Source organism: Oncorhynchus mykiss, chromosome 3 (assembly GCF_013265735.2).
Source record: "Oncorhynchus mykiss isolate Arlee chromosome 3, USDA_OmykA_1.1, whole genome shotgun sequence".
NCBI classification, from domain to species: domain Eukaryota; kingdom Metazoa; phylum Chordata; class Actinopteri; order Salmoniformes; family Salmonidae; genus Oncorhynchus; species Oncorhynchus mykiss.
The window spans coordinates 36,721,048-36,793,136 of record NC_048567.1 but is presented as its reverse complement, the minus strand read 5'-3'; the positions used below and the strand labels follow the sequence as shown (position 1 = coordinate 36,793,136).

The window sequence follows — 72,089 nt, the reverse complement described above, 5'->3', positions numbered from 1 at the left end:
GTGGATAGGTCGGACGAAGTCAAAAAAGTTATATTACTGGTCGTAGAAACATATCAAACGAAGTGTAGACTCAATCTTTAGGATGTTTTTAACATAAATCTTCAATAATATCCCAACCGGAGAATTCCTTTGTCTGTAGAAAAGCAATGGTAACTTTTACATGACCACGCGTCACGAGCTCGTGGCTGCTGGCAGACCTCTGACTCATTCCCCTCTCATTCCGCCGACCTTCACAGTAGAAGCCTGAAACAACGTTCTAAAGACTGTTGACATATAGTGGAAGCCTTAGGAAGTGTAAGATGACCAATATCCCACTGTATCTTCAATAGGGGCTGAGTTGAAAAACTACAAACTTCAGATTTCCCACTTCCTGGTTGGATTTTTTTCTCAGGTTTTTGCCTGCCATATGAATTCTGTTATACTCACAGACATCATTCAAACAGTTGTAGAAACTTCAGAGTGTTTTCTATCCAATACTAATAATAATATGCATATATTAGCATCTAGGACAGAGTAGGAGACAGTTCACTCTGGGCACGCTATTCATCCAAAAATGAAAATGCTGCATCCTATCCCAAAAAAGTTAAGCTAATCAATTTGAGAAAAGGTCCATAACAACTCATTTCATTCCTCCAGTGCACAATATAATTATATTACAAGACATTTGGGAGTGTGACATCATTCAAGAGTCTATGGAGGGATGAATCAGGTTGATAGGTCACCATTAGGCCTATAACCTACTGATTAAAGGTCTAATTAACTCAAACTAATGTGTGGGCTCTTCTTTCCCTAGCAAGGCCCAATATGTGGATAGTTAGCAATAAGTAAGAGAGGGAATTAGGCTCCTTCTACCCCTCACCTCGCATATTAAAGAGCATTGGGATTTGGCGATGGCAAACATGGATTCCTTGACATGGCAATTAAGTCATTGTCCTTTATGCATTTTGTAATCTAAATACGATAAGGCATTGTTTTTCACCCAATACAAATCATATAGTGGTTAAACTTTCCATGTTCCCATCTCAGGCCCAATCTACCCCTGACCTTGCATAACAACGCTAATTGTGTGCCTGTAAACATATTTACTCTGGTGACAATGTGCTGACCCTCAGGAGAGGCGTGCATTCATTAGACATGGTGGTTCGGCTATAAATACTGATTCATCGCTCACCATCTGACAGAACGTCACGATGCTCTCAAACGCGACCATTCTACTGTGGGTTGACTTCGACAGCCCCAAGGACGTTCTTATCTTTATTTTCCACATTCTGTTCGCTACAAGTGCTATTCTCATCGCTGGCTCGGTAGTGATCACTATCTTTAGCACGAGATCTCTGCGAATACAGAACCGGTTCATATTCATGTTGAACACCAGCATCAGTGACACACTGACTGGTTTTTCCATTTATTACCTCGGTCTCTTCGACGTTCAAGAAGGCTACCCATCCAGGAATGGAACGTTTTACATTTTGCCTTCATTCCTAGGGGTGAATGTGCTCACATTTTTGTTTGCGCAATTTGACAGGTACTTTGCAGTGTGCCACCCCTTTTTTTACAATCGCTTCATGTCGCGTTCGTTTGTCATTGGAATTTGTGCGTTTTGTTGGATTTACACCTATTCCATATTAATGGTGCAAAACATGGTTCCCATCTCAAAAGCTGCGCAGATTAATGCATTCGGCGTTATGACTTTGCAAATAATAGTTCTTACCAAGGTATTGATGACCATCAAGTTGTACATCATAGCCAGAAACCAGCTAGGGCGAGAGGCACCCAGCACTGAGAGAGAAAACAAGAAAGAGTCTCTGCGCATCATAGTGTTTGTGGTCATGTGCTTCTTAGCGTTATGGGCTCCCTCCTTTGTCAATATCATAGTGCGGCAGCTAACTTACCATGGTCTGAAGTTTAGGAATGAGGCAACAAATCTGTTTGCCATCTTGGCGAGGTTTAACGCATTGGTCACACCAGCGTTGTACATCTGGGGCAGCCCAGCGCTAAGCTGTGCGGTATGGAGAACGGTGTGGAGGAGAGTGTGTCCCAAGCGGAAGGGAAGGTAGGCTATTACAAAGGAGTCACCAACCCTGGTCCTATAGAGACCCCACAGGGTGCCAAGTTTCTGTTTCAGACCTATAAACCAACTGAATATCTAAATGTTAGAACAAAAGTCTACAACCTGGCTCTCCAGGACCAGGGTTGGGAGTTAACACTGTCAACTATTTACGTAATGTGTCAAGACTGTAGGTGTTGATGTTTCTGTTTTTTTCTCTCACACACAGAATCGGTTTTGATCACTTAAGGATGTGCAAAGACAGAGGAAGAATTTTAAGCATTGCTGGGGTCTTGGGGCAACCGGTGTGAACAATCTAAATGCCTAATTTTGCGCAACACCCATGGCCCTTCTTTGCTTCAATTTCCTTTTCCACTATTTCTCCCCAAACTTACTCTGGTAGCCTACCCACGCTCTTGTATTTCTTTTTTTTGTTTTACTGTAAAGACTGACACATTTTCATTTCTAACCTGGTATTAATACATTTAATTTTAATGAATTAATGCACATGTTGTGGTGACATATTTGTGAAAAATATAAACTACACCTCATTTATCTTCTGTAAAAGTAAATTAACCAGTTTCAACGTGAACACCCAAAACATATTCCTATTACCATCATTGTCGGAGATAGGCTTCTGTATCCTTGTGTTGGGACCCTTCCAAGAATGATGCATGAGAAATGTAAATTCACTTTTGTTGTGGAAAGAGGTGAAATAGGATTTGAGAGATGGAATGGACCAGACTGTAAAATTGTCTCTCCTAACCAGCATTTATTTTTCCAGCTATCCAAAAAAAATTCACTAGGAATGTCATAGTATCGAATGCTACCTCAACTTCAACTTTAAAAATGGATGATTCATTAACCTGCACGTCTCTTGTGGTAAATTCTTGCAAACCCTGCGCCTATTTTATTACCCTGCATGTGAAATGTACGTAGTCCAACCATATGTGGTATGTCATCGTGGCTACAGACGTTCACAGATGGACAATATTGAAAATATTTAGATTAAAGCCTACATAGGCTACACGAGTTGCACAAGAGTTGTAGCCAACAAGACTACACCTGCTTATTTGTAATGTGTTGACTGCGTATATGTGATCACTAAAATGTCAGTATTTGTTCTAAATGTGAAGATGAACGTCAAAAGCCTGACTGAATAAATATGTTTAATGTATGACTTCACACTGTTTGCCATTGCAATCTTAGCATGAAAATCTTGGTGGGGCAAGATTTTTGATGCATGCCAGTAAAGCCACTACACAACACTAAACAATACATGAATTGTACTACAAATGGTGCCAAACGGTGCCCACAAACTGTTAGGGCTTACATTAAGCTGTCCAAACGGCAGAGCCTTCTTTTCAGCTCCATGGAGTGAATCATTACCACCGCTACCCCTGGTTATCAGCGGAGCCTTATCTGGCAGCAAAATAGTTAATTCAGCCTCATTTACTGCCTTTTTAAAAAACAGAGCTGATATGGCTGACTTCCTTAAACAAATGTGGTTTCTACTGACAATTCAGATGTACAAACCATGGCATAAGGGGACAACGAGCGGATAAGAGACCATCCGTAATTTAGATTAAGACAATAATGAGTGAGCCAGGATGGACGATGTCAATATAACTATTTGTTCAGCACTTTTGAAATGTGCAGCGAAAAAATTCAGAACATGGACCGTTCTTACAGTATTCTCCCTGTACACCAAGTCAGAACCGTAGGATAAATAAAAGGGGCATATAAGCAGACAATGAAAGCTCTTACAATATTCGATGATGACATTTCTCTGAAACAGGCTATAGCCTACATGTGCAACACCAAGTCAGAACAGTAGGCTAAGTTATGAGGGGGAAAGGGAACAAATGTGACTGAACAGCTCAAATCGGTATTATGCAGCAAAATTTGATATTGGGTTTGGGAAATTGAGACTCAGAGCTACAAAATGGTATATCATACACTGCAATTGAGGAATTCTGCTTTAAAAGTTGATCAACTTGTAAACTCACTTTTGAGAAAAGGGCCTTTCAAAGGTTTGGTACCTACTGGGGTCCTCTCCTTTGTCTACACCCATTCAGCATTGTTCACACCCTTTTAAGCCACCCATCTCTTTAAGGATTCACATGTGAGGTCATGTGCTAAACAGTGAGTAGTGCAGTAAATATTAAGACTAAGGGGTACCGTGGTTCCTCCTTTAAAAGTTGTGAACAAACACCACGGGACTTAGAGGTACCCAGCGTCACAGCTTCATTGCTCCAGACCACCAACAAGGGGGAGTTAGAGCACTCATTATTCATTTGGGTCCCAAGGTTTTTATATGACCAATCATATTGAGTGGTTCCAATGACAAATTTGACGCGGAGCCACCCTTCCCTGGTGACTTTCTTCAACAAAGATGGCTGACAAAACATTACGGGGAGGCAAATGTAAGTAGTTATAACGTTATAACGAGTCAAAAAAATGTACAATTGAGAGGAATATGTTAGTCAGTGTAGAGACAAACGATTGTGCATATTTTTTCGTCATAAAGTTAATTTACGAAAATCGCTATTTAGCGATTTTAAAAAAAAGAAAATTCTGTCATATCCAATACCAGATGTATAGAACTACATTCTGTGAATGATGCTGTGTCTGCGTGTATGTATTACAATCATACACTGTGTTATCAACCGTGTTTACTACTCCTGCTCCCGGGACATCAATTATTACACATTGTAACTATGCAATAGACTAGATACATGAGTTTTATAATTCATATATAATGACAATGACACGTGGAAGAGAGCAAGGAATGAGATGGGAGTAACAATCCAGGCTATTTGCTCTGAGACCTGCATAATAATGTAATGAAACAAGCAGGGAGCAGGTTTCGAACCCACAACATTCTAGCCCGATGTCCAGCACGCTATCGACCGTGCCCAAATGTATTCATTGGGGTTGGGGCCGATTGTGGCTAAAAAAACTTTATCTACTGGAATCTTTAACATGTGGAAAGAGGAAAAAGTATTATTATTAGTTTTTCACAAGTGTAGCAGGGTGGGCAATAGACTATTCAACCTTTACTAAAGAATTGTCTAATATTTTTTATTTCACCTTTATTTAACCAGGTAGGCTAGTTGAGATCATTTACAACTGTGACCTGGCCAAGATAAAGCAAAGCAGTGCGACACAAACAACACAGAGTTACAGATGGGATAAACAAACATACCGTCAATAACACAATAGAAAAAATCTATATACAGTGTGTGCAAATGAGGTAAGATTAGGGAGGTAAGGCAATAAATAGTCCATAGTGGCGAAGTAATTACAATTTAGCATTTAAACACTGGAGTGATAGATGTGCAGAAGATGAATGTGCAAGTAGAGATACGGGGTGCAAAGAAGCAAAAAAATAAATAACAATATGGGGATGAGGTAGTTGGATGGGCTATTTACAGATGGACTATGTAAAGTTGCAATGATCTGCGAGCTGCTCTGACAGTTGATGCTTAAAGTTAATGATGGAGATATGAATCTCCAGCTTCAGTGATTGTAACTATGCAATAGACTAGAAACATGATTTTATAATTCATATATACAGAATAAAAACAGTACAAAACAGTACATAATAGCCTAGCTAGGTGTGAACCCCCCCTCCCCCATCCCCAACTTGCAAAAATCATTTGTATCTATCTTTCCACATCTACCTACACACGTATCTACCTACACACAGTTAATGTTCCGGAAAAAAATATATATATTTATGGTTCGAATTCAGGCTGTATCACATCCGACCATGATTGGGAGTGCCATAGGGCGGCGCACAATTGGCCCAGCGGGTTTGGCCGGGGTAGGCTGGTGCTGGGGTAGGCTGGTGCTGAAAATATAGCTAGCTTGTTTTGCAAGTGTTGCACACTTGGAGAAAACCTAGACCGGTCGAGCAATTCATTTCAATAATAATCTTCATTTTAATTTGACTTTACAAACAACAAGAGGGCTTAATTGGAGTCTATTTCTTCAGAGCCTAGACCTATATAAAATAACTTAACTGGCTGAGGTAGGCTATAAAGGCTTTAATGGGCCTACTTACAATTGCAACTGGTCAAATATGTAGCATCCTACATAAAACAATAATTTAAAGAAAAAAATGTCTGCATGTTTGATCTAACAAAGTAACTAATAATTAAGTGCACATTCTTAAATTCCAAACTCTAAAAGTAATTGGAAAGGTAGATACAAATGATTTGTGACACAATAAAGAATGTTAACAAGATGCTGTGTTTTTATTTACAGTAGTGATGGACAACTGGAGGCATTTTTAAAACAGGTTTTCAAGCACTTGTTTTCACAACTGTAGCAGGTGTAGCCCATCTTGCAAATGTTTCCAGGACAATAGACTTTATAACCCGGCTACTTTTTGGGGAAAAATCGCCCAACTTGCAATGTATTCGATGCTTAAGTACTCTAATGTGTTACATTTCGAACTCAAAACAGCAGTACAGTATTTATTAAGCAACATCTTTATGTTTTTGTTAATAAAATACTATGCGGATGCTTATATAAACTACACTTTAGTCGCACTTCCACCCAGCTGCACTACCACAGGTAAAACCTTGCTGAGATGATCAATGGATTTGTTGCATCAATTTCTCTAGCCAAAACATCTTGATGGCCTTGAACCTCTACTTCCGGCGCCGACAGAGATGGCCGCCTCACTTCGCGTTCCTAGGAAACTATGCAGTTTTTTGTTTTTTTACGTGTTATTTCTTACATTAGTACCCCAGGTCATCTTAGGTTTCATTACATACAGTCGAGAAGAACTACTGAATATAAGATCAGCATCAACTCACCATCAGTACGACCAAGAATATGTTTTTCGCGACGCGGATCCTGTGTTCTGCCTTACAAACAGGACAACGGAGTGGATCCTATGCAGCGACCCAAAAAAACGACTCCGAAAGAGAGGGAAACGAGGCGGTCTTCTGGTCAGACTCCGGAGACGGGCACAGCGCGCACCACTCCCTAGCATTCTTCTTGCCAATGTCCAGTCTCTTGACAACAAGGTTGATGAAATCCGAGCAAGGGTAGCATTCCAGAGGGACATCAGAGACTGTAACGTCCTTTGCTTCACTGAAACATGGCTCACTGGAGAGACGCTATCCGAAGCGGTGCAGCCAACGGGTTTCTCCACACATCGCGCTGACAGAAACAAACATCTTTCTGGTAAGAAGAGGGGCGGGGGCGTATGCCTCATGGCCAACGTGACATGGTGTGATGAAAGAAACATACAGGAACTCAAATCCTTCTGTTCACCTGATTTAGAATTCCTCACAATCAAATGTAGACCGCATTATCTACCAAGAGAATTCTCTTCGATTATAATCACAGCCGTATATATCCCCCCCCAAGCAGACACATCGATGGCTCTGAACGAACTTTATTTAACTCTCTGCAAACTGGAAACAATTTATCCGGAGGCTGCATTCATTGTAGCTGGGGATTTTAACAAGGCTAATCTGAAAACAAGACTCCCCAAATTTTATCAGCATATCGATTGCGCAACCAGGGGAGGAAAGACCTTGGATCATTGTTACTCTAACTTCCGCGACGCATATAAGGCCCTGCCCCGCCCCCCTTTCGGAAAAGCTGACCACGACTCCATTTTGTTGATCCCTGCCTACAGACAGAAACTAAAACAAGAGGCTCCCACGCTGAGGTCTGTCCAACGCTGGTCCGACCAAGCTGACTCCACACTCCAAGACTGCTTCCATCACGTGGACTGGGAGATGTTTCGTATTGCGTCAGATAACAACATTGACGAATACGCTGATTCGGTGTGCGAGTTCATTAGAACTTGCGTTGAAGATGTCGTTCCCATAGCAACGATTAAAACATTCCCTAACCAGAAACCGTGGATTGATGGCAGCATTCGTGTGAAACTGAAAGCGCGAACCACTGCTTTTAATCAGGGCAAGGTGTCTGGTAACATGACCGAATACAAACAGTGCAGCTATTCCCTCCGCAAGGCTATCAAACAAGCTAAGCGCCAGTACAGAGACAAAGTAGAATCTCAATTCAACGGCTCAGACACAAGAGGCATGTGGCAGGGTCTACAATCAATCACGGACTACAGGAAGAAATCCAGCCCAGTCACGGACCAGGATGTCTTGCTCCCAGGCAGACTAAATAACTTTTTTGCCCGCTTTGAGGACAATACAGTGCCACTGACACGGCCTGCAACGAAAACATGCGGTCTCTCCTTCACTGCAGCCGAGGTGAGTAAGACATTTAAACGTGTTAACCCTCGCAAGGCTGCAGGCCCAGACGGCATCCCCAGCCGCGCCCTCAGAGCATGCGCAGACCAGCTGGCCGGTGTGTTTACGGACATATTCAATCAATCCCTATACCAGTCTGCTGTTCCCACATGCTTCAAGAGGGCCACCATTGTTCCTGTTCCCAAGAAAGCTAAGGCAACTGAGCTAAACGACTACCGCCCCGTAGCACTCACATCCGTCATCATGAAGTGCTTTGAGAGACTAGTCAAGGACCATATCACCTCCACCCTACCTGACACCCTAGACCCACTCCAATTTGCTTACCGCCCAAATAGGTCCACAGACGATGCAATCTCAACCACACTGCACACTGCCCTAACCCATCTGGACAAGAGGAATACCTATGTGAGAATGCTGTTCATCGACTACAGCTCGGCATTCAACACCATAGTACCCTCCAAGCTCGTCATCAAGCTCGAGACCCTGGGTCTCGACCCCGCCCTGTGCAACTGGGTACTGGACTTCCTGACGGGCCGCCCCCAGGTGGTGAGGGTAGGCAACAACATCTCCTCCCCGCTGATCCTCAACACTGGGGCCCCACAAGGGTGCGTTCTGAGCCCTCTCCTGTACTCCCTGTTCACCCACGACTGCGTGGCCACGCACGCCTCCAACTCAATCATCAAGTTTGCGGACGACACAACAGTGGTAGGCTTGATTACCAACAACGATGAGACGGCCTACAGGGAGGAGGTGAGGGCCCTCGGAGTGTGGTGTCAGGAAAATAACCTCACACTCAACGTCAACAAAACTAAGAAGATGATTGTGGACTTCAGGAAACAGCAGAGGGAACACCCCCCTATCCACATCGATGGAACAGTAGTGGAGAGGGTAGCAAGTTTTAAGTTCCTCGGCATACACATCACAGACAAACTGAATTGGTCCACTCACACAGACAGCATCGTGAAGAAGGCGCAGCAGCGCCTCTTCAACCTCAGGAGGCTGAAGAAATTCGGCTTGTCACCAAAAGCACTCACAAACTTCTACAGATGCACAATCGAGAGCGTCCTGGCGGGCTGTATCACCGCCTGGTATGGCAACTGCACCGCCCTCAACCGTAAGGCTCTCCAGAGGGTAGTGAGGTCTGCACAACGCATCACCGGGGGCAAACTACCTGCCCTCCAGGACACCTACACCACCCGATGTCACAGGAAGGCCATAAAGATCATCAAGGACATCAACCACCCGAGCCACTGCCTGTTCACCCCGCTATCATCCAGAAGGCGAGGTCAGTACAGGTGCATCAAAGCTGGGACCGAGAGACTGAAAAACAGCTTCTATCTCAAGGCCATCAGACTGTTAAACAGCCACCACTAACACTGAGTGGCTGCTGCCAACACACTGACACTGACTCAACTCCAGCCACTTTAATAATGGGAATTGATGGGAAATGACGTAAATATATCACTACCCACTTTAAACAATGCTACCTTATATAAATGTTACTTACCCTACATTATTCATCTCATATGCATACGTATATACTGTACTCTATATCATCGACGGTATCCTTATGTAATACATGTATCACTAGCCACTTTATACTATGCCACTTTGTTTACATACTCATCTCATTTGTACATACTGTACTCGATACCATCTACTGTATCTTGCCTATGCTGCTCTGTACCATCACTCATTCATATATCCTTATGTACATATTCTCTATCCCCTTACACTGTGTACAAGACAGTAGTTTTGGAATTGTTAGTTAGATTACTTGTTATTACTGCATTGTCGGAACTAGAAGCACAAGCATTTCGCTACACTCGCACTAACATCTGCTAACCATGTGTATGTGACAAATAAAATTTGATTTGATTTGAACAGTTCATCTTTGAGCAAATTGCTCAAGGGCCACGGTTGATTCGTCTGTGAAGATGACATCTCGCCAGCTTTGATCCATGCCTGAGCCTGCAGGACGCAAAGTTCTTTGTTTGTCAGATGAATCATTGGGGCGAAACTACAGAACAGTACAAAACAAGCAAACAATCCGGGTTAGTGTTCTGATCATTTTTTTAACCTCTTAAAGGATAGGAGGCAGCATTTCCACTTTTGGATAAATAGCGTGCACAATTTCAACTTCCTGCTACTCATGCCAGGAATATATTATATGCATATGATTAGTAGGTGTGGATAGAAAACACTCTGAAGTTTCTAAAACTGGTTCAATCATGTCTGTGACTATAACAGAAGTTATGTAGCATGCAAAACCCAGAGAAGAAACTGTTCATAATTATTATTTTTTTTTCCTCTGACCGTTCCCCCAGCTGTCTTTGCCAAGGGAAATTCGATAGTGACCATTTTACAGTTCCTACGACTTCCACAGGATGTCACCAGTCTTTGGAATTGGGTTGAAGTTAATCATTGGTAAAACGAAGAAGAGACATGGAACAACATTACACTGTTGATAGTTACGCAAGAGGGAAAATGGTGCGTTTTGTTTACTTTCTCTATCGAATACAGATTGCCCCGTCTACAATTTGATCGATTATTAACATTTAAAAATACCTAAAGTTGTATTACAAAAGTAGTTTGAAATATTTTGGCAAAGTTTATAGGCAACTTTTGAAATGTTTTGTAGTGACGTTGTGTTTTGGAAAGCTGTTTTTTTCCGGATCAAACCTGCTTTATAAATGGACATTTTGGGTATACATGGACGGAATTAATCGAAAAAAAGGACCAATTGTGATGTTTATGGGACATATTGGAGTGCCAACAAAGAAGCTCGTCAAAGGTAATGCATGTTTTATATTTTATTTCAGCGTTTTGTGTAGCGCCAGCTACGCTAATTATTTTGTTTACAACTCGTTCAGGTGGTTCAGGGGGGTGCATGCTATCAGATAATAGCTTCTCATGCTTTCGCCGAAAAAAACATTTTTAAAATCTGACATGTTGGCTGGATTCACAACGAGTGTAGCTTTAATTGAGTACCCTGCATGTGTGATTTAATGAAAGTTTGAGTTTTATTGCGTTTTATTTGAATTTGGCGCTATGCATTTCCCGAGGCTATTGGCCACTTGAGACGCTAGCGTCTCCCCTATCCATAAATGTGAAAATATGCAGCATACAGTAAAGGCCAGAAGTCGATTTATTTAAGCATTCTTTTTAGCATTATTAGGCCTACATTAAAGTATCGTAGCCTACTGTACCTGTTCATTTTCCTGGGCTTTCGAGTTTGGCGTAAAACAGGCATCTGATGATAGGGTTTGCGAATAGCACTGTCTGTGACCAAAATCCCCAAGTCTACCAGTATTTTTTAAATGTCTCCAGTAGATTTTCCGTTCCTCCTGAAAGCCCTAATCTGCTCACTTAAATTAATAGAGATCTCGGTCATGGTGCTACAGGATAATCAGAGTGAAGACAATCGGTAATCTGCTGTATACTAAATAGCCTATTGTGACCAGAAAGTCACGCCTTTCCTCACTCTGCCCAAAACTACACCCTTAACACAGTTACCATTCAAAAATGAGCTATTAATAATAAAGAATCACATTGTGACCAAAGAGAACAGACGAAATGGACATCGTTTTCATCAAAAGCTTCTATGGTGCTACCTGTTCCAGAGTTAGGACTGTAACCACCAGAGGACTTGAAAATGAGCCGGAGCTGAGAGGATCACCAAAACTAAAGATATTTTGGTTTCAGAGTATTTTATATAAAAAAAGAGAAGGTATATAGCCTATCAATGTGTAGGCATACTGTATATTAAAATTGATAATTGTGTATTAAAAACGTGAATGTTTTTGCAGAGCTTACAACTTACAACTCCACCATCCGTGGAGATCAGTGGACAAAGGTCTAGACAATGGGCCACACCGAAAAAATGCATGGTCGCCAAGAAAGCTAGATTTTTAAAATGTGTACGCATTATTTGTGTGTTGGAGTCACTTTTAATTCTTAATTGATCTACCGTTTCTATCATAGGCCACTGTAATCAATGGGGGCTCAGGGCGTTACCATTCTGCTCATCTGATGAAGTGCTCATGGGTGAGACTCAAACTTAGAAGACCGAGATCGAGTCATTGAAGGCAGAACATCAGAAAGAGAAACATTCTCTGAGGGCAGAGATATGGGTGACAGCTGATGCATTGGTCCAGAGCCAGGTGGTATTTTGCAGAGAGTCACTCCTGATTAGCGGAGAGTCAGGCGGCATTGGCGGAGAGTCAGGTGGAGATGTGTAACCGAAGAGAGATACCACGAGTGGCCACAGAATAGAAACTGGATGGATGGATCCAGAGGCAAATGTGGTTTACCAGTGAACCTCTGGGTGTTCATCATGAATACTGTGTGTCAGAAGTTAACGCCCATGACTGATGCAACCAGAAAAAGCATTAAAGACAGAGTTAATGAGTACCTAAGGTCACCGAGAAAGTCTGGACATGGCCTGCTCTCCCTTATGTAAGGAATTAGGCACTTTCCCATGTTTACTACAGTATGCTATGTTTTGTTTTGTTAATAAAATAATGATAAAAATACTCTCAAAATTCTGCTGTTTATTTATTTATGGATCCATAACAAATTACTTGTTCAAATATGCCATGATATTCTTGAGATATGTGTTGACTGAATATAAGCAAGTGATGTCTGCTTTTTTGCTTTTTTCTCGCTTACTCTAGGTTAGATGAAAACAAAATCTCCAAAATATTGTTACTTTTTAATGCAACCGCTGTGACCGATTTCAAAAAAGCTTTATGGAAAAAGCAAGCCATGCAATAATCTGAGTACTGCGCTCAGACAGAAAAACAAGCCATGTTGTGGAGTCAGTAAAAGTCAGAAATAGCGTTATAAATATTCACTTACCTTTGATGATCTTCATCAGAATGCACTTCCAGGAATCCCAGTTCCACAAAAAATGTTTGTTTTGTTCAATAAAGTCCATCATTTATTTCCAAATACCTCCTTTTGTTAGGGTGTTTAGTAAACAAATCCAAACTCATGAGGCACGGGCAAGTCCAGGCGAAAGTTCAGATGAAAAGTTCAAAAGGTTATATTACAGTTCGTAGAAACATGTCAAACGATGTACAGAATCAATCTTTAGGATGTTTTTAACATAAATCTTCAATAATGTTCCAACCAGAGAATTCCTTTGTCTTTAGAAATGCAGTGGAACGCAGGTCGCTCTCACGGGTGCGCGCGTGATCATCTCATGCCACTCTGGCAGACCTCTTACTCAATCAGCTCACATTCGCCCGCACTTCACAGTAGAAGCCTCAAACAAGGTTCTAAAGACTGTTGACATCTAGTGGAAGCCTTAGGAAGTGCAATATGACCTCATAGACGCTGTATATTCGATAGGCAATGAGTTGAACTACAAACCTCAGATTTCCCACTACCTGGTTGGATTTTTTTCTCAGGTTTTCGCCTGCCATTTGAGTTCTGTTATACTCACAGACATCATTCAAACAGTTTTATTAACCTCAGAGTGTTTTCTATCCAAATCTACTGATGGTATGCATCAATTAGCTTCTGGGCCTGAGTAGCAGGAAGTTTACTCTGGGCACGCTTTTCATCCAAATGTGAAAATGCTGCCCCCTATCCCAAACAAGTTAACTACAGTAATCAACGGCTGGATGAGTAGTTGACTGAATGGATCAATTTTGGCTACAACATGTGAAACAGTTTTATTCCCCAAGCAAAGGGTCAGGAAATACTGCAACAGATTTAGACAACATTCAAGACCTTAAATTATGATAAAATTATACATCATCTTTACTTACATTGGAACCTTGAAGTCTGTGCAGAGAACTCTGACGACCGCCTCTGCTTTGTCTTTGACGATCCTCAGGAGTCTTTCTACAGCCATGAACCAGGAGTTCCATCTTGTAGCATTCGGGCACAGCAGCTGGAGGTACAAGCATCTTCAACAGTTTTGGATCTTCTGCATTTGTTCCAAAGTGCTTGGCACTTGCCAAATGTTGAACAGGACACTTTTTTGTAAGCCTCACTGGATGTTGCTTTCAGGGCATCGACTGTAGATACTAAGTTGAGTCGGTGGCAAGCACAGCGCTGGTGCTTCGTCAGCTTGTACTCAAAACCATCATCTTCATTCAAGATTGTTCCCACATCAACAATTTCCACTTCTTGACCTGATTGCTGAGCCTGATCCAAAACACTGCAGGTGGAGGAGAGATACTCGGGGTGGTCTTCTATTCTGACTTAGGTGCACACACCGCCCACCGCTTCCGGGTATATTACTAATGTTCAATCTCCCTCCTGTAACAATCGTCGTTGGTGGAATTAGACCAAGATGCAGCGTGGGGTGGGTTAATCATATTCTTTAATGATAACCAGAAAAACCAGAAAGAGAGAACCAATGAAATGTACAGCCTTGTAGGTCTCAACAGCAACAATACAAGGATCCCACAACATAGGTGGGAAAAAAGGCTACCTAAGTATGATTCCCAATCAGAGACAACGATAGACAGCTGCCTCTGATTGGGAACCACACTCGGCCAAACGCAAAGAAATATAAAACATAGAATGCCCACCCTGACCAAACCAAATAGAGACATAAAAAGGCTCTCTAAGGTCAGGGCGTGACACCTCCTTTTGGAAAATCTGTTTTGCTCCTCCCTTCCTATAGGCAGAAACTCAAACAGGAAGTACCCGTGCTAAAGACTATTCAATGCTGGTCTGACCAATCGGGATCCACGCTTCAAGATCGTTTTGATCACGTGGACTGGGATGTGTTCCTGTTAGCTTCAGAGAATAATATTGACTATACTGATACAGTGACTGAGTTTATCAGGAAGTGTATAGGAGATGTTCTGCCCACTGTTACTATTAAAACCTACACTAACCAGAAACCATGGATAGATGGCAGCATTTGCGTAAACTGAAAGCGCGAACCACCGCAATTAACCATGACAAGGTGACTGGGAATATGGCAGAATACAAACAGTGTAGTTATTTTCTCTGCAGGGCAATCAAACAGGCAAAACATCAGTATAGAGACAAAGTGGAGTCGCAATTCAACGGCTCAGACACGAGACGTTTGAGGCAGGGTCTACAGACATTCTCCGGATTAGAAAAGGAAAACCAGCCATGTCGCAGACTCTGACGTCTTGCTTCTGGACAAGCTAAACACCTTCTTCACTCGCTTAACTTCTTGATGCAACCCATCCCGTTAGCGGGATAATTTTCATCAACAACCGCTCAATTGCAGAGCACCACATTCAAATAATATTACTAAAAATATTTATATTCATGAAATCACAAGTGCAATATAGCAAAACACAGTTTAGCTTTTTGTTGATCCACCTGTCGTGTCAGATTTTGAAAATATTCTTTACAGCGAAAGCAATCAAAGCGTTTGTGTAAGTTTATCAATCACTAGACAAAACATTATGAACACCTAGCATCAAAGTAGCTTGGTCACGAAAATCAGAAAATCAATCAAAATGAATCGCTTACCTTTGATGATCTTCGGATGTTTTCACTCACGAGACTCCCAGTTACACAATAAATGTTCCTTTTGTTCCATAAAGATTATTTTTATATCCAAAATACCTCCGTTTGTTTGCGTGTTATGTTCAGAAATCCACAGGCTCGAGCGGTCACGACAACACAGACGAATATTCCAAATAGTATCCGTAATGTCCACAGAAACATGTCAAACGTTTTTAATAATCAATCCTCAGGTTGTTTTTAAAATATATAATCAATAATATATCAACTGGCACTGTCTCTTTTTCAGTAGGAGAGGGAGAGTCAATGGCTTCCCCACTCTGTTGCGCAAGCAAAACTCATGCGAACACCCAGCTATCCACTACCGGATGTTATCTTTCTCGCTCATTTTTCAAAATAAAAGCCTGAAACTATGTCTAAAGACTGTTGACACCTTGAGGAAGCGATAGGAAAAGGAATCTGGTTGATATCCCTTTAAATGGAGCGAAGGCAGGCTATGGAACATGGAGCTTTCAAAATAGAGGCCACTTCCTGGTTTGATTTTCCTCAGATTTTCGCATGCAATATCAGTTCTGTTATACTCACAGACAATATTTTGACAGTTTTGGAAACTTTAGAGTGTTTTCTATCCTAATCTGTCAATTATATGCATATGCATTTATATGGGCCTGAGAAATAGTCCGTTTACTTTGGGAACGTTATTGGTCCAAACATAAAAATAGTGCCCCCTAGCTGAAAGAGGTTAACACAGTGCCACAGACGTGTCCTGCTACCAAGGACCGTGGGCTCTCCTTCTCAGTGGCTGATGTGAGTAAGACATTTAAGCGTGTTAATCCTTGCAGAGCATTCCCAGACAAGCTGGCTGGTGTGTTTACAGGACATATTCAATCTCTCCCTATCCCACCATTGTTCCTGTACCCAAGAAAGCAAAGGTAACTTCACTAAATGTTACCATGAAGTGCTTTGAGAGGTTAATCAAGGATCATGTCACCTCTACCTTACCTGTCACCCTAGACCCACTTCAATTTGCTTACCAAATAATGTCCATCGACTATAGCTCAGCATTCAACACCATAGTACCCTCCAAGCTCATCATTAAGCTTGAGGCCCTGGGTCTGATCACCGCCCAGTGCAACTGGGTCCTGGACTTCCTGACGGGCCACCCCCAGGTGGTGAAGGTAGGACACAACACCTCCACTTGGCTGATCCTCAACACTGGGGCCCCAAAAAGGTGCGTGCTCAATCCCCTCCTGTACACCGTGTTCACCCATGACTGTGTGGCCAAGCACGCCTCCAACTCAATCATCAAGCTTGCAGACGACACAACAGTATTAGGCTTGATTACCAACAATGATGAGACAGCCTACAGGGAGGATGTGTGGTGCCAGGAAAATAACCTCTTACTCAACATCAACAAAAGTAAGGAGATGATCGTGGACTTCAGGAAACAGCAGAGGGAGCACCCCCCTATCCACATCGATGGGACTGCAGTGGAGAAGGTGGAAAGCTTCAAGTTCTTCGGCGTACACATCACTGACAATTTGAAATGGTCCACCCACACAGACAGTGTGGTGAAGGAGGTGCAACAGCACACCTTGCATGCTGCCGCAGCATTCAGTGGCATGTCATTTAATTCTGAGATATTTTTTCTGTTACTGCAAGTTATTGCTAGTTTGACCACCAAGGGCATCTTTGAGAAGCATTTGATAGTATTTCATATTGGCGTTACTAGACAATTTAAAAAGTTTCCGTAATAACATAGTATATGGGATTGATTTTAAGAAACTTGGCTTAATTTGATTAATATTATGGTGTTTCTATTCAGAGAAAAACAAAAAACTAAACCCTCAAGGTTTCTATGGTGCTGTACAACGTGACATCGGAAGTAGGCTACAGAATTGGATTCTAAATTGTTTGCCTTCATTAGACAACTTTGTTTCACTATTTCTGTAATTAGTGATGGATCCATAACTAAATCAACATCAGCATTTTTAAAGAGTATTTTTCATCATTACTTAACCAGTTGCGACGAGCAAACCCGGATCCGGGATCCTATTTATAGCCTCAAGCTCATTACCATAACGCAACGTTAACTATTCATGAAAATCGCAAATGAAATGAAATAAATATGCTAGCTCTCATGCTTAGCCTTTTGTTAACACTGTCATCTCAGATTTTCAAAATATGCTTTTCAACCATCGCAAAACAAGCATTTGTGTAACAGTATTGATAGCTAGCATAGCATTCAGCGTAGCATTCAGCGTAGCATTCAGCGTAGCATTCAGCGTGCAACATTTTCACAAAAACAAGAAAAGCATTCAAATAAAATAATTTACCTTTGAAGAACTTCAGATGTTTTCAATGAGGACACACTCAGTTAGATAGCAAATGTTCAGTTTTTCCAAAAAGATTCTTTGTGTATTAGAAATCGCTCCGTTTTGTACATCACGTTTGGCTACCAAAAAAAACCCGAAAATTCAGTCATCAAAACGCTGAACTTTTTTCAAAATTAACTCCATAATATCGACTGAAACATGGCAAACGTTGTTTAGAATCAATCCTCAAGGTGTTTTTCACATATCTCTTCGATGATATAACGTTCGTGGAAGTCTGGTTTCTCCTCTCTATCAAATGGAAAAATACTTGCACCTGGCGTTTGCGCACCAATTTCGACGCAGGACACCAGGCGGACACCTGGTAAATGTAGTCTCTTATGGTCAATCTTCCAATGATATGCCTACAAATACGTCACAATGCTGCCGACACCTTGGGGAAACGGCAGAAAGTGTAAGCTCATTCCTGTCGCATTCACAGCCATATAAGGAGACAATGGAAAACAGCTTCTCAGAAATTTTGCTCATTTCCTGTTTGAAGTTTCATCTTGGTTTCGCCTGTAGCATCCGTTCTGGGGCACTCACAGACAATATCTTTGCAGATTTGGAAACGTCAGAGTGTTTTCTTTCCAAAGCTGTCAATTATATGCATAGTCGAGCATCTTTTCGTGACAAAATATTGCGCTTAAAACGGGAACGTTTTTCATCCAAAAATGAAATGAAATACTGAAGCAGCAGGCTCTCCTTGTAAATAAGAATTTGTTCTTAACTGGGTCCTGGACTTCCTGATGGGCCACCCCCAGGTGGTGAAGGTAGGAAACAACCCTTCCACTTCACTGATCCTCAACACTACTACAGAATGTGGGGCAAGTGGGAGTCTGGGGTTCAAATCCCCATTGGGGAGGAAGGAGCAGGAATTTGATCTTAACTGGTTTCATAGTTGTGATGTCTCCACTGTTGTTCTACAATATAGGAAATAGTAAAAATAAAGAAAAATCCTGGAATGAGTAGGTGTGTCCAAACTTGCTGTCACTACTTCTGCCAAAGTCGAGGCCTCTCCTTGTTCGGGTGGTGCTCGGCGGGTCGACGTCACAGGTCTTCTAGCCATCATTGATCCATTTTCCATTGGTTTTGTCTCGTCTTCCTACACACCTGGTTTCAATCCCATTCATTACCTGTTGTATATTTAACCCTCCGTTTCCAATCATGTCTTTGTCAGAGATTGTTTCTTGTTTCGTGTAGTTTGTATTTGGTGCGAGGCGGGTCCTCGTACCCAATTTGTTTCATTTGTATTTATGGTTTTGGAGTTATGTTTTGTTTTATTAAATTACTCCATTTATCGAGTTTATTCTCCTGCGCCTGACTTCCCTGCCACCTATACACACGTTTGTGACACTTGCTTAATTAATTTGATTAATATTATGGTGTTTCTATTCCATGAAAAATGAAAAACCTTACGGGTTTCTGTTAGAATGGAACAGAAAATATGGCGCTGTACAACATGATGGTAGGCATACTGGGCTATTTAGAAAAAAAGAATCCCTGTGTTGTGTGAAGAACCCCTACCGGGAGGAAGTTTTAGACTGTCTTTGTTCTTAACTGATTTCATACGTGTTATTTCATAGTTGTGATGTCTACTACAGAATGTGGGGCAAGTGGGAGTTTGGGGTTCAAATCCTCGTTTGATTTCATTTAACCTAGAGTGAGCGAGAAAAAGGCAATTCTTGAACATCGGGTGAGACATTCTCACTAATTTGTAGATAAAGCCAGTACAACGTTATGGTTGGGAGTAGGCTACAGGATTAGAGGATTCTAAATTGCTTGCTTTCATTAGACATTACTCAACACTAGTGAGACTCATTTCGCCTACAGTATATCAAAAAATATTTATTTCAATGACGTGACTCTCTGCCAATAATTACATTTAGAGAGTTGGACAGCTCTAAATTAATAGCTAAGGGCATTTTCCGATAGATATTCTCACAGATCCTAAGAGGCTTTTATATCATTCTAAATTAATTAATAATAATAATCACTTTGTTTAAGGAGAAGTATATCTATAATTATTTTATCAAAGTTTATTATGAGTATTTCTGTAAATTGATGTGGCTCTCTGAAAATTCGCTGGATGTTTTTGAGGCACAACATTACTGACCATAAAGCGCCAATGTAAAATGAGATTTTTGGATATAAATATGAACTTCGAATATGAATATGAATATCAAACAAAACATACATGTATTGTGTAACATGAAGTCCTAGTGCCATCTGATGAAGAACATCAAAGGTTAGTGATTCATTTTATCTCTATTTCAGCTTTTTGTGACTCTCTTTGGCTGGAAAATGGCTGTATGTGTTTTTGTGACTAGGCTCTGACATAACATAATCATATGGTGTGCTTTTGCTGTAAAGCTTGTTTGAAATCGGACACAGTGGGTAGATTAACAAGACGTTAAGCTTTAATTTGGTGTATTGCACTTGTGAATGAATGAAAGTTAAATATTTCCCAAAAATATTTTTTTATTTCACTCTCTGCCTTTTCAGCGGATGTTGTCGAGGGGTTCCGCTAGCCCTATTAAATCTGTTGAAATAGTTAGTGGTCCCCTTTGTATAGGGTTAGAACTTGCTGAAAACAGTCTACAGTGTTCATAACATCTCGAAGAAACATAACAACAACAAAAAATTATCCAGAGTGCATCAAACATGATTTAGAGCTTGTTTATGGAAAAAAAAGTTATTTCGGTATTTCAATGTTGCAAATTGCCGAAAACTGTCCCCAATGTTCATTTCCAATATTTGCTGTGCTGTCTATTTGAGATGAAATGAACATTGTGGACAGTTTTCAGCAAGTTGAAACATTGACATACAGAAGAAACGTTTTTTCCATAAACAAGCTCTAAATCATGTTTGATGCACTCTGGATTTAAAAAAAAAATTGTTCTGTTTAAACTAGATGATAGGAACACTGTGGACAATTTTCAACAAGTTGCAAAATTTAAATTCAGAAATAACCACTTTTCCATAAACAAGGTCTAAGTCATGTTTGATGCACTCAGGATGTACAAAAAAATGGTTCTGTTTAAACTAGATGATAGGAACACTGTGGACAATTTTCAGCAAGTTGCAAAGTTGAAGTTCAGAAATAACCACTTTCCCAAAATCAAGGTCTAAATCATGTTTGATGAAATCAGGATGTAAAAAAAAAATGTCTGTTTAAACTAGATGATAGGAACACTGGACAATTTTCAACAAGTTGCAACATTGAAGTTCAGAAATAACCACATTTCCATAAACAAGGTCTAAATCATGTTTGATGCACTCATGATGTCCAATTTTTGCTGTGCTGTCTATTTGAGATGAAATGAACATTGTGGACAGTTTTCAGCAAGTTGCAAAGTTGAAGTTCAGAAATAACCACTTTCCCAAAATCAAGGTCTAAATCATGTTTGATGAAATCAGGATGTAAAAAAAAAATGTCTGTTTAAACTAGATGATAGGAACACTGGACAATTTTCAACAAGTTGCAACATTGAAGTTCAGAAATAACCACTTTCCCAAAATCAAGGTCTAAATCATGTTTGATGCACTCTGGATAAAAAAAAAATGGTTATGTTTATTCGAGATGTTATGAACACTGTAGACTGTTTTCAGCAAGTTGCAACATTGAAATGCAGAAATAAGCACTTTTCCATAAACAAGGTCTAAATCATGTTTGATGAAATCAGGATGTAAAGAAATAATTGTTCTGTTTACACTAGATGATAGGAAAACTGTGGACAATTTTCAGCAAGTTGCAACATTGAAGTTCAGAAATAACACTTTCCCAAAATCAAGGTCTAAATCATGTTTGATGAAATCAGGATGTAAAAAAAAATGTTCTGTTTAAACTAGATGATAGGAACACTGGACAATTTTCAGCAAGTTGCAACATTGAAATACAGAAAAAACTTTTTTTCCATAAACAAGCTCTAAATCATGTTTGATGCACTCTGGATGTCAAATTTTTGCTGTGCTGTCTATTCGAGTTGAAATGAACACTGTAGACTGTTTTCAGCAAGTTGCAACATTTGAAATGCAGAAATAAGCATTTTTCCATAAACAAGGTCTAAATCATGTTTGATGAAATCTGGATGTAAAACAATAATTGTTCTGTTTAAACTAGATGATTGGAACACTGTGGACATTTTTCAGCAAGTTGCAACATTGAAGATCAGAAATAACCACATTTCCATAAACAAGGTCTAAATCATGTTTGATGAAATCAGGATGTAAAAAAATAATTGTTCTGTTTAAACTAGATTAGGAACACTGTGGACAATTTTCAGCAAGTTGCAAAATTGAAATTCAGAAAAAAACACTACCATAAACAAGGTCAAAATCATGTTTGATGCACAATTTTTTTGTTATTTTTACACTAGATGATAGGAACACTGTGGACAATTTTCAGCAAGTTGCAACATTGAAATTCAGAAATACCCAATTTTCCATAAACAAGGTCTAAATCATGTTAGATGCACTCAGGATGTAAAACAAATTGTTCTGATTAAACTAGATGATAGGAACACTGGACAATTTTCAGCAAGTTGCAAAATTGAAATTCAGAAATGACCACATTTTCATAAACAAGGTCTAAGTCATGTTTGATGCACTCAGGATGTAAAAAAAATGGATCTGTTTAAACTAGATGATAGGCACACTGTGGACATTTTTCAGCAAGTTGCAACATTGAAATACAGAAATAACTAATTTTCCATAAACAAGGTCTAAATCATGTTTGATGAAATCAGGTTGTAAAAAAAATGGTTATGTTTAAACTAGATGATTGGAACACTGTGGACAATTTTCAGCAAGTTGCAAAGTTGAAGTTCAGAAATAACCACATTTCCATAAACAAGGTCTAAATCATGTTTGATGAAATCAGGATGTCAATAAATAATTGTTCTTTTTAAACTAGATGATATTGATGCAGTCAGGATGTAAAAAAAAATATATGTTTAAACTAGATGATAGGAACACTGGACAATTTTCAGCAAGTTGCAATATTGAAATTCAGAAATACCCAATTTTCCATAAATAGGGTCTAAATCATGTTAGATGCACTCGGGATGTAAAACAAATTGTTCAGATTAAACTAGATGATAGGAACACTGTGGACAATTTTCAGCAAGTTGCAACATTGAAATGCTGAAATAACTTTTTCTTTCCATAAACAAGCTCTAAATCATGTTTGCACTCTGGATGTCCAATTTTTGCTGTGCTGTCTATTCGAGTTGAAATGAGCACTGTGGACAGTTTTCAGCAAGTTGCAACATTGAAATACAGAACTAACTTTTTTTTTCCATAAACAAGGTCTAAATCATGTTAGATGAAATCAGGATGTAAAAAAAAATATATGTTTAAACTAGATGATAGGAACACTGGACAATTTTCAGCAAGTTGCAACATTGAAATACAGAAATAACTTTTTCTTTGCATAAACAAGCTCTAAATCATGTTTGATGCACTCTGGATGTCCAATTTTTGCTGTGATGTCTATTTGAGATGAAATGAACATTGTGGACAGTTTTCAGCAAGTTGCAACATTGAAATACAGAAATAACTTTTTTTTCCATAAACAAGCTCTAAATCATGTTTGATGCACTCTGGATGTCCAATTTTTTGCTGTGCTTTCTATTCGAGTTGAAATGAACACTGTGGACAGTTTTCAGCAAGTTGCAACATTGAAATACAGAAATAACTTTTTTTCCATAAACAAGCTCTAAATCATGTTTGATGAAATCAGGATGTAAAAAAAATGTTCTGTTTAAACTAGATGATAGGAACACTGTGGACAATTTTCAGCAAGTTGCAACATTGAAGTTCAGAAATAACCACATTTCCATAAACAGGTCTAAATCATGTTTGATGAAATCAGGATGTCAAAAAATAATTGTTATTTTTAAACTAGATGATATTGATGAAATCAGGATGTAAAAAAAATGTTATGTTTAAACTAGATGATAGGAACACTGTGGACATTTTTCAGCAAGTTGCAACATTGAAATTCAGAAATAACCACTTTTCCATGAACAAGGTCTAAATCATGTTAGATGCACTCGGGATGTAAAAAAAAATGGTTCTGTTTAAACTAGATGATAGGAACACTGTGGAAAATTTTCAGCAAGTTGCAATATTGAAATTCAGAAATACCCAATTTTCCATAAACAAGGTCTAAATCATGTTAGATGCACTCGGGATGTAAAACAAATTGTTCTGATTAAACTAGATGATAGGAACACTGTGGACAATTTTTAAGCAAGTTGCAACATTGAAATGCAGAAAAAAGCACTTTTCCATAAAACAAGCTCTAAATCATGTTTGATGCACTCTGGATGTCCAATTTTTGCTGTGATGTCTATTTGAGATGAAATGAACATTGTGGACAGTTTTCAGCAAGTTGCAACATTGAAATACAGAAATAACTTTTTTTTCCATAAACAAGCTCTAAATCATGTTTGATGCACTCTGGATGTCCATTTTTTTCAGTGCTGTCTATTTGAGATGAGATGAACATTGTGGACAGTTTTCAGCAAGTTGCAACATTGAAATACAGAAATAACTTTTTTTTCCATAAACAAGGTCAAAATCATGTTCCATGCACAATTGTTTTGTTATTTTTACCCTAGATGATAGGAACACTGTGGACAATTTTCAGCAAGTTGCAAAATTGAAATTCAGAAATAACCACTTTTCCATAAACAAGGTCTAAGTTATGTTTGATGCAGTCAGGATGTAAAAAAAATGGTTCTGTTTAAACTAGATGATAGGAACACTGTGGACAATTTTCAGCAAGTTGCAACATTGAAATGCAGAAAAAAGCACTTTTCCATAAAACAAGCTCTAAATCATGTTTGATGCACTCTGGATGTCCAATTTTTGGTGTGATGTCTACTTGAGATGAAATTAACATTGTGGACAGTTTTCAGCAAGTTGCAACATTGAAATGCAGAAATAACTTTTTTTACATAAACAAGCTCTAAATCATGTTTGATGCACTCTGGATGTCCATGTTTTTATGTGCTGTCTATTTGAGATGAGATGAACATTGTGGACAGTTTTCAGCAAGTTGCAACATTGAAATGCAGAAATAAGCACTTTTCCATAAACAACGTCTAAATCATGTTTGATTAAATCAGGATGTAAAATAAAAATGGATCTGTTTAAACTAGATGATAGGAACACTGTGGACATTTTTCAGCAAGTTGCAACATTGAAGATCAGAAATAACCACCTTTCCATAAACAAGGTCTAAATCATGTTTGATGAAATCAGGATGTCAAAAAATAATTGTTCTGTTTAAACTAGATGATAGGAACACTGTGGACAATTTTCAGCAAGTTGCAAAATTGAAATTCAGAAATAACCACTTTTCCATAAACAAGGTCAAAATCATGTTTGATGCACAATTTTTTTGTTATTTTTACACTAGATGATAGGAACACTGTGGACAATTTTCAGCAAGTTGCAAAATTGAAATTCAGAAATACCCAATTTTCCATAAACAAGGTCTAAATCATGTTTGATGAAATCAGGATGTAAAAAAAATGGTTCTACATTTTTTTAATGGGGCATGCCTATTTAAGATGGTGAGGAAGGCACATTTAAAGAATAACCAGGCATCCTCTACTGTCGGGATGAGGTCAATGTCGTTCCAGGATACCCCGGCCTAGTCGATTAGAAAGGCCTGCTCGCAGAAGTGTTTTAGGGAGCGTTTGACAGTGATGAGGGGTGGTCGTTTGCTCGCTGACCCATTACGGATGCATGCAATGAGGCAGTGATCGCTGAGATCTTGGTTGAAAACAGCAGTTGCATTTGGAGGGTGAGTTAGTTAGGATGATATCTATGAGGGTGCCCGTGTTTACGGATTTGGGGTTATATCTGGTAGGTTCATTGATTAAGTTGTGTGAGATTGATGGCATCAAGCTTAGATTGTAGGATGGCCGGGGTGCTAAACTTCTTGATGGGATCATTTTCGTCAGCAACCATTTTTTTTATAATCATTCCTCAGGTAGTTTTTAAAATACTGTATATATTCAATAATCTATCAACCTAGTGTGTAGGTTTTTCAATAACAGCGGGAGGAACAATGGCGGCTTTAATCAGTTGCGCAAAACTCACTCTGAGAGCCCCCACCTATCCACTTACGCAATGTGATCTTTCACGCTCATTTTTGTAAATAAAAGCCTGAAACTATGTCTAAAGACTTTTGACACCTTACGGAAGCCATAGAAAAAGGAATCTGGTTGATATCCCTTTAAATGGAGGATAGGCATGCATAGGAACAGAAGGGTTTCAAAATAAGAGGCACTTCCTGATTGGATTTTCCTAAGGGTTTCGCCTGCAATATCAGTTCTGTTATACTCACAGACAATATTTTGGCAGTTTTGGAAACTTTAGAGTGTTTTCTGTCCTAATCTGTCAATTATATGCATATTCTAGCATCTGGTCCTGAGAAATAGGCCGCTTACTTTGGGAACGTTATATTTCCAAACATAATAATAGTGCCCCCTAGCTTCAGAGGTTAAACAACTTATTTTGTGGTGTTCGAAATTCCTAATTAGTTAATTGTTACATGATTAATTTAATCTAGTAGCAATTAAACATAGTAGGTAATCATTCGATAAATAACATTAATGAGAGTCACGTCATGACACACTTTATACCTACTGTAGCTTTGATTGGACTGATGTCAACATCATACTTTCAAAATCTTAGCTAGCGATCATCATCATGAATCAAATCGACAATCTACTTGCAAATCCTTTTCAATCCTTGTCATATGAAGAGAAATTATGGAGAGAAGTTATAGATAAAACGTATCGGTGCTTATCGGCCATTGGACATAAATGCAAATGCACAATGCAAATAGTCCGGGTACCTGTTCAGGAGTCTTATGGCTTGGGGGTGAAAACTGTTGAGAAACCTTTTTGTCCTAGACTTGGCACTCCGGTCCCGCTTGCCATGCGGTAATAGAGAGAATAGTCTGTGACTGGGGTGGCTGGGGTCTTTGACAATTTTTAGGGCCTTCCTCTGACACCGCCTGGTGTTGAGGTCCTGGATGGCAGGCAGCTTTGCCCCCGTACTGGGCCATACGCACTACCCTCTGAAGTGCCTTGCGGTCGGAGGCCGAGCAATTGCCGTACCAGGCAGTGATGCAACCTGTCAGGATGCTCTCGATGTTGCAGCTGTCCTTTTGAGGATCTCAGGACCAATGCCAAATCTTTTTGGTCTCCTGAGGGGGAATAGGCTTTATCGTGCCCTCTTCATGACTGTCTTGGTGTGTTTGGACCATTCTAGTTTGTTGTTGATGTGGACACCAAGGAACTTGAAGCTCTCAACCTGCTCCACTACAGCCCCGTCGATGAGAATGGGGGCGTGCTCGGTGCTCCTTTTCCTGTAGTCCACAATCATCTCCTTAGTCTTGGTTACGTTGAGAGATAGGTTGTTATTCTGGCACCAACCGGCCAGGTCTCTGACCTCCTCCCTATAGGCTGTCTCGTAATTTTCGGTGATCAGGCCTACCACTGTTGTGTCGTCTGTAAACTTAATGATGGTGTTGGAGTCGTGCCTGGCCATGCAGTCGTGAGTGAACAGGGAGTACAGCAGGGGACTGAGCACGCACCCCTGGGGAACTGCAAGCTTAAAAGGATAAACATTTAAATGCCATGGGCCAGAAAAGGTTGAAACAACTGGAAACTCGGAACTGGTAAATCTCAGACTTCATTGAGTTCAAGACAACTGGGAACTCAGAAAAAAATTAGCTCCAACTTGGAAAATATGTTTTGAATAGTTATCAAATACTCGGAAATTCAAGCCTCTTTTTAGAGTTACAACCTGAAGATCCCTGACGTCATGATTCAACTTTTTCCCCCAGAGTTCCCAGTTGTCTTGAAAGCATTTGGTTTGGTGTTTGGTGAAAAAATTTGCCCACGAAGGACGCTACACCACCTTCCTGTTCAAGTGAGCACAGCACAACAAGTTGAGTCCAAAAATGTATTGTATGCTGCTGCATAAATGCTGTAGTATGCCAGGGAGTATGCTGTAGCTAAGAAAGTACAGTGACTTGCGAAAGTATTCACCCCCGTGGCATTTTCCTATTTTGTTGCCTTACAACCTGGAATTAAAATGGATTTTTGGGCAGTTTGTATCATTTTATTTACACAACATGCCTACCACTTTGAAGATGCAAAATATGTGTTATTGTGAAACAAACAAGACAATAAGTTAAGAAAAAACAGAAAACTTGAGCGTGCATAACTATTCACCCACCCCCCCAAAGTCAATACTGTGTAGAGCCACCTTTTGCAGCAATTACAGTTGCAAGTCTCTTGGGATATGTCTCTATAAGCTTGGCACCTCTAGCCACTGGGATTTTTGCCCATTCTTCAATGCAAAACTGCTCCAGTTCCTTCAAGTTGGATGGGTTCAGCTGGTGTACAGCAATCTTTAAGTCATACCACATATTCTCGATTGGATTGAGGTCTGTCTTAGACTAGGCCATTCCAAAACATTTAAATGTTTCCCCTTAAACCACTTGAGTGTTGCTTTAGCAGTATGCTAGGGTCATTGTCCTGCTGGAAGGTGAACCTCCGTCCCAGTCTCAAATCTCTGGAAGACATAAACAGGTTTCCCTCAAGAATTTCCCTGTATTTTGCACCATCCATCATTCCATCAATTCTCACCAGTTTCCCAGTCCCTGCCGATGAAAAACATCCCCACAGCATGATGCTGCCACCACCATGCTTCATGGTTGGTGTTCTCGGGAAAATGGGAGGTGTTGGGTTTGCGCCAGACATAGCGTTTTCCTTGATGGCCAAAAAGCTCAATTTTAGTCTCATCTGACCCGAGTACCTTCTTCCATATGTTTCGGGAATCTCCCACATGCCTTTTGGAGAACACCAAACGTATTTGCTTATTTTTTTATTTCAGCAATGGCTTTTTTGCTGGCCACTCTTCTGTAAAGCCCACTGTGGAGTGTACGGCTTAAAGTGGTCCTATGGACAGATACTCCAATCTCCGCTGTAGAGCTTTGCAACTCCTTCAGGGTTATCTTGGTCTCTTTGTTGCCGCTCTGATTAATGCCCTCCTTGCCTGGTCTGTGAGTTTTGGTGAGCGGCCCTCTTTTGGCAGGTTTTGTTGTGGTGCCATATTCTTTCCATATTTAAGTAATGGATTTAATGGTGCTCCGTAGGATGTTCAAAGTTTCAGATATTTTTCTATAACTCAACCCTGATCTGTACTTCTCCACAACTTTGTCAGTGACCTGTTTGGAGAGCTCCTTGGTCTTCATGGTGTCGCTTGCTTGGTGGTGCTCCTTGGTGTTGCAGACTCTGGGGCCTTTCAGAACAGGTGTATTTATACTGAGATCATGTGACAGATCATGTGACACTTAGATTGCACACAGGTGGACTTTATTTAAATAACTATGTGACTTCTGAAGGTAATTGGTTGCACCAGATCTTATTTAGGGACTTCATAGAATAGGGGGTGAATACATATGCACGCACCACTTTTTTGTTTTTATGTTTTTGAAATTTTTTGAAACAAGTAATTTTTTTCCATTTCACTTCAACAATTTAGACTATTTTGTCTATGCTCATTACATGAAATCCATATAAAAATCTATTTGCATTACAGGCTGTAATGCAACAGAATAGGAAAAGCGCCAAGGGGGATGAATACTTTGCAAGGCACTGTAATACTAAGTGTATGTTGTGTAGTAAGCTGTTAGTGGCCCGTGTGCCTCACACAAATCATTTGGTCCCTTTACCCCTCATAACTTATCCTACTGTTCTGACTTGGTGGCATGTTTTAGAGAAATGTAATCATCAAATATTGTAAGAGCTTTCATTGTCTGTTTGTATGCCCCATTTATTTATCCTATGGTTCTGACTTGGTGTATAGAGAGAATACTGTAAGAATGGCCCATGTTCTGAATTCTGTCGCTGCAAATTTGAAAAGTGCTGAACAAATAGTTATATTGACTACGTCCATCCTAGCTCGCTCATTAATCTTAATTGAAATTACGGATTGCCTCTTATCCGCTCATATTCCCATTATGCCATAGTTTATACATCTTAATTGTCAGTAGAAACCACATTTGTATAAGCAAGTCAGCCATTACATTTTTTTATATAAAATATTAGTCACATTTGTTTTTGTGATATCCAATTGCAATCCAATTACGGTCTTGCCTCATCGCTGCAACTCCCCAACGGGCTTGAGAGAGGCAAAGGTGCATAAATGTCCAAAACCGCACTTCTTAACACCCGCCCGTTTAACCCGGAAGCCAGCTGCACCAATGTCTTTGAGGAAACACCATTCACCTAACGACCAAAAGTCAGCCTGCAGATGCCCGGCCCACCACAAGGAGTCACTAGAGTGCGATGAGCCAAGTAAAGCCCCCCCGGCCAAACCCTCCCCTAACCCAGATGACGCTGGGCCAATTGTGTGCCGCTCTATGGGACTCCCGGTCATAGCCGGTTGTGAAACAGCCTGGGATCAAACCCAGGTCTGTTTTGTCTTAGACCACTGCGCCACTCGGGAGGCCCATTTTTTATGTTTTATGTAACCTTTATGTAACCTTTACATAAACCTTAAACCATAAACCTTTATTTAACCTTTATTTAACCTTTATTTAACTAGGCAAGTTAAAACATCAGCTATGTTTGGTTTTTTTATTCAGTAAATGAGGCTGAATGAACTGTTTCGCTCCCAGACAAGGCTCCACTCAAACCAGGTGTAGCAGTGGTAAGGATTCACTCCATGGCGCTGGAAAAAAAGCTCTGCTGTTGGGACAGCTTTTATGTAGGCCATAACAGTTTGTGGGCACTGTCACCGTTATAGTGCAATTAATGTATTGTTTAGTGTTGTGCTGTGTTGTGTTGTGTAGTGGCTTTGCTGGAATGCATAAAACATTTTTGGGGGGGCGGTTAGCCCCACCAAGATTTTCATGCTAAAATCGCCACGTTTTATATACACCATCCCAGCAGAGCAAAAAAATTCATGAATGAAATACATTTTCTTAGAAATATTACTTTGCCCGGTGCTTCTCTGAGTATGCTATTCATCTAGCCTATGCCTAGGTGCACTTGATATTGTGCGCCCAGCAGAGAATCAGGGGGGCAGCATCGGGCACACATCGAGATATAATAAGCAACTAAACTAATAATAAGCAACTAAACACTGAGCAATATGACTTTTAATCGATTACCAATTACATGACCCTCCCCTGGACTAAATTAAAAAATACTAAACCTTCTCCCTGACTGAAATTGAAAAAGCATGACCCTCCCCAATTTCCTCCCAGGTAACAAGGTAAGATCATTAGTCCCCAAACCACTACAATCTACAATGTAAAAACGGTGGAGGGCCATATTGCACAATTTTGAACATCAGCACACAGAAGGTCAGTGTTGCTAATGTGATCCTGAGTTCATGGAGTGCATTATAAGGGTGAAGGAGATTGAGGTAGAAAGTCAGGATCTCCTATCTCCATCTCCTATGTGGAGGCGATTTAAAAGAGTTGAGAGAACAAGTGATGTTTTATTAGAAGATAAGGTAGTGGAGGCCCCACAGCCCATTGCGAATGTCTGTTGCCAGTCAAGAGAACCGGATGGAATTTTTGGAGGGGTTTGTGGCGTTCATTGCCACAGTTATAAACTGTACAGCACAAGTGACAAAGAAAGAAAATAAACGGGTGAGAAAAGTTTCTGGGCCTTCAAGAGTTTTCAGTGGAAGATCTACAAAGATATCCTGCCCTTCAAGGCTCCTGAGCCTGAGTAGGGATTGGAGCTGGCTTTTTGATTTTAACAGAAGAAAAATGTTTTATTTTTTGTAGTGTATTTTGGTAGTTTGTATGAAGATACATTTTTACCCACAATGCTCAAATTTTGGGGGGATCGTATGTTTTCATCCCGCACAGTAGGTGATGACAATACACCTTTTTGGGTTGTAGTCTGCCTATAAACCACAAAGATAATCATGCTGCCACTTGGTGCCACTGTTGTCCTTTTGTAAAGAGGTGCTCTCATCCTTCAGAACTTGATGGGTATGGGGGCTTCAAGGCAGACCATTTTTAGTTGTAGCATGATTGCATAAGTATTTGTTCCCTCTGGTAATGACATTGCATTTTCCACGTAAATATTAAGTTGATCGATGAAGTGGGACATCTCTATGATAAGTTAGATGGCTTAGTGATCGGCAGCACCTCATAGGAGCTAAGTCCTCATTGCTCAGTTTCATAATCCCCACCATTTCACTCAATTCTGTGTTTATTATTTCAGTTTTGGTCCAAAACCCTATTGTGCAAACATTAGTCCGCTTAGCCTACCCCCAAGTGCACTTGGAGTCACTCACTCAATCCCTGTTTTAGTTGGAACGCACCCCTTGCAAACAAATGCAAATGTATACATATGCAGACCCACGCATTCATTCATTTATACGCACGCACGCACACACACCTCTCAACCTTTCACCATCTCCCCCTTATACACCCCTAGTCCTCTACTCTAGTTTCCTCTTTGCTCTCTCCTGAGTCATGTAAATGGAGAGTGAAATCTCTGTAAACATGAATGCTCAAAGTACTATGATACCATCATTGACAGCTGCTCACCCCTGACTGTTTATGTGGTTAGGTTTAAATTTGTAACTAAATCACGAACCAAACCTCTCTTGTGACGCACCCACCGAAGACAAGTGTTTTTAATGAAGTCTCTCCTCTTCACTGGCTCTTGGAGCTTTATCATCAGCTTCATCACCATTCCAGCCAATTCCATAAGCGATATATAACTCTGCAACAAATACAGTAATCAAACGGCCACCCAAACTATTACATAGTCACTTTACCCCTACCTACTTTACATGTACAAATTACCTCGACTAACCTGTACCCCCCTCGGTACCGTTACCCCCTGTGTATAGCCTGTTATTTTATTGTGTTACTTTTTATTAAATTTTTTACTTTACTCTATTTAGTAAATATTTTCTTAACTCTTGAACTGCATTGTTGTTTATAGGCTTGTCAGTAAGCATTTCACGTTGTATTCGGCGCATGTGACAACTAAAATATGTTTTAATTTGAGTATTTATGATACTGTACATCTAACATACGATGTATGACAGTGTTTGTTCATACCCCATTGCATGTTTTCATTAAATTAACTCAATCATGAGACACCCTCTCCCCTTGAATCACAACTGTTCAAAAATCTTGAGTGTAAATAATCGATTGTTCATGTTTTGTCATCATCCTCACCTGCCTCAGATCTCAATGGGGCTGAAGACGAATGCAGTCACTGTGTTCCTGTAATAGAATGATCTGTTCTGTTTTGGGAAGAGGCATGTTGGTCCTCATCAGGGTAGTCCTCAGGACCTATTCCTGTGACCATTCCTGAAACTTCCTGGATGAGAGTTACAGTATATGCTCCGACTCCTGTTTTAGCTGTAACGGTATGTCACTAAGATGCACTATGGAGCTCAGGCAGTGATTGCTGTTTATAACTGGAGAGAGAATTGTTGCTGTACAGGGGTGGGAAGTCACTCCGTCTTCTAGCATAGCTGGAGCCATAACCTTTCTGGCAGGTTTGTGTGAAAAGATGCTGCACTGACTTTTACTCTAATGTAATTTTTAAGCCCAATGAACAAAGGCAACAACAACAAAATGAAGCTCCATTGAAGGGGAGAGATGATAGCTGGAGATAGGAGCAGAGAGCTTCCCTTGCTATCAAAGACTGTCAGTAGCTTGCAGGTGCACTGAGGGCCGAGGTGTATCAGCTATGCTATCACTGTCCTACAATACATTACAGCATCTCTATGCCCCCTTTACGCTGGCTTCTTTTATCATTGCTCTCTCTCCTTACTATAATTTTTACCAGCCCAGTACACATAAGTGATTACATTTACACTTAGTACATGTACATACCACAGCACTATGCAAATAGACAATAGACAATGCAATAACTGTATAACTTCAGAGCTCATATGTTGTGAAATGCTATACCTCATGGAACTATGGTTCCCCATCAATTTAATTCAAATGTATATATATAGCCCTTCGTACATCAGCTGATATCTCAAAGTGCTGTACAGAAACCCAGCCTAAAACCCCAAACAGCAAGCAATGCAGGTGTAGAAGCACGGTGGCTAGGAAAAACTCCCTAGAAAGGCCAAAACCTAGGAAGAAACCTAGAGAGGAACGAGGCTATGTGTGGTGGCCAGTCCTCTTCTGGCTGTGGAGATTATAACAGAACATGGCCAAGTTGTTCAAATGTTCATAAATGACCAGCATGGTCCAATAATAATAAGGCAGTTGAAACTGGAGCAGCAGCATGGCCAGGTGGACTGGGGACAGCAAGGAGTCATCATGTCAGGTAGTCCTGAGGCATGGTCCTAGGGCTCAGGTCCTCCAAGAGAGAGAAAGAAAGAGAGAATTAGAGAGAGCACACTTAAATTCACACAGGACACCGAATAGGACAGGAGAAGTACTCCAGATATAACAAACTGACCCAAGCCCCCCGACACATAAACTACTGCAGCATAAATACTGGAGGCTGAGACAGGAGGGGTCAGGAGACACTGAGACTTAAAGGTTGAGACCGAGTTTGCGTCTCTTACATGGATAGGCAGGCCATTCCATAAAAATGGAGCTCTATAGGAGAAAGCCCTGCCTCCAGCTGTTTGCTTAGAAATTCTAGGGACAATTAGGAGGCCTGCGTCTTTGTACGTGTAGGTATGTACGGCAGGACCAAATCAGAGAGATAGGTAGGAGCAAGCCCATGTAATGCTTTGTAGGTTAGCAGTAAAACCTTGAAATCAGCCCTTGCCTTGACAGGAAGCCAGTGTAGGGAGACTAGCACTGGAGTAATAAGATCAAATATTTTGGTTCTAGTCAGGATTCTTGCAGCCGTATTTAGCACTAACTGAAATTTATTTAGTGCTTTATCCGGGTAGCCGGAAAGTAGAGCATTGCAGTAGTCTAACCTAGAAGTGACAAAAGCATGGATTAATTTTTCTGAATCATTTTTGGAAAGAAAGTTTCTGATTTTTACAATGTTACGTAGATGGAAAAAAAGCTGTCCTTGAAATGGTCTTGATATGTTCTTCAAAAGAGAGATCAGGGTCCAGAGTAATGCCGAGGTCCTTCACAGTTTTATTTGAGACGACTGTACAACCATTAAGATTAATTGTTAGATTCAACAGAAGATATCTTTGTTTCTTGGGACCTAGAACAAGCATCTCTGTTTTGTCCGAGTTTAAAAGTAGAAAGTTTGCAGCCATCCACTTCCTTATGTCTGAAACACATGCTTCTAGCGAGGGCAATTTTGGGGCTTCACCATGTTTCATTGAAATGTACAGCAGTGTGACATCCGCATAGCAGTGAAAGTTAACATTATGTTTTCGAATGACATCCCCAAGAGGTAAAATATGTAGTGAAAACAATAGTGGTCCTAAAACGGAACCTTGAGGAACACCGAAATGTACAGTTGATTTGAGGACAAACCATTCACAGAGACAAACTGATATCTTTCCGACAGATAAGATCTAAACCAGGCCAGAACTTGTCCGTGTAGACCAATTTGGGTTTCCAATCTCTCCAAAAGAATGTGGTGATTGATGGTATCAAAAGTCTACCATTTTTGAGAGGAATGGAAGATTCGATATAGGCCAATAATTTTTTATATTTTCGGGATCAAGGTTTGGCTTTTTCAAGAGAGGCATTATTACTGCCACTTTTAGTGAGTTTGGTACACATCCGGTGGATAGAGAGGCGTTTATTATGTTCAACATAGGAGGGCCAAGCACAGGAAGCAGCTCTTTCAGTAGTTTAGTTGGAATAGGGTCCAGTATGCAGCTTGAAGGTTTAGAGGCCATGATTATTTTCCTCATTGTGTCGAGATATAGTACTAAAACACTTGAGCGTCTCTCTTGATCTTAGGTCCTGATAGAGTTGTGCAGACTCAGGACAACTGAGCTTTGAAGGAATACGCAGATTTAAAGAGGAGTCTGTAATTTGCTTTCTAATAATCATGATCTTTTCCTCAAAGAAGTTCATGAATTTATCACTGCTGAAGTGAAAGCCATCCTCTCTTGGGGAATGCTGCTTTTTAGTTAGCTTTGCGACAGTATCAAAAAGGAATTTCGGATTGTTCTTATTTTCCTCAATTAAGTCAGAAAAATAGGATGAGTAAGGGCTCTTCAGTACTGCACAGTACTGTCTTTCCAAGCTAGTCGAAAGACTTCCAGTTTGGTGTGGCGCCATTTCCGTTCCATTTTTCTGGAAGCTTGCTTCACAGCTCGGGTATTTTCTGTGTACCAGGGAGCTAGGTTCTTATGAGAAATGTTTTTAGTTTTTAGGGGTGCAACTGCATCTAGGGTATTGCGCAAGGTTAAATTGAGTTCCTCAGTTAGGTGGTTAACTGATTTTTGTCCTCTGGCGTCCTTGGGTAGAAAGAGGGAATCTGGAAGGACATCAAGGAATCGCCTTTTCTTGTGTCCACATTTGGCATTACTTCCCTTTCACACTCATGGACATGGAAGATACTGTGAGTGCATGTTTAGCCTCTGTCTCTTTCTCACTCTCTCTTTCTTGTTTTTACAGAGGAATTCTGAGTGTTGTTTAAGTGTTCCACATGATGATAGAGACTCTACATCTCACTTCTGGATCTTTGAAAATATGTTGAGAAACACTTTAGGAGAGAGGAGGAAAAATGGGATGTTGCTGTGAGATAGTTTGGGTTGTACATGCTCTAGCAACCCTTCTCTGTAAAACTGGCTGTCTGTCAGGTCCTAAGTAGATATGAGCTGCCAGATACCACAGCTCAGTAATGGTCTCCATAGCCCTGTCTGTCTCTAAGGCAGAATATTGTTGTTTTCATCATCATTATTATGGTCATATTGTCACAATAAGACAAAGTACGTCAAGCTCTGAGAGTCACTTTGCACAGACATAAAAGTTGTTACATTGCATTATTGTCACGTTCTGACCTTATGTTCGTTTTTCTATGTTGTGTTTTGCGTTTGGCCTGGTATGGTTCTCAATCAGAGGCAGGTGTCGCTAGTTGTCTCTGATTGAGAATCATACTTAGGTAGCCTTTTCCCACCTGTGTTTCGTGGGTGATTGTTTTCTGTCTTTGTGTATGTCACCAGACAGGACTGTTTCGTTTTGTGTCATTCTCTTTGTTATTTTTGTTTTAGTGTTCTGTGTTTAAGAAATTCATCATGAACACGTACCACGCTGCACATTGGTCCTCCGATCCTTGCTACTCCTCCTCAGAAGAGGAGGAAGACGAGCGTTACAATGTTGTCATGGACACTAACCATGCCAAGCGCCCTCTGAACTCCTTTTCTGTCCATAGGCCTCTCCATATCCTGTTTTGCCTGCACCTTTTCTTCGTCTGGCTGGATACCTTCAGCTGAAATCTTGTCCCTTAGGAACTTGATCTCATTGACACTGAACAGACTTTTGTCCTTATTTAGTTTGAGTCCACACGGCCGGATTCTTTGCATTGTTTTCTCCAGCCTCTCGTCATGTTCCATTTGAGTAGACCTGCAAACTACCAGGTCATCAACGTACACCCTGACGCCATCCAGACCCTCTGTAATTTGCTCCATTGCCTGGTGGAAGATTTCTGGTGTTATTATTCCAAAGGGTAAGAGTAGCGGCCGAATGGAGTGTTAAACATGGGATCCAAAGTATTCCGGTGGGCTGGAGGAAAGATGGCAGAAGCGGAAGCATTGCTTGTGTAGGATTGCACGTTGAGTTAAGTTATTGGAAATAACTGGAAAATTGGAGCATTGAAGAATGGAGCAAAATGGGCTTAAGTTGTTAATGAAGATAATCCTCAGTCTAAAAATGCCTCATTCCTTATTGGAGTATGTCTCATGGATAAGGATGTGTTTTTGGGAGATCCATTTGCGGTCAAGGAGATGGCGGAGGACGCACTGGAAAAGGTGAAGTCAATCTAAGTGACCAGGAGTGGTATGGTGTTGATTTATTGTATGTCAGAAGAGCAAAAGGAAAGTGCATTGTGTCTCGGGAATTATTGGAGTATGAGGTAGAAACCCTTGATTTTCTGAACAGGGTACCAGTGTCGCAGTGGAAATTGAGGCTGAAAATCTTAAAGCACCATGTACCAGGAGTAGTGGATGCACGTCGATTGAACTGTATGGTGAATGGAAGGAAAGAGGAAAGCCTATCGGTGCTATTGCTATTTGATGAACAGTCCCTTCCGATACATCTAAAGCTGGGGTATAGGAGATACACGGTGAGAGCTTATGTGAACAGACCATTGCAGTGTCTTAAATGTAAAAAGTTTGGCCACATGGCAAGTGTGTGCATACGTAATAAATATGTTTTATTAGACTCAGTGGATACATGGTGCTGCAATTGTGGTGGGAACCACATTCCCAAGTTCCAGGAATGCCTGTAAGGGTGAAGGAGGTCGAAGTAGCAAGAATCTTTTGTTTTTACCCTTCCCTTATGTCCCGTGTTTTTCTGCATTAAAGTTCTCCAGTTTTCACCCCACACAGTAGGTGGCGGCAAGCACCTTTAACGTATGTTAGCAGACCGCCAAAATACCATCGAAGAACAAAAGTAACATTAAAAGTGCACAATTTAGCACTGCTCATCAAGTTTCAACTGCCAAAACCCATGTGAGGCATCCATATTGGAAAAGTATTTAGCTCCTGTCATTTCACTGAGTATCTCTTCTCTCTTAGGGATTTGATAGTGCTCTCTTTAAATATTGGCATTGAGATCCTTGGGATTTATGTACACCCACTGTTTTCTTGGATTTTACACAGACCATGGAATTTACACAGTCAGAGGGTTCCTCAAATGTTTTTATGACATTCAGTCCCTCCATGCAGCCTAGCTCTGTCCTCAGTTTCTCATGGAGCGCCACAGGAACTCACCTGGGTGGGTGGATCACCGGTTGTGCATCTTCTCTCAGTTTGATGGAGTATGTAAGGGGTGTGCTCCAACCTATTTCCTCATGAGTCACATTTGTACTGAACTGGTGGGCACTTTGCATACAGCTCGTTTCTCTGATAGTATAAACTTGTCTCCCAACAATGACTCACTATTACAAACATTAAGGGGTGAGTGCAATTTTTACATATTCCCTTTGTTTCAATGCCACTGTCTTTTTTTGTATTTTAGGTCTCACTGAGATTCTGTACATCACTCAGGCTTATAAGGTTTGCTTTAGCACCTGTATGTAGTTCGAAGGGAACAATGATGCCATTCAACAGCAAAGAACCTATCCAAGTTTCAATCTGTTGGGCATGCACCTCTTTTGCATTGTGTAGTTCTGGCTCACACTAAACTATTCCCACAAACAGGCCATCTGATTAATTCACTGCATGTTCAGTATCAATAACACGGAACTGTGTTTCTGCCTCAATTTATGTCCTCCAGGAAGCACCTTTTAGCTAAATGATTTCTGCCTTTGCATTTAGCACAGTTCTTTCCGTAGGCAGTAATGTCTATAATGTCCATTACCGCACTGCCTGAAATCATGAGGTGTTTGATTCCTGGATTTGGATTCCATGTGCCCTCGTGTCCTTTTTATTTACTACATTCCCCGGCACATTTTCTTGCTCCAATCCCGCTGCACGGTCACCAAATGTTTGAGTGCCTAGCAGAGCTCGCTAGCATGCAATATTTTTACTGCAGCCTCAAGAGTCAGTTCACTGTCCCTGAGCAGTATCGCTCTCACCTTCATGTCCAATATTCCAAAGACAATGTGGTCACTTATCGTTGACTCCTTAAGCTACCCAAAATTGCATGTCTGTGCCTGATCTTTAAGTCCCTTAAGAAGCTACCAAATGACTCTCCTAGCTTTTGAACACGGTAGCGAAACACGTATATATTTCATAAGTTTCATTATTTTTAGGTGTGCAGTAATCAGTTTCAACAGTGTCCAGATTTTCTCTTATCCTCATTCTCAAAAGTAAATGCGTTGTACAATTACTTATATGGCTTGCGAGCCAGCCACTGTTAGCAACAAACCTACTTTACGTGCTCCTGGTTAATTGGAGTTACCAATCGCGTTGAAGTACAGAAGAAAGCAATGTTTGAAACTTCGCCACATCAACATTTCCAGTTGCAGGAAAGACGGCAGCGTTATTCTTTCCATTACATCCTATTATGTGCTCTCACTCCTGGTACGTTTTTAATGTTATTTAGAAATAATCAAATTCTGACACACTCCAATGACCTTGTAACTTTACTGTGACCTGTCAACTAGGACAAATAACTAACACCTACTTCTTTATCAGCGGCCTTTATGACAGTTCCTGCATATCATTACAACTACTGTTTCCCATTCATCATCTCCATCTTTACAACGCACTTCTCCATTCAAACTCGACATCCACTTCCACCATGATGTCCCTCCTAGAATGCTGCTAGTTCCTTCTTTGTCAAAAACAAAAACAGTTGTTGATTTGCATGATTATCTGTGGAGAACCAGAGAAGACAAGACAAGTGGACATTGAGACAATCAATCAAAGCCTACACGTGAATAGGCCTGCCCTGAGTGCATTCAAAACTTTCTAAAATGGGGAGTGAGGTGAAATGGAGGAGTGACTGTCAGTCTTTTGAGTTTTGAGTCTCTACCAGACAGTCATGTTAGGATATATCAGCTATCCTGTTAAGGCTTTTGTGCAGAATCCACAGCAGTATGTAGGAGGGAGATTACAAGATGTGGGAAGTGTGCAGGAAGGCATGGGACAGCGGATTGTGTAGTTTTGATAGATAAATGTGTGTTAAGTGTAGGGCTGCTCATGTTGCTGGGGGTGGGAAGTGTCTGATGCGAGACAGGCAGGCTGAAGTGGCCAGAGTCAGAGTAATGCAGAAGAGGAGGATGGTTCAAGGCTGAGGGATCCTGCAAGGATCCCAGTGAGTAATAGATTTGTGCCAGCACAGAGGGATAGGGTAATGAGTGATTTTCATGCTTCAGTAAGGTTGGCTTCTTAGCGTTCATAGCAATGGTTATCAACTGTACTGCAGAAAAGGAACGTAAATCACAGAAAACAGATGGTATGGTGGCAGCGGCAGAGAAGTGTTTGGGTATACGAGATATGACTTCAGAAGAGTTACAGAGTTTGTTGAGGGATAGTGTCCCGTACTCCCATGCCATTGGCATTGTGCAGGAGCAGATCGGGCCAAGGTAGTGGAATGGGGTAGTGGGTTTTAATGTGTAGGTGGCAGCTGCAGAGAAGTACCTTGGTGTACATGATTTTACTGCAGAAGTGTTAATTGGGTGGTGATTTTTTTTTTATGAAATAGTGGTATATAGGTGTAGGGTGGTGGTGCCATTTATTAAATAAAAAATTGTGACAGGAATAATGAAGAGATATTAATGTAGGTAGGTCAGGTGTATGCACCTTAAATGTCGGATGCGATCCACCAACCCAATCCCAAAGAAGAAGAGCAATTTCTAAAACATTATCTGACATTTTGTAGCCATTTTCTAGCCCCTCTGTGGTTCTTCCTGGTATCCAACCTTGGTTTCTCCCTCAGCCAGTGATCGATCTAGGGTTACTTGAAAGGGTAAAAGATGATGATGATGATTCAGTTGTAAGTGAACATTTAAGAACAAAATGCTATGCTTTCTTGAATATATTCACGGATGGATCTAAGGTCCCTAAAACAGGGTGGACAGGAGCAGCTTTTAGTGTTCCTGAGTTTAAGGTGGCAGTGACGAGAAGAGCAACGGATAATTAATCTGTTTACACAATGGAGTTGTTGGCCATACTATTGGCTGCAGAGTGGGTGGAGGTGAGGCCAGACAGAGTAGTCATCTGCTCTGACTCCTGTGGAGCACTGATGAGCTTAAATTAATTTATGTCTCAGAGCAGACAGGATGTATTGTATGAGGTTTTGCAGTTCTTGTATAGGGTGAAACAGACGGGGGTATTTGTGATGTTCCTCTGGGTACCAGCTCATGTGGGAGTAGAGGGGAATGAGGAGGTGGATAGTATTGCCAAGCGGGCTCTTAAACATCCTAATGTTGAGATGAAATTGTCGATCAGTAAAGCAGAAGCCATGGGTATAATAAGAACAGTGGTTAAAAATAAGTGTCAAGAGTTGTGGAACAGGGAGAGAAAGGGAAGACACCTGTATAATATCCATGAAAAGGTGGGGGCAGGGAGGTCCTCAGGCCGAGAGAGAAGGGAGGAAAGTGTAGTCACAAGGCTGAGACTGGGACACACAAGGCTCAATAGTACATTGAAATTGGTGGGGAAACATCTGACTAGGAGTTGTGATCATTGTCAGGAGGAGATGGAGACAGTGGAACATGTTCTATTTCAGTGCCAGAAATATGTGAGGGAGAGGGAGTGATTGTTGTTAAATTTGAGGAGTAATGTGTTTTAAGAGCCAGGATTAAGTGAACTACTGGGGAAATCTTCAGAGGATGTAGTATTTAAATAGGTATTTCGTTTCCTTAGGGAGACAATATTATTTTGTAGGATTTAGACCTTCACTGTCGCTGGTCCACTCTCCAGTCCAGTTGGTGGCGGAAACGCACCACAAAGTTGGCTGCCAACCACCATATAAAATCGACAGAAGATAAAGGTCCATTTGTATAGAGATTGTGGTGAGTGGTTGTCGGATGATATGTCACTTTTTCCCTAGTTATATGTACATATCTAGCAGTGGTCGAAAAAGTACTCAATTGTCATACTTGAGTAAAAGCAAAGATACCTTAATAGAAAATGACTTGAGTGAAAGTCACCCAGTAAATTACTACTTATTTGGTGTTCAATATCAACAGTAAATGGAATTGCTCAAATGCACTGAAGTATCAAAAGTATAAATAATGTCAAATTCCTTATATTAAACAAAACAGGTGACACATTTGTATTGACAGATAGCCAGGGGCACACTCCAACACTCAGACATAATTTACAAACAAAGAATTTGTCTTTAATGAGTCTGCCAGGGATGACCAGGGATGTTGATAAGTGTGTGAATTGGACCATTTTCCTGTCAAAATGTAACTAGTACTTTTGGGTGTTAAGGAAAATGTATGGAGTAAAAAGTACATTATTTTATTTAGGAATGTAGTAAAGTGAAAGTAAAAGTTGGCAAAAATATAAATAGTAAAGTACAGATACCCCCAAAACTACTTAAGTAGTACTTTAAAGTAGTTTTACTTAAGTACTTTACACCACTGATATCTAGCTACCTCAATTACCTCGTACCCCTGCACATAGACTCTGTACTCATTGTGTATCTATTACTTTTGTTATTATGTGTTTTATTTTTCTATTATTTCTCTATTTTCTTTCTCTGCATTTTTTAAATTTCACCTTTATTTAACCAGGTAGGCCAGTTGAGAACAAGTTCTCATTTACAACTGCGACCTGGCCAAGATAAAGCAAAGCAGTGCGACACAAATAACAACACAGTTACACATGGGATAAACAAATGTACAGTCAATAACACAATAGAAAAATCTGTATACAGTGTGTGTAAATGAGGTAAGGCAATAAATAGGCCAATAGTGGCGAAGTAATTAAAATGTAGCAATTTCCATGCAGATGTGCAGATGTGCAAGTAGAAATACTGGTATGCAAAAGAGCAGAAAAACAAATATGGGGAGGAGGTAGGTAGTTGGCTGGTTGGGCTATTTACAGATGGGCTGTGTACAGCTGCAGCGATCGGTAAGCTGCTCTGACAGCTGATGCTTAATGTTAGAGAGGGAGATATGAGTCTACAGCTTCAGTGATTTTTTTATTTTTTTTTTGCAATTCGTTCCAGTCATTGGCAGTAGCTAACTGGAAGGAAACGTGGTCAAATAGGTGTTGGCTTTGGGGATGACCAGTGAAATATACCTGCTGGAGCGCGTGCTATTGGTGGGTGTTGCTATGGTGACCAGTGAGCTTAAATAAGGTGGAGCTTTGATAGACTGCATCCAATTTGCTGAGTAGAGTGTTGGAGGATATTTTGTAAATTATATCACCGAAGTCAAGGATCGGTACGAGGGTATGTTTGGCAGCATGAGTGAAGGAGGTTTTGTTGAGAAATAGGAAGCCGATTGTAGATTTAATTTTGGATTGTAGATGCTTAATATGAGTCTGGAAGGAGATTTCACAGTCTAGCCAGACACCTAGGTATTTATAGTTGTCCACATATTCTAAGTCAAAACCGTCCAGGGTAGTGATGCTAGTCGGGCGGGCGGGTGCAGGCAGCGATCGGTTGAAGAGCATGCATTTAGTTTTACTAGCATTTAAGAGCAGTTGGAGGCCACAGAAGGAGTGTTGTATGGCGTTGAAGCTCGTTTGGATGTTTGTTTACAGTGTCCAAAGAAGGGCCAGAAGTATACAGAATGGTGTCGTCTGCGTAGAGGTGGATCAAAGAATCACCCACATCATTAATGTATACAGAGAAAACAGTTGGCCTGAAAATTTAACCCTGTGGCACCCCGATAGAGACTGCCAGAGGTCCGGACAACAGGCCCTCCGATTTGACACACTGAACTCTATCTGAGAAGTAGTTAGTGAATCAGGCGAGGCAGTCATTAGAGAAACCAAGGCTGTTGAGTCTGCCGATAAGAATACGGTGATTGACAGAGTCGAAAGCCTTGGCCAGGTCGATGAAGATGGCTGCACAGTACTGTCTTTTATCGATGGTGGTTAAGATATTGTTTAGGACCTTGAGCGTTGCTGAGGTGCACCCGTGACCAGCTTGGAAACCAGATTGCATAGCGGAGAAGGTACGGTGGGATTCGAAATGGTTGATTATCTGTTTGTCCACTTGACTTTCGAATACTTTAGAAAGGCAGGGCAGGATGGATATAGGTCTGTAACAGTTTGGGTCTAGAATGAATCCCCCTTTGAAGAGGGGGGTGACCACAGCCGCTTTCCAATCTTTTGAAATCACAGCCGTTACGAGAGGTTGAACGGACTAGTAATAGGGGTTGCAACAATGGCGGTGGTCTAACATGCTTCCTCCATGCAGTAGATGGCGCTACTACGTTTAATTTTGAATGGTTTTACATTTTCGTTTGTTGCTGACACTACCTGTCGTCTTCTCGATCACTTCCGTAATGACGTTGGTCGACAACAAATAAACAAATATGGCTGAATCCAGCTCGGCTATGTACTTTGCTGTTAGCAATATACCTGCTGCCTTTCGATCTGCTAACCTTCGAAACTTTTTTAGTCAATTCATAGAAAGCAATGGTTTCTTGTGTTTCCATTACCGACATCGACCGGAGATTTTGAAGGAGTCCGAGGGCACCCAAGTCAACATGTCAGACCATACGAGTAGAGACATTCCGACAACAGAAATGCCATCCACAGATGTCGAGGAGGGAACAGAGGAGAGTGGATCTTCGCCGAAGAGTATAAAAACATGTTGTTGCGTGGTATCGGTACCTTCAAATGAGGCGGCCAGATTGGTCAAAATGTACGCGGGGAATCAATGGATCGACTCGAAGGGCAACTGGCTTGCGAGGCGTTGTGTGATAAGAAAAGTGAAAGTATCACCTTCCACAGGTTAGTATGTATTTGGAGTCATTAACACTAGAACATCTGGGCTTCGAGGGACTTTAAGCCACATTCTAACGGTCTAATAAATAGATGTCCTACGATATCATGAACATTTTTACGTTTTGACCGGTTTGTACGTAAAACATTTTTTACATTCAGGCTGAAAATGCATCGATTTCCTCATTAACTATATTTAATGGTGAGAATGATGGAAAAATGTTCCATAAAGAAAGCATACGTTTTTTTTCTTTCACCACATTAGTGGCTAATCCTACTTCCTGATATTGAGCCCTGTGTTCAGCCGGGGGTAGACGGCTGCATCTTGAATGGCTGAACGCAATACCTTACATCCTTACTAGCATTCCTAGGCCACTTTAGCATGGTGGTGGATAAAGGTGTTTCAGAAAGCATGCATATTTAACGTTTTTTTTCTCCCTTAAGGAGGACATTGAAACCTTTGCAGAGAATAGAGTAGAGAATTTTAAGTATGAATTGGTCCAAGTGTACATGAGTGTATTGCTGGCTGCATACCATGCGTTTGGACGGATTTGTATATATTTTTTAACTAGGCAAGTCAGGTAAGAACACATTTTTACTTACAATGACAGCCAACACCTGCCAAACCCAGACGATGCTGGGCCAATTGTGCGCCGCCCTATGGGACTCCCAATCACGGCCGGTTGTGATACAGCCTGGATTCGAACCAGGGTGTCTGTAGTGACGCCTCAAGCACTGAGTGTCTTAGACCACTGCGCCACTCTGGAGCCCCCGAAAGATTAAATAACTCAATATCGCTATCTGCTGGCTGTTGGGCTAGGTCAGGGGGGACAGGATGTCCAATCAAAAACGCATCTTTTCACCAATGGGTAAAATAATGTTAATTGTGTAGATAATAGGCCTACTCTAAGAACCAATGGTCCAAACCTCACATCTATACCATAATTTGTTAAATGATTGGAGTTTTTACCCTTGTAGGATGGCCAAAATTAGAGCGGCTAAATCAATGGAGGCCACAGAAGGAAAAAAATGGCCATAAATCATGAAAATAGCATCAAGTCAGACTGGGAAAAATAGGTTTGAACCCATCGGATGTCCAACTGCAGTCCAAAAAGTAGACAACCCTCAGCCCCTGAATGACATTTACATAGTCTTCTGTGGATTTTATATGGTGGTTGGCATCCAACCAATGCATAATTTAATACTACATCCACTGAAGATATCCAGTAGTTCACTTAATCCTGGCTGTTCAACCGCATTACTCCTCAAATGTAATAACAATCGCACCCTTTCCCTCACATATTTCCGGCACTTAAATAGAACATGTTCCACTGTCTCCATCTCCTCCTGACAATGATCACACCTCCCAGTCAGATGTTTCCCTACCAATGTCAATGCACTATTGGAATGGAAAGGGGGATACCTAGTCAGTTGTACAACTGAATGGACTCAAATGAAACATGTCTTCCGCATTTAACTAAACCCCTCTGAATCAGAGAGGTGCGGGGAGCTGCCTTAATAATCGTCATCGGTGCCGGGGAACAGTGGGTTAACTGCCTTGCTCCGTGGCAGAAAGACAGATTTTTACCTTGTCAGCTCAGGAGCCTTGTGTGTCCCAGTCTCAACCTTGTGACTACATTTTCCTCCCTTTATTCTTGGCCCTGCCCCACCTTTTCTGGATCTTACACAGGTTGTCTTCCCTTTCTCGCCCTGTTCCACAACTCTTGCCATTTGTTTTTAAACATTGTTCTTATTAACCCTTTGGCTTCTGCTTTACTGATTTGATAATTACATCTCAACCTTTTACACCGTCACATCCGAGTGTACCTTAAATGTTGCTTGCTCAAGCGAGAGATTGATGATCGAGAGGCAATGTCCTTGGTGGATATCTTGAAATTGAGGTTAAAAATGACCAACCTCAAACTAAGAATGTACCTATCAATCTAACAAAGCTAACGAACACTCCTGTCAGGTATCTAGCTACAGTTACCCATAGGTGGCCAGCTAGTTTTACAGTTTGGGCATTTATTACAATACATTTCAAATCAAATCACATCAAATCAAATTTTATTTGTCACATACACATGGTTAGCAGATGTTAATGCGAGTGTAGCGAAATGCTTGTGCTTCTAGTTCCGACAATGCAGTAATAACAAGTAATCTAACTAACAATTCCAAAACTACTGTCTTGTACACAGTGTAAGGGGATAAAGAATATGTACATAAGGATATATGGATGAGTGATGGTACAGAGCAGCATAGGCAAGATACAGTAGATGGTATCGAGTACAGTATGTACAAATGAGATGAGTATGTAAACAAAGTGGCATAGTATAAAGTGGCTAGTGATACATGTATTACATAAGGATACCGTCGATGATATAGAGTACAGTATATACGTATGCATATGAGATGAATAATGTAGGGTAAGTAACATTTTATATAAGGTAGCATTGTTTAAAGTGGCTAGTGATATATTTACATCATTTCCCATCAATTCCCATTATTAAAGTGGCTGGAGTTGAGTCAGTGTCAGTGTGTTGGCAGCAGCCACTCAGTGTTAGTGGTGGCTGTTTAACAGTCTGATGGCCTTGAGATAGAAGCTGTTTTTCAGTCTCTCGGTCCCAGCTTTGATGCACCTGTACTGACCTCGCCTTCTGGATGATAGCGGGGTGAACAGGCAGTGGCTCGGGTGGTTGATGTCCTTGATGATCTTTATGGCCTTCCTGTGACATCGGGTGGTGTAGGTGTCCTGGAGGGCAGGTAGTTTGCCCCCGGTGATGCGTTGTGCAGACCTCACTACCCTCTGGAGAGCCTTACGGTTGAGGGCGGTGCAGTTGCCATACCAGGCGGTGATACAGCCCGCCAGGATGCTCTCGATTGTGCATCTGTAGAAGTTTGTGAGTGCTTTTGGTGACAAGCCGAATTTCTTCAGCCTCCTGAGGTTGAAGAGGAGCTGCTGCGCCTTCTTCACGATGCTGTCTGTGTGAGTGGACCAATTCAGTTTGTCTGTGATGTGTATGCCGAGGAACTTAAAACTTGCTACCCTCTCCACTACTGTTCCATCGATGTGGATAGGGGGGTGTTCCCTCTGCTGTTTCCTGAAGTCCACAATCATCTCCTTAGTTTTGTTGACGTTGAGTGTGAGGTTATTTTCCTGACACCACACTCCGAGGGCCCTCACCTCCTCCCTGTAGGCCGTCTCATCGTTGTTGGTAATCAAGCCTACCACTGTTGTGTCGTCCGCAAACTTGATGATTGAGTTGGAGGCGTGCGTGGCCACGCAGTCGTGGGTGAACAGGGAGTACAGGAGAGGGCTCAGAACGCACCCTTGTGGGGCCCCAGTGTTGAGGATCAGCGGGGAGGAGATGTTGTTGCCTACCCTCACCACCTGGGGGCGGCCCGTCAGGAAGTCCAGTACCCAGTTGCACAGGGCGGGGTCGAGACCCAGGGTCTCGAGCTTGATGACGAGCTTGGAGGGTACTATGGTGTTGAATGCCGAGCTGTAGTCGATGAACAGCATTCTCACATAGGTATTCCTCTTGTCCAGATGGGTTAGGGCAGTGTGCAGTGTGGTTGAGATTGCATCGTCTGTGGACCTATTTGGGCGGTAAGCAAATTGGAGTGGGTCTAGGGTGTCAGGTAGGGTGGAGGTGATATGGTCCTTGACTAGTCTCTCAAAGCACTTCATGATGACGGATGTGAGTGCTACGGGGCGGTAGTCGTTTAGCTCAGTTGCCTTAGCTTTCTTGGGAACAGGAACAATGGTGGCCCTCTTGAAGCATGTGGGAACAGCAGACTGGTATAGGGATTGATTGAATATGTCCGTAAACACACCGGCCAGCTGGTCTGCGCATGCTCTGAGGGCGCGGCTGGGGATGCCGTCTGGGCCTGCAGCCCTGCGAGGGTTAACACGTTTAAATGTCTTACTCACCTCGGCTGCAGTGAAGGAGAGGCCGCATGTTTTCGTTGCAGGCCGTGTCAGTGGCACTGTATTGTCCTCAAAGCGGGCAAAAAAGTTATTTAGTCTGCCTGGGAGCAAAACATCCTGGTCCGTGACTGGGCTGGATTTCTTCCTGTAGTCCGTGATTGACTGTAGACCCTGCCACATGCCTCTTGTGTCTGAGCCGTTGAATTGAGATTCTACTTTGTCTCTGTACTGGCGCTTAGCTTGTTTGATAGCCTTGCGGAGGGAATAGCTGCACTGTTTGTATTCGGTCATGTTACCAGACACCTTGCCCTGATTAAAAGCAGTGGTTCGCGCTTTCAGTTTCACACGAATGCTGCCATCAATCCACGGTTTCTGGTTAGGGAATGTTTTAATCGTTGCTATGGGAACGACATCTTCAACGCACGTTCTAATGAACTCGCACACCGAATCAGCGTATTCGTCAATGTTGTTATCTGACGCAATACGAAACATCTCCCAGTCCACGTGATGGAAGCAGTCTTGGAGTGTGGAGTCAGCTTGGTCGGACCAGCGTTGGACAGACCTCAGCGTGGGAGCCTCTTGTTTTAGTTTCTGTCTGTAGGCAGGGAACAACAAAATGGAGTCGTGGTCAGCTTTTCCGAAAGGGGGGCGGGGCATTTCAGAATTCCCCCCAAAATGTATGAAGGTAGCTATGTTTTATAGGCTCCTCACTACGACTAAGCCAATTTGAGCATCATTCCCATTTGCCAATGCTAAAATCAATGTCATTTATATCTATTGTTTAGCAAGCTAGTTAGATAATTTTGTCTCGCATGCCAAAAATGCAGCCATGTTGATTAAATTTGACACTTCGCGGCCACCGAAGTTTGACACGTGACTACAGTTTGCATTGAATTGTGGGTCATGTCAACCTCCCAAGTGGTCAAAGGCTGCATTCCAAACACGTCAAAGACACACCCTCAGCCCTCAAATTAAGTGGACACTTCTTATGACATTTCATGACATATGATGAGTTAACACTTGCAGTGCAAACAAAGAATGAATTAATTTTAAATTGACTGATCTTTCACGTAAATTCATCACTCGTTCGTCCCACAGTTTTGTTTTCATTCATCATGGAACCACCGGTAGATCTTGTGTATGCTTTATATGCGCTACAGTCAATTAAGATTGCATTTCCTATCTTGGCTAGAAGAGAACGCGTCCGCAGACGTCACATCGAATACTAGCCATTCGACAATAAAGTGTGTCAGGGAAAGTTGTATGTGCTAGCTAACGTTTCCAAAAGCTAACCAAACAAAAACATAATTTTACGATACATGTTTGTGCCTTAATAGGCGGCACGCTAGCGGGACAACTTCCAGTGAAACTGGAGGGCTCGCAATTCAAATAAATAATCATCCAAATTATGGATATTAAACATTTATGTACAGTTGAAGTCGGAAGTTTACATACAAAAATACAAATCAGTTGGGATTACCTTTTATTTTAAGAATATGAAATGTCAGAATAATAGTAGAGTGATTTATTTCAGCTTTTATTTCTTTCATCACATTCCCAGAGGGTCAGAGGTTTACATGCACTCAATTAGTATTTGGTAGCATTGCCTTTAAATTGTTTAACTTGGGTCAAATGTTTCAGGTAGCCTTCCGCAAACTTACCACAATCAGTTGGGTGAATTTTGGCCCATTCCTCCTGACAGAGCTGGTGTAACTGAGTCAGGTTTGTAGGCCTCCTTGCTCGCACACGCCTTTTCAGTTCTGCCCACAAATTTTCTATAGGATTGAGGGCAGGGCTTTGTGATGGCCAATCCAATATACAGTGCCTTGCGAAAGTATTCGGCCCCCTTGAACTTTGCGACCTTTTGCCACATTTCAGGCTTCAAACATAAAGATATAAAACTGTATTTTTTTGTGAAGAATCAACAACAAGTGGGACACAATCATGAAGTGGAATGACATTTATTGGATATTTCAAACTTTTTTAACAAATCAAAAACTGAAAAATTGGGCGTGTAAAATTATTCAGCCCCCTTACTTTCAGTGCAGCAAACTCTGTCCAGAAGTTCAGTGAGGATCTCTGAATGATCCAATGTTGACCTAAATGACTAATGATGATAAATACAATCCACCTGTGTGTAATCAAGTCTCCGTATAAATGCACCTGCACTGTGATAGTCTCAGAGGTCCGTTAAAAGCACAGGGAAGATGGTTAAAATTGATGGGAAGATGGATGGAGCCAAATACAGGACCATTCTGGAAGAGAACCTGATGGAGTCTGCAAAAGACCTGAGACTGGGACGGAGATTTGTCTTCCAACAAGACAATGATCCAAAACATAAAGCAAAATCTACAATGGAATGGTTCAAAAATAAACATATCCAGGTGTTAGAATGGCCAAGTCAAAGTCCAGACCTGAATCCAATCGAGAATCTGTGGAAAGAACTGAAAACTGCTGTTCACAAATGCTCTCCATCCAACCTCACTGAGCTCGAGCTGTTTTGCAAGGAGGAATGGGAAAAAATTTCAGTCTCTCGATGTGCAAAACTGATAGACATACCCCAAGCGACTTACAGCTGTAATCGCAGCAAAAGGTGGCGCTACAAAGTATTAACTTAAGGGGGCTGAATAATGTTGCACGCCCAATTTTTCAGTTTTTGATTTGTTAAAAAAGTTTGAAATATCCAATAAATGTCGTTCTACTTCATGATTGTGTCCCACTTGTTGTTGATTCTTCACAAAAAAATACAGTTTTATATCTTTGAAGCCTGAAATGTGGCAAAAGGTCGCAAAGTTCAAGGGGGCCGAATACTTTCGCAAGGCACTGTATATTCCTTATCTCACAAACAGATGGCCTTCTAAGGATAGCAATTATATCTAGATTATCATGTAATATTGTATTAAAATCTCCACCCCATTTTACTTTGGCCAATGGAAATGTAGACATTTTACTTACTTTCCTCTCAATGTCTCTAAATAAAATAGTTACTTGACTTGTTATTGGTAGCATAAGTATTAACAACAAGGAATTGAATGTGGTTGACATCTATCAATAGCACGATCCATCTCCCTGTATTACCTGCTTCATGACTCAGTATATGACCCTTAAAGTTGCCTTTTAAAATTGCGTCACCTACTGACCCATTGGTGCCAAATATCATTCCCCCATTTCCAATACGCAGTATCTGTGGAATTAAATAAAATTTGGGACTCTTTACAATACAAAAATAAAGATTTCAAAATTTTACGGATTTCCCTGGCATTAATAGAAAAAACAGAAATTGACATTTACTATCACAGTGACTATATGAAGAATATTAAACTTGTATACGTTCACATGAACCGGGTTCTCACAAAATGAAACGTTCATTCTTGTTGCAAATAAAAACAGTCCCCTGCACCATGCAGGTGGTAGACCTAAAGTATATTTTTATACAAGTGCAAATAACATTGTGCCATAGATTGGTAAAACAAATAGCCATCAAGCTAACATTAAGTGAATTTCTCTGCCATAAAAAAAATTGGTTCACACAAATAATGCTCTTTCCTTAAGAAATACATTTTATCAGTTACAAATAAAAATCAGTCCTGCACCATTCACTTGGTAAATCCAGTAGTCATCAAGCTAGGCATCAGTGTAAATTTCCCTTCCATTAACAAAGCCTTGGCTCCCGCAAAGTATGCACTTTTCCCCTCTTTCCTTGCTCTCTCAATCATCGGCCACAGACGATTCCGAGCTTCTTTGTCAACTGCTCAGGTTGTTGTTCTTTAAATAGTAATTTTTCTTTGCACTTTTCCATGTCAGATCCCTCGCTGTCCATGAGATTAATCTCATGATCATTGGTTGTGGTGGCTGGTTCTCCCCATCTCTCAGCCTACCCAGGCACTGCACTACATCCAGAGAACCTGCAACAACATTTTGCTCGTCCTCTGGGACTATTGCCCTGCAAATGTCCTTCGCTTTTGTTTTGATGTTCTCGTCAGATCTTTCTGTGATTCCATAAATTCGAAGATTCCATCTCCGACTATACCAGTCAGTCTTGTTTACCTTTGACTCCATTTCAGTGAGTTTCTTCTCCTGATTTGCAACCTGAGTTTTCAATGTTGCGTTCTGCTGCTTCAGAGTATTTACTTCCTCAGCATTGAAATCAATCGCTTTCTTCAGGTTAACGATGCTGAGTGTTCTTTTTAACCAAGTCCATGATGTCAGCTGCACTCTTTGATTTTAGCCGCGAGGATGCGGACGATGTTGTCCTGTATCTGCCTCAGTGATGGTTCACTTCTCAACTTCTTTGGAAGTTGCTCCTTGGTTGGGGTATTAGAGTATGAATCACATTCGCCCCCTTTTTTACACTGCAAGCATATGAATGAGTTTCAGCAATGCCTCTTTTCTCCTTGGACGTTTCAACATCCATTATCTCAGCAACAGTTTGGTTATGTCCTGACTCCATGCTGCTAGCTATGAAGATTATAGCTAGCTAACGTTAGCTAAACACACTGAAACTTTGATAGCTAGCTTGTTCTTTGGAAATCGTCCCCCAAAAATATTTCAGTGGCTTGATTAATTACAAAATGTATCAAAATAGCTACATATTATTTTTCCACATTTTTTGTTGTTACAGTTTGAATTTAAAATGGATTAAATTGAGATTGTGTCACTGACCTAGACACAATACCCCATTTCAAAGTAGAATTATGTTTTTCAACATTTTTACAAATAAATAAAAAGCTGAAATGTCTTGCATCAACCCCTTTTGTTATGGCAAGTAAGTTCAGGAATAAATTGCTGAACTCACTGTGTGCTAATAGTTAACATGATTTTTTTTTAATGACTACCTCATCTCTGTACCCTACACATAAGATCCCTCAGTCGAGCAGTGAATTTCAAACACAGATTCTACCACAAAGACTAGGGAGATTTTCCAATGCCTCGCAAAGAAGGGCACCTATTAGTAGATGGGTAAAAAAAAATACTGCCATTTGAGCATGGTGACGGCACAGTATTAATTAAACTTTGAAGGGTGTATCAATACACCCTGCCACTACAAAGATCCATGAGTCGTTCCTAACTGATAGGAGAGAACTGAGGATGGATAAACAAAATTGTAGTTACTCCGCAATGCTAACCTAAATGACAGTGGCAAGGACTCCTGTACAGAATACAAAATAGTCCAAAACATGCAAGCACTTAAGTAAATGTGTCAACAACAAAAAAATATTTGTCCTGAATACAAAGCTTTATGTTTGGGGCAAATCCAACGCAACACATCACTGAGTACCACTATTTTTCAAACATGGTGGTGGCTGCATCATGTGGGTATGCTTGTCATCAGCAAGGACAAGGGAAAAAATAATCAGAAAAGAGCTAAGCACAGGCAAAATCCTAGATGAAAAACCTGGTTGTCTGCTTTACAACAGACACTGGGAGACAAATTCACCTTTCAGCAGGACAATCACCTAAAACACAAGGCCAAATCTGCACTGGAGTTGCTTACCAAGATGACATTGAATGTTCCTGAGTGGCCTAGTTACAGTTTTGACAAAAATTGTCTTGAATATCTATGGCGAGACTTGAACATGGCTGTTTAGCAATGATCAACAACCAACTTGAGAGCTTTAAGATTAAAAAATAATAATAATAATATGCAAGTATTGCACAATCCAGGTGTGCAAAGCTTTTGTACAGACTTAAAGATTCAGCTGTAATCGCTGCCAAAGGTGATTCTAGCATGTATTGGCTGGTTGAATACTTATGTAATTTTAGAATCAATTTCAATCCCCAATTTCAATCCCACCTTGTAACACAACAAAATGTGGAAAAAGTCAGGGAGGGTGTAAAATACTTTCTGAAGGCACTGTAACTGAACCATTACTCTAGTGTGGGCAATCTTGTCATGGGTTGTCTTGCGCATCAGACAATAGCCTGGGGATGAGGTCAGACATAAAACCATAAAATCTGCCTCTTTGTATGCTATTCATAAAATTGAATTAATCTACATTTTTATTTCAGATGAGGATGAATTCCCCTACAAGACAAAGTCCGGGCACAGGCGCCACGTGGCACTAACAGAACGCTTCACAGAGGCGGACCTAAAGGGCTTACCAGAGCTGAACCCGCCTTCTCTTATGCCGGCTGGTAATGTGGGTACAACCGTAAAGGTATTCTTACAGCTTATTCAGTCATGCCGACTACCCCCACGCCTCATACGCAAGCTGGGCCTCGCCTTCCCCAAGACAAGCTGCAATCGGCGCTATGGTAATGTGCCCTTCCAGTACCATAACACCAGCTTAGCACCATCAACTGAGGAGAGTGTCTTCACAGCTGGTGGGCATGAAATATCAGGTCCTGGCAGTGTGGCCCCTCCCTCAGGAACCCAGGGGCCCACTGACCCCTCAGGGGACCCTGAAATACCAGAGGAAGACGAGGATGCCCAGTCAAATGCAGATGATGTGAGTCTAAATTTGTTACTGAGTATACTGTAAATATCCTATAACCTGTGAGCTACTGCACTTGCTGTGTTAAGTTCATAAGGGAATGATGTTGAAAAGAGGAAGGGCTTAAAAATGGTACAAAGCCAGAGTAAAGAAAAATACATCTCAAGGTAGAAACATCTGAGTAGCCTACATAACAATGGCTGGGTAATATGAGAGTTGCTGTGAACTCTGGCTTTACAGATGCATTTGCCATTTATTGTATTGCATATGATCCTTGTGTTCTTCTGTGCTGTAGGACGATGACCGCTGTGAGGAGTGGGAGCGCCATGAGGCCCTACATGAGGACGTGACGAGCCAGGAACGCAGCAAGGAGCGGCTCTACGAGGAAGAGATAGAGCTGAAGTGGGAGAAGGGAGGCTCGGGCCTGGTCTTCTACACTGATGCCCAGTACTGGCAAGAGGAAGAAGGAGGTATAACAGGGGCTCCACTAGCCCTCTTAAAGATCTGCCCTTCTGATTTAATATTTCTGTCTTGTAAAATTCATAATTATACATTAGTCAAATAGTGATTATTGTTTTTTCTCTCCGCCTAGATTTTGATGAGCAAACTGCAGATGATTGGGATGTGGACATGAGCGTTTACTATGACAAAGGTAACCTGACTTAGCATGTTTTCCTTCACAATTCAGGATCTATAGCTAGGCTTCCATCCAATTTGCAACAGATTTTCATATGAGTATTCTAAAATATGGATGAAGAAAATATGCTTGTTTCCACCAAACTGACTTGTTGCAAATACAAATCTGTGCGTGATTACGTAGTACGCACATTTATTTTTTTCACTTAAGTTTTCATGTACTAAATAAAACATTGAATATTTAATGTCTTTCCATCACATAGTTTTGTCACAGATTGTTGCGTTTAAATAGCAAATGTGTCTACTCTGGTCTTGGCACAAGCCAACAGCTTGCAGATACAGTATGGTTAGGCTAGTCTAAATGATGAGATTAGAGCGCGAATGTTTTGATTTGTCACAACGGCAGTCAAGCATCGATCATCATGTCATCATGTCATAAGACCCTCAGTATTTTTTGGACCGGAGCATCAAGCTCATACCATGCACTTTCACCACCCTGTGAAGTTCATCATTAATGATTTAATCTGTAGCCTAATTTAAACTTTGTGGTTTCGAGCCGTAGTGGGAGGACCACACACAATGTCATTGCGTGACTCCAAGTTGAATTCAATATTTGCGCATAAAGGCATTTCCACTGCCATTTCTAGCATAATTAATTTTACCAACACAAAAAGATCTCACCAAGTCGAACAAACAAATTATATTTTGGCATTTTATGAAATTATACCAAAAGTTCCTGTTTCCATCACAGCTGTTGAGACTTTACTGGCATAACTGGATTGAAACGTGGTTTACTGATTTGAAATCCTAGTGGACTAGGTAGGCATGCTGTCTTAAGACATTTGAAGGAACATTTAACCTTTGTTTTAACTTTGCAAGTCAATTAAGAACAAGTTCTTATTTACAATGATGGCCTACCAAGATGTAAAAGGCCTGTGGGGATGGGGGCTGGGATTAAAAATTTAGGACGACACACACAAAGATGGGGTGGCAGGGTAGCCTAGTGGTTAGAGTGGTGGACTAGCAACCGGAAGGTTGCAAGTTCAAAACTCCCGAGCTGGCAAGTCTGTCGTTCTGCCCCTGAACAGGCAGTTAACCCACTGTTCCTAGGCCGTCATTGAAAATAAGAATTTGTTCTTAACTGATTTGCCTTGTTAAATAAAGGTTAAAAAAAATATTTTAAAAAAGATGTGAGAAAACCACATAAAGAGACCTAAAACGACAACACATGACAACACAGTATGGTTGCATGGCAACGGCACAAACATGGTACAGACGTTGTTAGGCACAGACAACAGCACGAAGTGCAAAAAGGTAGTAATGGTGTACATAGAGAATGAATCTCGTGGGGGCCACTCTCTCCACACAGACGGGGGTGACATGGACTCCCGTGACTACGTCCGCATGCGGTATGAGAATAGGCTGAGGGAGGGGCTGGAGGACCGTTCTGGAGGACAAGATCAGCCAATCGGCAACTTTGAGAAGTTCACAAAGGTATGGAAGCCCTTGTGCCAATCCACTTAATAAAGCATTTATAATGGATTACTCTATAAGGTGTTTAATGTAGGTTTACTAATCATTCGTCTTTTTTTAAAAAAAATTATTTTATCATTAGTTAAGTCTTTTTGTGTGGCCTTATCTAAAGTGTGGGCAATTTATACTTTAGAAATGTTTTGAGTGACCAGTAATTTCTCTCACAAAAAATGGACATGCTTTGCTGCTATAACAGCCTCTACTCTTCTGGGAAGGCTTTCCACTAGATGTTGGAACATTGTTGCGGGGACTTGCTTCCATTCAGCCACAAGAGCGATGCCGGGAACTGAAGTTTGGCGATTAGACCTGGCTCGCAGTCAGCATTCTAATTCATCCCAAAGGTGTTCGTTGAGGTCAAGGCTTTGTGCAGGCCAGTCAAGCTCTTCCACACTGATCTCGACAAACCATTTCTGTATGGACCTTGCTTTGTGCACGGGGGCATTGTAATGCTGAAACAGGAAAGGGCCTTCCTCACTGTTGCCACAAATTTGGAAGCACAGAATAGTCTAACATGTAGGTTGTAGCATTAATATTTCCTTTCACTGGAAGTAAGGTGCTTGAAGTATGAACAACAGCCCCAGACCATTATTCCTCTTCCACCAAACTTTAAAGTTGGCACTATGCATTGGGGCAGATGGTGAAGCGTGATTCATCACTCCATAGAACGCGCTTCCACTGCTCTAGAGTTCAATGGCGGCGAGCTTTACACCACTCCAGCCGACGTTTGGCATTACGCATGGTGATCTTAGGCTTGTGTGCGGCTGCTCTGCCATGGAAACCCATTTCATGAAGCTCCCGACGAACAGTTATTGTGCTGATGTTGCTTCCAGAGGCAGTTTGGATCTCAGTAGTGAGTGTCGCAACTGACAGATCATTTAAATGCGCTTCCGTTCTGTGAGCTTGTGTGGCCTACCACTTTGTGAGCTGTTGAGCTGTTGTTGCTCCTGGATGTTTTGACTTCGAAATAACAGCACTTAGTTTACCTGGGCTGCTCTAGCAGGGCAGAAATTTGACAAACTGAATTTCTGGTCAAACCAAGATTAGACTGCTTTTAGGAGTGACTGCAATCCACGCTTTTGTTTTGGTAGAAAAGACTGCTGAGAAAAGCTTATGTTAATCAGCATATAGTGTGTCTGAAGCATAGGCGAAATTGCCAATGTAAAAGGCCTGCGGGGATGGCGATTGGGGGGAATATGTCCAATTTTCAGGGGGGAGGGGGCTTTCCACCTATACTGTGTTTTCAAAATACCTCTCCGTATACTCAAGACATAAGTCATGTCAAACTGTGTAGAACTGCAGGAGATGCGTTTTAAAATGTACAAAAATTAAATAATCTGCTTATCATTTAACCATTATGTTCTAGGGGTCATTTGGAGACCTAAAGGTTGTGGCGAAATCTGCACGGAGCCTTCACCGTGCACTGCCACTTTAAGAGCGCATGAGCAGTAAGAAAATAAAGGGAGCTCATTCAGCTCTTTGGGGAGGAGCTCTTGGGTGGCGTGACAGTTTGATTGTGTGGGCTGTGCTGCAGAAGTTTTGTTTGTTTTCAGTGTGTGTAGTTTATAAAGTATTTAACTCAATCATCGGTGTAATCGCTCTAGGTCGTGGTTGTTTTCGTTTGGGACCGCGCCTGTTATGGATTGCATGGATTAGTAGCAACATTGTTGCGAAGCTTTAACATACAAACCATCTGAAAGTCAGACAGTACACCGGCACGCCTGAAGACCACAGCTAAGATCTCTCTTGTTCTTTCTCTTTTTCTCTTCCCTCTATCGTTCCAGTTCCCTGCAACAGACTCTCTATTTTTCCATTGCACTTCCCATTGAAGTTCATTAGAGCTGGACTATTATTGCCCTGCTAGAAGTATTTGGGTGGACATTTTTGTTAAAAGGGAGGTTGCTTGCAAGTTATGCATTGTTATGTGAACTGTATTGAGGTGTACTAATGACATGTGGCCGAGAAGATTGTGGACATTTTTAAGGCCTTTGTTGTGTCTATGAACACCCCCCACATTCATACCCTCTGCACTCCTCCACTGGACGATAATACATATTATTGCAAATCCTCTGTTGATGACTGGGTTCTTTCTTGTATGAAGTTGCTGTTAAATTGCTCTGCCATTATTATTGTATGAGGTATTCTTGTTGGGGTTACCCCTGTGCTGTGATGTGGGTTTTATATGGTGTGTATTATTTTTTCTCTCCACTGGCTATCTGGTAAACAGGCTACACTAGGCAGTCTCTTCTGCTGATGTGTGTGGGTCTGGTAGTGGTACACTCTCTATTCTACTCTTTTTCTTTCGGCATGGTTAATACCTGCCTGGCGCCCGAACAAAATCATTCTTTACCCCTCTCTAATAAATACCGCTACAAGGTACTGTTGGAATGTCTCCCAATAGCATTTGCTGGAATGTCTACCCATTTACCTGGTACTCTGTTCTCATTTAGTGGACAGAATGTAACTGGTGTGGTCTGCATTCCTCAAAAGCAGGAATGGCTTTTTCCACTGTCTGGTGCCTGGTACTAGGACTAGTACTGATCTTTTTTGTTGTCTAGGGTGTTGGTCGCCGGGTGATGGAGAAGCAGGGCTGGAAGGAGGGAAAGGGCCTGGGTAACAGTCAGGCAGGGATTCCAGAAGCCTTGGAGAATGAAGGACAGCATCCTAAATGCAAGCGGGGCTTTGGGTGAGTGCAACAATTACTATCACAATAATTACAATGACGATTAAATCTATGGCCTTTGTAACTTGGATATGTACAGGAAGGTAACGGAAAGTTGAAGGATATTACAAGTAATTCTTGTTGACATCCAGGCTATTAAAAACCCTGATTACAATATGCTGTTTTGTGCAGGTACCATGGAGAGAAGCTGAGCACCTACTTTGTGAAAAAGGCCAAACCAGACTTGTTCATATCCACGGTGTATGATAAACCCAAAGACATAGACCAAGGAGACCCCTTATTGCGACGCAATCCCAAAACCAGCATGAAGTACAGAGGCTGGCAGCCAGGTGGCAACATTTTTCCAAAAAGATGACAACTCTGTATTTACATAATTTCTTATTACTAATACCTCTTGTTACCATTAGAATTCATAATTTGTTTATATTAAAGCATTTATCATACAAGGAATTTGTTTAAATTATTTTGTCTTGTCTCCTAAATGAATTACACATTTGTAATTTTGACCATAGTATGATTGAAACAGAAGTAATTATTTTATGCAGTAGTAGTTGGCATGACCTGCCTTCCGCCTGCAAGAATAAGGTCGTGACTCCGGCGATTTTCCTTCAAAATAAAAGTCCCGCAATGATGGTAAAATGTTTTATACCAATGGTCGAAATTTGTAACATTTTGAGGAAATGGTTGGTATACTTAGAATTTTGTTTAACAATATGAAAGGAATAAGGGTAATCGCCTTTTATAGCACATTATAGCAATGGCATTCTTAACAGTATTAATGACTAGATATCATAGTAACAAGATATAATGCTATTAATAATATAATCAACTTTAGAAAACACTTAAAATCCTATTGTTAATTAACTTATTCAATTTCAACGATGTTCAGTACGTTTTCCATACTGGACATACTACACCATAGTACACAATTTCCTGTACATTGTGACGCAGAAATCAGGAGCACTTCTAGTTTCCAATTTCATAGTGTACAACCCAAGGAGTGTCACCGCTCAATCTAAAGTGGTCTATCACCTTAAATGCAATACGTTTTTCATATTGGACATGCAGTATCAGTCAATTTGGACACACCTACTCATTACAGGGTTTTTTATTTGTGCTATTTTCTTCATTGTAGAATAATAGTGAAGACATCAAATCTACGAAATAACACATGGAATCATGTCGTAACCAAAAGTGTTACAAAAAAATCTACATATTTGAGATTCTTCAAAGTAGCCACCCTTTGCTTTGATGACAGCTTTGCACACTCTTGGTGTTCTCTCAACCAGCTTCATGTAGTCACCAGGAATGCATTTAAATTAACAGGTGTGTTGTTAATTTGTGGAATTTCTTTCCTTAATGCGTTTGAGCTAATCAGTTGTGTTGTGACATGGGCTCTATTTGGCCCTATTTGGTAAAAGACCAAATCCATATTATGACAAGAACAGCTCAAATAAGCAAAGAAAAACAACAGTCCATTTACTTTCAGACATGGTCAGTCAATATGGAAAATTTCAAGCGCAGTTGCAAAAAAAGCTCTGATGAAACTGGCTCTCCCAGACTTACATCTGCTGCAGAGGATGAGTTACCAGCCTCAGAAATTGCAGCCCAAATCAATGCTTTAGAGTTAAAGTAACAGACATCTCAACATCAACTGTTCAGAGGAGACTGCATGAATCAGGCCTTCATGTTTGAGTTGCTGCAAAGAAACCACTACTAAAGGACACCAATAAGGAGAAGAGACTTGTTTGGGCCGAGAAACATAAGCAATGAACATTCGACTGGTGGAAATCTGTCCTTTAGGACTGAGTCCAAATTTTTGGTTCCAACAGCCATGTCTTTGTGAGACGCAGAGTAGGTGAACAGATGATCTTTGCATGTGTGGTTCCCATTGGGAAGTATGGAGGAGGTGTGATGGTGCTTTGCTGGTGGCACTGTCAGTGACTAATTTAGAATTCAAGGCACTCTGCAGCAACACACCATCCCATCTGGTTTGCGCTTAGTGGGACTATCATTTGTTTTTCAACAGGACAATGACCCAAAACACACCTTCAGTTTTGTAAGGACTATTTGACCAAGGAGAGTGAAGGAGTGCTGCAACAGATTACCTGGCCTCCACAATCCCCCGACCTCAACCAAATTGGGATGGTTTGGGATGAGTTGGACTGCAGAGTGAAGGAAAAGCCGCCAACAAGAGCTCAGCATATGTGGTAAGTTTGGACCGTTGGAAAAGCATTCATCATGAAGCTGGTTGAGAGAATGCCAAGAGTGCAAACCTGTCATCAAGGCAAAAGATGGCTACTTTGAAGAATCTCAAATATAAAATATATTTTAATTTGTTTTAAACTTTTTTGGTTACTGCATGATTCCATGTGTTATTTAATAGTTTGTCTTCACCATTATTCTACAATGTTGAAAATAGTACAAATAAAGAAAAACCCTTGAAAGAGTAGGTGTGTCCAAACTTTTGACTTGTACTGTGTGTATATATACACTTTTTTTCTCACAAAAGTAGCCCACTGGGCCTTTACCTGTCCTGTATTAGTGGACAGATATAGCCGGCTATAGCATGGGCAAAAAAATGTGCAGCACCCCCACCCGAAACATCTTCCCGTGGCTATGGACGCACTTGATATTGTGTTCCCAGCAGAGAATCAGAGATGAAGGGCAGCATCAGGCACACATCGATATATAGCCTAATAAGCAACTAATTCTAAAACACTGAAGTATTGAAATTTCATAATTTCCAAATGACTGTGCATTCGGAAAGTATTCAGACCCCTTGACTTTTTCCACTTTGATACTTTCAGGCTTATTTCAAAATGAATTAAATTCATTTTCTTCCTCTATCTAAACAATACCCCATAATGACAAATTTAAAAAAGGATTTTAGAATTTTTTGCTAATTTATTAAAAATATATATTTTTACCTAAGTATTCAGACCCTTTGCTCTGAGACGCGAATTTGAGCTCAGGTGCATCCTGTTTCCAATGATCATCCTTGATGTTTCTACAACTTGATTGGAGTCCACCTGTGGTGAAATTATATTGATTGGATATGATATGAAAAGGTGCATCCTGTCAACATAATGTCCCACAGTTGACAGTGCATGTCAGAGCAAAACCAAGCCATGAGGTCGAAGGAATTGTCCTTAGAGCTCTGAGATAGGATTGTGTCGAGGCACAGATCTGGGGAAGGGTACCAAAATATTTCTGCAGCTATTGAAGGTCCCCAAGAACACAGCGACCTTCATAATTCTTAAATGGAAGAAGTTTGGAACCAACAAGACACTTCCTGGTGCTGGCCGCCAGGCCAAATTGATAAATCGGGGAAGAAGGGCCTTAGTCAGGGAGATGACCAAGGTCACTCTGACAGAGCTCTAGAGTGCCTCTGTGGAGATGGGAGAACCTTCCAGAAGGAAAACCATCTCTGCAGCACTCCGCCAATCAGGCCTTTATGGTAGAGTGGCCAGATGGAAGCCACTCCTCAGTAAAAGGCACTACAGCCCCCTTGGAGTTTTCTAAAAGGCACCTAAAGACTCAGACCATGAGAAACAAGATTCTCTGGTCTGATGAAACCAAGATTGAACTTTTTGGCCTGAATGCCATGTCTGGAGGAAACCTTACATCATCTCTACGGTGAAGCATGGTGGTGGCAGCGACAGGAAGGATCGAGGGAAAGATGAACAGACCAAAGTACAGAGAGATCCTTGATGAACACCTGCTCCAGAGTACTTAGGACCTCATACTGAAGGCAAAGGTTCACTTTCCAACAGGACACAGAGCCAAGACAACGCAGGAGTGGCTTTGGGACAAGTCTATGAATGTCCTTGAGTCGCCCAGCCAGAGCCTGGACTTGAAACCGATCGAACATCTCTGGAGAGAACTGAAAATAGCTGTGTAGCGACGCTCCCCATCCAACCTGATGGAGCTTGAGAGGATCTGCAGAAACGAATAGGAAAAACTCCCCAAATACAACTGTGTCAAGCATTTCGTGTCATACCCAAGAAGACTTGAGGATGTAATCGCTGCCAACGGTGCTTCAATAAAGTAGTGAGTAAAGGGTCTGAGTACTTACAGTATGTAAATGTGAGTTTATTTTTTTAAATAAATTAGCTAAAATTGTTTAAAAAAAATGCTTTGTCATTATGGGGTGTCATGACGTTGGCCTGGGGATAGGTTTATGACAGTCATAAATACCTCTTCCCCCCTTTTTCCTATCTCTACCCTACTGATGTGACATTTGAAAATCCTTTTGTTAACATAGAGATTCTGGGAACATCAGGTGGGTGGAAATATACTATATTCTGGTAATCCGACCAATTGAACATATGCGGTGGTACTTAATGAATATGATGTCAGTTCGGTTGTCATCTGAGACATTCTCATCAATGATAGGATGACAAACTCTACAGTGGAAAGTCCGCACATTGTAGTTATCGGATTCACATGGAATTGTTCAATTTAAATGTTTGAATATAAAATTATTGGTGAAAAGATTAAATGTAATTTTAGCTTCCAAATGAGAGATTTGGGTTTTCATAAGGTTAGGGCCCTGCTCAATCAGTGGCCCACCCCTGTGAAGAGACCTGGGTTATAAAACTTTTCAAACACACCCTTCTTGCACCACTATATAAAGCCTTGACGAAAATGTAACCTCCTGTTCTAAGGATGTGAGGACAACGGTCCGATGTCAGAATGGTTCAGATAATAACTACAGAAGGAAGCCAACCTCAGCATGAGCTTTGGTTGCGAATGGTATGAACTTTGAACTCTTATTCACTACAGAAGTGATGCCTCCTAGCAGTTGAGTTAGCAAAAGCAGCTGCAAACGTGGGCTAGGAAAAAACAGAGTATTCCGTCTACCACACAACAATGTTACTACAACGTATCCAATTTACCACCAGAGACATTCTTCAAAGGACTCTGTTAGGAAACACGGCCTTCCATCTACCACCAACCTACCGAAGCGCAGCTCAGACAAAATATTTATTGCATTTTCCTTTTCCAAATGGGCGGTAATTTAGAATGCATAAGATACTGTATTTACGATAGAGACATCGCTTCTCCCTTTGTTCCTCAGTCTTCCCGCTCTTTCACTCAAACCCAGCCGCTTTTCTTTGTGTAACCAGCTGTCATATCTGTTCCGCCCGCTAGGGACGTTTTCATTTATGATGTAATTTGTAATCAAGGGATGATTAATTCTGTGTATATGTAATTCCATGTGATTAGTTAGGTATTTAGTAAATAATTAATTAAACCAAATTTTGTATTGCTGATTCAACTTGTTAGCCATGTTAGCCATGGCGAACCACACCCTTGAAGATAACCAAGGATTTACAACTTTCAGATGAGACTGAAATAAGGTGACAATTAATATTGACTGCTATTGATGTTAAATATTACTAGGTCTTTAAGAGTTTATTCGGAAGATAACTGCTCTATAAATATTATTTTGCGGTGCCCCGACTTTCTAGTTAATTACATTTACATGATTAGCTCAATCAGGTAATATTAATTACAGAGAAAGGATTTTATAGAATAGCATGTCATATCACTTAATGAGGGGAAAACATTATTTAATCAATTTTAGAATAAGGCTGTAACGTAACAAAATGTGGAAAAAGTCAAAGGGTCTGAATACTTTCCGAATGCTCTGTACGTGACCCTCTCCTGGACTAGATGATTTAAAAAAAAGCTAAACCCTACCTTTGACTGGAATTGAAAAAGTATTACCCTCCCCCATTTTCCTCCAAGTACCCATTCTGTACATTTCGATCCATCCCTTATTGAGTAGCCAATCAGCTTAAATCCAATGGTTTTCTCATACTGGAAATACATATTTGACCTCACACAATTATCTGTCCGGTATGTCGCTGTAAAGGGTCAATTTTACTCAGGAGCATTTCTATTGTGGCATTTTATAGTGGCCCATCAGCTTAAATCCAATTGTTTTTCCATATTGGACATAGTGCCTTAGGGAAGTATTCAGACTCCTTTACTTTTTCCACATTTTGTTAGGTTACAGTCTTATTCTAAAATTGATCAAATAGTCCCCCCCTCAATCTACACAGAATACCCCATAATGACAAAGCAAAAACATTTTTTTACATTGTTTTGCAAATTCATAAAAATAAAATAAAAACTTAAATCATATTTACATAAGTATTCAGACCATTTACTCAGTACTTTTTTAAAGCACCTATGGCAGTGATTACAGCCTCAAGTATGACACTACAAGCTTGGCACACACATTTGAGGAGTTTCTCCCATTCTTCTCTGCAGATCCTCAAGTTCTGTCCGGTTGGATGTGGAGCGTTGCTGCACAGCTATTTTCAGGTCTCTAGAGATGTTCAATCGGGTTCAAGTCCGGGTTCTGGCTGGGCCACTTCAGGACATTGAGACTTGTCCCGAAGCCACTCCTGCATTGTCGTGGCTGTGTACTTAGGGTCGTTGTCCGGTTGGAAGGTGAAACTTCACCTAAGTCTGAGTTACTGAGCGCTCTGGAGCAGATTTTCATTAAGGATCTATACTTTGCCTTGATCCTGATTAGTCTCTCAGTCCCTGCCGCTGAAAAACATCCCCACAGCATGATGCTGCCACTACAATGCTTCACCGTGGAGTTGGTGCCAGGTTTCCTCCAGACATGACTCTTGGCATTCAGTCCAAAGACTTCAATCTTGGTTTCATCAGACCAGAGAATCTTGTTTCTCATGGTCTGAGAGTCTTTAGGTGCCATATCTCAAGACTGGTAAATAAAAATAAAAGATTAAGATGGGTAAAAGAACACAGACACAGAGGATCTCTGCCTAGAAGACCAGCATCCCGGAGTCACCTCTTCACTGTTGACGTTGAGACTGGTGTTTTGAAGGGTACTATTTAATGAAGCTGCCAGTTGAGGACTTGTGAGGCGTCTGTTTCTCAAACTAGACACTCTAATGTACTTGTCCTCTTGCTCAGTTGTGCACCAGGGCCTCCCACTCCTCTTTCTATTCTGGTTAGTGCCCGTTTGCGCTGTTCTGTGAAGGGAGTAGTACACAGCGTTGTACCAGATCTTCAGTTTCTTGCCGATTCCGCCCATGGAATAGCCTTCATTTCTCACAACAAGAATAGACTGACAAGTTTCAGAAGAAAATTCTTTGTTTCTGGCCATTTTGAGCCTGTAATCAAACCCACAAATGCTGATGCTCCAGATACTCAACTAGTCTAAACAATGCCAGTTGTATTGCTTCTTTAATAAGAACAATAGTTTTCAGCCGTGCTAACATAATTGCAAAGGGTTTTCTGGGTTTTCTGGGTTGGCGCCCCCCCCCTTGGGTTGTGCCGTGGCGGAGGTCTTTGTGGGCTATACTCAGCCTTGTCTCAGGATGGTAAGTTGGTGGTTGAAGATATCCCTCCAGTGGTGTGGGGGCTGTGCTTTGGCAAAGTGGGTGGGGTTATAACCTTCCTGTTTGGCCCTGTGGGCCACAGTGTCTCCTGACCCCTCCTGTCTCAGCCTCCAGTATTTATGCTGCAGTAGTTTATGTGTCGGGGGGCTAGGGTCAGTTTGTTATATCTGGAGTACTTCTCCTGTCCTATTTGGTGTCCTGTGTGAATCTAAGTGTGCGTTCTCTAATTCTCTCCTTCTCTCTTTCTCTCTCTCGGAGGACCTGAGCCCTAGGACCATGCCCCAGGACTACCTGACATGATGACTCCTTGCTGTCCCCAGTCCACCTGGCTGTGCTGCTGCTCCAGTTTCAACTGTTCTGCCTTATTATTATTCGACCATGCTGGTCATTTATGAACATTTGAACATCTTGGCCATGTTCTGTTATAATCTCCACCCGGCACAGCCAGAAGAGGACTGGCCATCCCACATATGCTCTCTCTAATTCTCTCTTTCTTTCTCTCTCTCGGAGGACCTGAGCCCTAGGACTATGCCCCAGGAATACCTGACATGATGACTCCTTGCTGTCCCCAGTCCACCTGACTGTGCTGCTGCTCCAGTTTCAACTATTCTGCCTTATTATTATTCGACCATGCTGGTCATTTATGAACATTTGAACATCTTGACCATGTTTTGTTATAATCTCCACCCGGCACAGCCAGAAGAGGACTGGCCACCCCACATAGCCTGGTTCCTCCCTAGGTTTCTTCCTAGGTTTTGGCCTTTCTAGGGAGTTTTTCCTAGCCACCGTGCTTCTACACCTGCATTGCTTGCTGTTTGGGGTTTTAGGCTGGGTTTCTGTACAGCACTTTGGGATATCAGCTGATGTACGAAGGGCTATATAAATAAATTTGATTTGATTTTTCTAATGCTCAATTAGCCTTTTTAAAATGATAAACTTGAATTAACTAACAACATGCCATTGGAACACAGGAGTGATGGTTGCTGATAATGGGCCTCTGTACGCCTATGTAGACATTCCATTAAAAACAAAAGTCAGCCGTTTCCAGCTACAATAGTCATTTACAACATTAACAATGTCTACACTGTATATCTGATCAATTTGATGTTATTTTAAATGGACAAAAAAATGTGCTTTTCTTTCAAAAACAAGGACATTTCTAAGTGACCCCAAACTTTTGAACGGTAGTGTATTTCAGTTTTATATTAAATTTATTTGCAAAAGTTTCTAAACCTGTTTTCGCTTTGACATTAGGGGGTATTGTGTAAAGATTGCTGATTTTTTAAATACATTTTAGAATAAGTCTAACGTAACAAAATGTGGAAAAAATCAAATGGTCTGAATACTTTCCGAAGGCCCTGTACATATTGCCATTTTCTTTATATTGAGTTGCAGGGTTGTCCATTCTACTCAGGAGCACCTGTAGTTTCCAAATCCACAGAGTTTACACCCTCAAGGGTGTCACTGCTATTATTTTGGCCTTTTAAGAGTGGGAAATCAGCTTACATCTTTATTTGCATAGTAGATAGCTAAGTTTTATTTACACATCCATGTTGCACAATATATCAATAACTATTTACACAGAAATGTACTTTAAAACAGCTGTAAAAATAGCAGACAAAAAACAACAGCAAAACCTACCGACTTAGGAACTAGTACTTATTAATCAGGGCTGGTTCAACCTGCTCTTAAGGACCCACAGGGTGTGCAAGCCTTTGTTCAGGTCCAGTTCTACATACATGTTTCTACTAAAAAGCTGATTAGTAGAGCCAGGTTTGGTAGAACGGGGCCACCCTTGATACAAAATATTAACATCATAAACTGATTGGAAAAAGATAAGTCTTTAGACAATTACAAAGTCCTAAAATCTATGCATTCAAACTTTTGCTAATAAATTTCATAAGTAATACTTAATACTCTGAATTTGGAAACTAGAAGTGCTCTTGAGTATTTAACATGTATTTAAATAGGAAAGTCAGTTAAGAACAAATTCTTATTTACAATGACGACCTACCAAAAGGTAAAAAGCCTCCTGCGGAAACGGGGGCTGGGATAATAGATTTTTTTTTTTAAATAGGACAAAACACACATCACAACAAGAGAGACACCACAACACTACATAAAGAGAGACCTATAAGACAACAACAATAGCATGGTATCAATACAACATGGTAGCAACACTACATGGCAGCAGCACAACATAGTAACAGCACAACATGGTAACAGCACACCATTGTACAAACATTATTGGGCACAGACAACAGTACAAAGGGCAAGAGGGTAGAGACAACAATACATCACGCGAAGCAGCCACAACTGTCAGTAAGAGTCTCCATGATTGAGTCTTTGAATGAAGAGATGGAGATAAAACTGTCCAGTTTGAGAGTTTGTCATTCCATTCGCTAGCTGCAGCTAACTGAAAAGACGAGCGACCCAGGGATGTGTGTGCTTTGGGGACCTTTAATAGAATGTGACTGGCAGAACGGGTATTACAGTGGGGCAAAAAAAGTATTTAGTCAGCCACCAATTGTGCAAGTTCTCCCACTTAAAAAGATGAGAGGCCTGTAATTTTCATCATAGGTACACTTCAACTATGACAGACAAAATGAGGAAAAAAAATCCAGAAAATCACATTGTAGGATTTTTAATGAATTTATTTGCAAATTATGGTGGAAAATAAGTATTTGGTCAATAACAAAAGTTTATCTCAATACTTTGTTATATACCCTTTGTTGGCAATGATAGAGGTCAAACGTTTTCTGTAAGTCTTCACAAGGTTTTCACACACTGTTGCTGGTATTTTGGCCCTTTCCTCCATGCAGATCTCCTCTAGAGCAGTGATGTTTTGGGGCTGTTGCTGGGCAACACGGACTTTCAACTCCCTCCAAAGATTTTCTATGGGGTTGAGATCTGGAGACTGGCTAGGCCACTCCAGGACCTTGAAATGCTTCTTACGAAGCCACTCCTCCGTTGCCCGGGTGGTGTATTTGGGATCATTGTCATGCTGAAAGACCCAGCCACGTTTCATCTTCAATGCCCTTGCTGATGGAAGGAGGTTTTCACTCAAAATCTCACGATACATGGCCCCATTCATGCATGATGTTTCCACCCCCATGCTTCACAGTAGGTATGGTGTTCTTTGGATGCAACTCAGCATTCTTTGTCCTCCAAACACGACGAGTTGAGTTTTTACCAAAAAGTTATATTTTGGTTTCATCTGACCATATGACATTCTCCCAATCTTCTTCTGGTTCATCCAAATGCTCTCTAGCAAACTTCAGACGGGCCTGGACATGTACTGGCTTAAGCAGGGGGACACGTCTGGCACTCCAGGATTTGAGTCCCTGGCGGCGTAGTGTGTTACTGATGGTTGGCTTTGTTACTTTGGTCCCAGCTCTCTGCGGGTCATTCACTAGGTCCCCCCGTGTGTTTCTGGGATTTTTGCTCACCGTTCTTGTGATCATTTTTTTGCCCCACTGTATATGTGGACGATGAGGGCTGCAGTAGAAATCTCAGATAGGGAGGAGTGAGGCCTAAGAGGGTTTTATAAATAAGCATCAACCAGTGGGTCTTGCGACGGGTATACAGAGATGACCAGTTTACAGAGGAGTATAGAGTGCAGTGATGTGTCCTATAAGTGGGTGTATGCCTTATGATTTACGAATCACGGTGTAGTCACAACAACATACAGTAACTCAAGTCCTTTTGTTCACCTGATTATAGTCACAGCTGTGATATGTATATACTGTATTCTATACCATCTACTGCATCTTTTTTTTAAATTATTTATTGAAGTTCCTCGGCGTACACATCACAGACTAACTGAATTGGTCCACCCACACAGAC

The 72,089-nt window shown here is 41.1% G+C and overlaps 1 protein-coding gene across 3 annotated transcripts; it reads left to right on the top strand.

Moving 5' to 3' along the window:
• Positions 1-38,804: 38,804 nt before the first annotated feature.
• On the top strand, positions 38,805-61,305 carry gpatch3 (G patch domain containing 3). 3 transcript variants are annotated; one of them, XM_036973998.1, is made up of 7 exons: positions 38,805-39,057; positions 55,582-56,021; positions 56,302-56,476; positions 56,599-56,658; positions 58,012-58,136; positions 60,731-60,858; positions 61,027-61,305. In XM_036973998.1, exons 1-7 carry the CDS (start codon positions 38,946-38,948, stop codon positions 61,208-61,210), a joined length of 1,224 nt encoding a protein of 407 aa, XP_036829893.1. In that variant the 5' UTR covers positions 38,805-38,945; the 3' UTR covers positions 61,211-61,305. The 3 variants fall into 3 exon arrangements, with proteins under 3 accessions (XP_036829893.1, XP_021452497.2, XP_021452495.1); XM_021596822.2 differs by lacking the exon at positions 38,805-39,057 and adding an exon at positions 39,091-39,239; XM_021596820.2 differs by lacking the exon at positions 38,805-39,057 and adding an exon at positions 45,194-45,650.
• Positions 61,306-72,089: the final 10,784 nt, after the last annotated feature.

Bases quoted from the DNA above. Each gene is read 5' to 3' on its own strand.
- gpatch3 (XM_021596820.2), top strand. From the start codon at position 45,230: ATGGCTGAATCCAGCTCGGCTATGTACTTTGCTGTTAGCAATATACCT. The intron at 45,651-55,581 runs GTTAGTATGTAT...TTTTTATTTCAG, and splicing joins GAAAGTATCACCTTCCACAG to ATGAGGATGAATTCCCCTAC. The intron at 56,659-58,011 runs GTAACCTGACTT...CTCTCCACACAG, and splicing joins GAGCGTTTACTATGACAAAG to ACGGGGGTGACATGGACTCC.